The sequence below is a fragment of the Oncorhynchus keta genome, chromosome 23 (genome assembly GCF_023373465.1).
Source record: "Oncorhynchus keta strain PuntledgeMale-10-30-2019 chromosome 23, Oket_V2, whole genome shotgun sequence".
NCBI lineage: Eukaryota > Metazoa > Chordata > Actinopteri > Salmoniformes > Salmonidae > Oncorhynchus > Oncorhynchus keta.
In genome coordinates this window covers 25,978,503-26,050,591 of record NC_068443.1, presented here as the reverse complement: position 1 = coordinate 26,050,591, position 72,089 = coordinate 25,978,503, and the positions used below count along the sequence as shown (strand labels likewise).

Sequence of the window (72,089 nt, the reverse complement as noted above, 5' to 3'; positions counted from 1 at the left end):
GACGGTAACTTGTCTAAATGACTTCCGACCCATAGCACTCACATCTGTAGCCATGAAGTGCTTTGAAAGACTGGTCATGGCTCACATCAACACAGTTATCCCAGAAACACTAGACCTACGCCAATTGACATACCGCCCCAACAGATCCACAGATGATGCAATCTCTATTGCACTCTGCACTGCTTTTTCGCACCTGGACAAAAGGAACACCTATGTGAGAATGCTTTTCATTGACTACAGCTCAGAGTTCAACACCATAGTGCCCTCAAAGCTCATCACTAAGCTAAGGACCCTGGGACTAAACACCTCCCTCGCAACTGGTCCATGGACTTCCTGACAGGTCGCCCCCAGGTGGAAAGGGTAGGTAACAACACATCCGCCACGCTGATCCTCAACACGGGGACCCGTCAGGGGTGCGTGCTCAGTCTCCTCCTGTACTCCCTGTTCACCCACAATGGTGTGGCTCCTGAACAGCGTCTACCCCCAGGTCTTTTTGCGTCTACCCCCAAAAGACTGCTGAACACTTAACCAAATGGCTACCCTGACTATTTGCACTGTATTACTATTTCCTTTTATTTATTTGTATTTATCCTTTGTCTTACTTTTTAACTCTGCATTGTTGGGAAAGGGCTTGTAAGAAAGCATTTCACGATAAGGTGACAAATAAAACTTGATTTGATTTGAACAGGTCCTATTTACCAACATTTCAACAAAGACAAGCGTTGTATGAAATATGTTGAATTTGCAGCTCTGAAACAATGTCAGGTGTTCAACCTTTTATCCATTAAAAAAAATATATACTTTTTATTGATTTCACTACAGCTATTCATTTGGTCTCCCATCCACAGTTTTAACCATGCCCAGCTTGGATATTTGTCACTGACTACTACCAATGTGCTATTGTGAGAACGATTATTGAGAGATGTTTTAATAACTAAATATATTCACTGTTGCTATTGAAGTGATTCCAAAGGGTCGGTTTAACAGAGCAAATGGAACATAACCATACTTTATACACTGAGTGCACAAAACATTAGGAACACTTTCCACGACATAGACTGACCAGGTGAATCCAGGTTAAAGATATGATCCCTTATTGATGTCACCTGTTTAATCCACTTCAATCAGTGTAGATGATGGGGTGGAGACATGTTAAAGAAGGATTTTTAATGCTTTAGATTAAAGAGACATTAATTGTGTCTGTGTGCCGTTCAGAGGGTGAATATTCAGAGACTAAATGTTTAAGTGCCTGTGAATGGGGTATGGTAGTAGGTGCCAGGCGCACCAGTTTGAGTGTGTCAAGAACTGCAACGCTGCTGGGTTTTTCACACTCAATAGTTTCCCGTGTGTATCAAGAATGGTCCACCACCCAAAGGATATCCAGCCAACTTAACACAACTGTGGAAAGCATTGGAATCAATATGGGCCAACATCCCTGTGGAATGCTTTTGACACCTTGTAGAGTTCATGCCCCGACGAATTGAGGCTGTTCTGAGGGCAAAAGGGGGTGCTCCTAATGTTTTGTACACTGTGTAAATCATATATCATCAATAATACTATTTACACCTGTATAGCATTTGCAAAGTCATCAACAGTTTTTGTTTTTATTCAGTCTAGGGTTCAACTAAAGATAGACAATACAATAGACCTAGAGTTTCAATCTTTGGTTGATTTCAAATGTAATCTTCAAGTGAATCATTTATATGTTGAATTTACGTCTCCATCTCAACTAAAAATCAAAGTTATTGAAGAATAAGACTAAATTAACTAACTTTATTTAAAGTTTGATTAGATTAGATTTAGTCTTATTCTTAACATAGATTTTTTTGTTGTTGAGATGAAGACATGAATCCAACAAATAAATTATGAACTTGTCGATTACATTTTGAAATCAACCAGAGTTTGAAACCCGATGCCTGTATGTATTCTCTATTTTTAGTTGAATTCTGGGTTGAAATCAAACAATAATCTCTTGATGACTGCGTAACTGCTGTATAGACCTAAATAGCATCGTGGACGATATACTGTACAGTATGATTGATCAAGTGTGGTGGTAACAGTTAATATCCTCTGTTAAACCGACCCTTTAGAATGACTTGGACAGCATCAGTGAATCTATTTAGTTTTGAGGTGGACATCTCTCTATCATAATTCTCACGATAGCATATTGGTACTAGTTAGTGACAACTATCAAAGCTAAGCAAGGCAGGGCTCAGTTAAAACCCTGCATGGGACACTGAAGAGATAGCTGTAGAGAAATCAGTTCTCCAGTAGGAGGTGCTGGTCAGCCTATAGTTTTTTTCTGATAGTGGATATAACTTTGAAGGTCTGACGTTATTTCAAAGGCACAAATTCAACCTATTTATACAAGGTTTGTCTATGTTGAAAATTGGTTACCATGATGACATAATCCTGTTTTTGAAATTTCACACTCAAACAACTGCCTAAATCGATGACTTTTGGCAAATCCGATGTATTTTATGTGTAGATTCCACGTCACAATACGTTGACAAATGACATTGAAACAAGGTAGATTCAACCAGTTTGTGTCCAGAGGGAGGTCTCCAGGAAATGTTAGCACAGGTGAGAGGAGAGAGCATATGGTTCTTGTTATATGCAAAGTTGCTTCATGTTACTTGCTTTTAATATCTTCAGTAAAGATTTTACGTCTGGAAAGCGTCATGAATTGCTCTCGTCCTGTGCCAGTGGAGATACATAGGGAATTCAGGAGCCAAAGGGGCCTTCCGTCATGCCACAAGGAACTTCTAATCACTAGACTGGTAGGCCATAAACATCTCAAGATAGAATGGCTTCTGAATAGAGCAGGTGGACAGGTGGTGAGAAATGCAGCTACTGGGGGTGTTAAGATAATAGGCCTACATTCAGTGCATTTATTTTTCAGTGACAATGTCCAATGTCCTCGTGTAAGGTGGCCCAACACTTCCATGCCATGTAGGTGTCAATTACACAGACGCCAACATTTCTCCCTGGACAAGTTTATGTATAGTGCATAGCACCACCTTGTGGGCAAGGCTGCATGGTACTGAATGAAACAGAAAATAAAGGTAAACTCCGACCCTGCTGGTTCACATTCTGAACAGAGAAAAAGTTTTATGAAAAATTACACATTTCTGCAAATATGATATTTGATAGGCATACTACCTTTGCCCAGTCATCCACTGAAGGCATTTTAGGGCATTCAGATTCTTTCTAATCTGTCAAACTCTGGACCCAAGAGAGGATTAAGGTGACGCTTGTTTTCTCAGTTCCCAGAATAACAACTTTCTACTCTGAAAAGGCCATTACGCTGCTCAATAATCTATGCTTTGCTCTATAAAATGACAAATATAGTGACTGTAGTAACTTTAATAGTTGTTTATTTTGTTATGTCATAGTCACAGTAACATTTGTGACTATGACATAAAGTATTCAGACCCCTTGACTTTTTCAAGATTTTGTTACATTACAGCCTTGTTCTAAAATGGATTAAAATAGTTTTTTCCGTCATCAATTTACACACAAAACCCCATAATGACAAAGTGAAAACAGTTTTTTAGAAATCAGAAATAGCTTATTTACATAAGTATTCAGACCCTTTGCTATGAGACTCGAAATTGAGCTCAAGTGCATCCTGTTTCCATTGATCATCCTTGAGATGTTTCTACAACTTGATTGGTGTCCACTTGTGGTCAATTCAATTGATTGGACATGATTTGGAAAGTCACACACCTGTCTATATAAGGTCCCACAGTTGACAGTGCATGTCAGAGCAAAAACCAAGCCATGAGGTTGAAGGAGAGCTCAGAAACAGAATTATGTTGAGGCACAGATCTAGGGAAGGGTACCAAAACAGTTCTGCAGCATTGAAGGTCCCCAAGAATACAGTGGCCTCCATCATTCTTAAATGGAAGAAGTTTAGAACCACCAAGACTCTTCCTATAGCTGGCCGCCTTGCCAAACTGAGCAATCGGGGTGGAAGGGCTTTGGTCAGGGAGGTGACCAAGAACAGAACCCGGTCTGATGGTCACTCTGACAGAGCTCCAGAGGTCCTCTGTGAAGATGGGAGGACCTTCCAGAAGGACAACCATCTCTGCAGCAATCCATTAATCAGGCCTTAATTGTACAGTGGCCATATGCAAGTCACTCCTAAGTAAAAGGCACATGACAGCCCGCTTGGAGTTTGCCAAAAGGCACTCTCAGACCGTGAGAAACATGATTCTCGGGTCTGATGAAACCAAGATTGAACACTTTTGCCTGAATGCCAAGTGTCACGTCTGGAGGAAACCTGGCACCATCCCACCGGTGAAGCATGGTGGTGGCAGCATCATGCTGTAGGGATGTTTTTCAGAGGCAGGGACTGGGAGACTATTCAGGATTGAGGGAAAGATGAACGAAGCAAAGTACAGAGAGATCCTTGATGAAAACCTGCTCCAGAGCGTTCAGGACCTCAGACTGGGCCAAAGGTTCACTTTCCATCAGGACAACGACCCTAGACCCACAGCCAAGACAATGCAGGAGTGGCTTCGGGGCAAGTCTATGAATGTCCTTGAGTGGCCCAGCCAGAGCCTGGACTTGAACCCAATCGAACATCGCTGGAAAGACCTGAAAATATCTGTGCAGCAACGCTCCCCATCCAATCTGACAGAGCTTGAAAGGATCTGGGAGAAACTCCCCAAAAACAGGTGTGCCAAGCTTGCAGCGTCATACCCAAGAAGCCTTGAGGCTGTAATAGCTGCCAAAGATGCTTCAACAAAGTACTGAGTAAAGAGTCTGAGAACTTATGTAAATGTATTATTTCAGTTTTTAATTTTTAATACATTTACAAAAATAAAAATAAAAAACAGTTTTTGCTTTGTCATTATGGGCTGTTTTGTGTAGATTGATGAGGTGCGAAGAAAAACATGTAATCCATTTCAGAATAAGGCTGTAACATAACAAAATGTGAAAAAAAGTCAAGTGGTCTGAAAAGTTTCTGAATGCACTGTAAGTCAAGATGATCTTGAATAATGATACAGTGTAGAGTTATGTGTAGCATATTTGACAAGTCTGTGTTGAGACGATAAACATGGATAATCACGCATATTCAGTTTTTTGTGATTTCTGTCGGTTAAGGAATTGTGTTTGCCCCTGTTTTTGTGAAGCATGTTGGAGGTGGGGGTTGATGAGAATAGACTAAGCAGTTATTGATTAAGTTGTGTGATTCAGTTCTTGACATGACATCTGTTTGACCAACTGCCAAGTGTGTCAAAGTGGAGCAGTGTTATTGTGAGTAGCCTAAATTACCATGGTTGCTTAGGGAATGTAACCTAGGCCTGCACGTGGGGCCAGGGGTTGAAGAAAATAGTCAATGTCTTAATTTAAGAAAATAGTCTTAAAGTTGGGCTAAGGGCTCTCTGATTCATTCTCTCTGCAATATTCATTCAGTATTTCAGAGCCATTATGAAAGACCAAGAAATGAAGTGAGAATATGATTGACTAAATGTAAAATAGAACTAATATCTGAAGGCCTACTCTTATATAGAACAGGTGCTTTCTTGCAGGGTCAAAGTGGTAGCTTTGATCAGATCAGATGATATAGGTGGTTCATGGCCACCAGAGGCTCCAGTTGCTCCATGGTTTGATTGAGAAGAAGCAGGCACAGACATATTTCTGACAGTGCCCAATTCTGAGTGGACAGAAGTTAAGATGAATATAGTGATATTGAATTCTAAACTATTCTTAATCTGAAACGTATTTGGCAAAATAAGCCTAATGTAGGCTATTATATTAAAGACTTACAAAGTTTGTTGCACTTTCTGAATAAGTCTAATCGTTTTTAGTCTGCTATGGCAGTTATGGGTTTAAAACCATAAAGGCACTTCTTTCATATGATTACTCATTTCTCTGTTGCTGAACCATGTCCATTTTAGAAAACGAAATGTGAGAATGTTGGCTATTTGTTCAGGTTGACATGCAGGCTACATGTTTCAGTGTATAAAAACATAATTTATTGAGGCAACACTATGTTCATCCAAGAAAATATAACAGTCAATTCACATTTGCACATAACGATCATCAACAGTTTTTTTCTCAAATGTTTAGAAATAAATTATTCACAGATTATTCACACTATCCTAGACGACTAAATTTGACTGGTTCTTGATAGGAGGAAAACAAGAGAATAAATAAGAATATACATGTATGGCTCCAGTGCCCAAAAGTATTTCCATCTTTAAGAGCATTCATTTGTGTCTTTGAAATGGACAAATAAAAACGACTCAAGTCTCAGCTTTGGGACATTCCTAGAGGATGAAAGGAGTTTATGTCCAGCAGCAATGTCCCTATGTGGTATAGAATGTCTGAGTACCAGTGTATTCCATCTCTCTGACGTATGTCCTCGCGCTTTTTGACTAGATCTGTGAAGGACATCAACGCGTGCCCCAACCGGACTGGCGCAAAGGCCCAGTGCGCCCATTTGTGGTCCTCGATTACCGCGTAACAGCTCGCCAAAACATGGTCAACTATGATGGTCCCTTGTGTGGTTACTGGGGCATAAGATCCCTCGTATTCTTCCACGTAAATCCTTTCCACAGTGACTGCCTTCAGGTGGTCTACGGCCTCATCCACAACAAACACCTGTTGCCCAGGTTTTACATTACTGGCAAACACTGCAGTCATATCGTCATCCGTAACGTTACTGGTGATGAAGACCAGGTGAGCCGGGGTCAGTCTTAACTTTCGGTTGGGCTTCTCTGTTTCAAAAACATAAAATTCGCGTTTTGACACTGGATCTTTGTCCAAGAACATGAGGAAATCGCTGGACACAATATTTCCTTCTATGTCTGCTGCTAACACCTTGTCGCCCACCTCCAGTTCTTTTACCAGCTTGCTTCGACCATCCTCGAGGAGAACTGAGGCAGATCCAGGGAAGCAGCCACCCGACTTTGCAGCAACTGAATTTTCTGGAGAAGAGCAGACAATAAAAAGTAAATACTTTGGACCAAGTCACTATTGCCATACAATTCTAAATGTAAACTGAATGATCTGGACAAATATAGGGCTTACTGATCTAACAAATGGGATAGGACAGTTGACATTGCAACATGAGTCACAAGTATTGTCTTATAACTGTGTAATAACAAGGGACTGCACTAGGCCTATCGAACAAACCCTAACAAATACACTGTTTTCTTGACATAGCAACGAGCGCAATAAACAGTGCATGAACGGTTGAGGAAGTCATTTATACTCTTTTTTTCTACATTTGAAATTTACATAAAAATATATTATTATTATTGTTATTACTATTAATTGTTCGTTCGTTGTGTTTACCTGCTTTCACAGAACAATGAATATGGGCTTTGGATTCATAATTGACCCAGTCGAATCCTGCCTCCACCGCGAGCCGGGATAACATTCCATATTTGCTCTTATCTCTGTCAGAGGTGGTGATATCCACAGCCCTTCCTTCATAGTGTAAAGATTCTTCGAAATGGTGTCCATCCTCGTCCCAGCCTTCTGTCACGCGCAGCTTCACTCCCGGCCATTGATTCATGACTGAAATAGCCAACGAGTTCAGTTTGTCCTTACATCTCTGAAAAGCATAAATAGATAATTGAGATGTCAGGAAACACAAGGGGTTAAATTGGAGGGTTACACACACACACACACACACACACACACACACACACACACACACACACACACACACACACACACACACACACACACACACACACACACACACACACACACACACACACACACACACACACACACACACACACATATAGCATGCAACTAAAGACATGGCTTTATTGATTGTATATAGACGCATCTGTTCCAATATATGTTTTTATTTATGTACATGTTTCGATTTGAAAAGAAACGAATAAACATTTTACAAATGTTATAGATGGTTATGGATTATCGAGTGACGCTGCTAATCTAAATTAATTAATTATCCCTATTCGATCTCTCTCTCCCTCTCTCGCTCTCTCTCTCTCTCTCTCGCTCTCACTCTGCGCTTGTGTGTGTGAAAGAGAGAGATAGAGAGGGATGGGAGGGGGGGGTAGTCCATAATACAAGTTTATCATAGCCTAACATTGACTGTCTAGAACCAGCCCCTTTAATAAGTGGTAGCAGTCGTGCGCATGGCATCCATAACGACTTGTCTTAATTTTCATGCTCTGATAAGCCCAACTGGAGACACAGGGTAGAACTGTCCATAGACAAAAAGAGTCCGATATGGTGCACAGTTTGTTTGAAATTGTTTCAAATCTATATTATACATAGGTATGCATAGTAACCATAAAGGCAAATCATAAATATTGAATAACTGTCACTTCAAATTGAGCGTCATTCATTGTTCTCGTGCCAAATGATCATTCGGGACCCAAAATATACATCTTCATGCGCTTTCTCACTATAGCCTACCTGTGTCATAAGTCTGTCAGCATTAGTGTTTTCCTCATCTTTGAAAATAATGTCAGGATTGTAGTTTGGTGTCAGGTCTTTAAATCTTTCAGAGTTCCTTGTGATCTTCCCTTCGTATTTGCCACTGGCCCCAAGGGTTTTCTCCGCCACGTTGGGAATGAACTGCTTGTAAGCCAAAGGCTTTAGTTTTTTCGGATGTCTTTGTTTTCCATATCCCTTGCCTGGACCACAGGCCAACCCAGCGGATGCTAGAAACAGGCAGATGAAGCCCACGAGCGCAATTCTTATCAGTATAAGCATCACGTCCATTGGATTAATTGTATTGAGGTCCCTGTTGTGTAGGCTGGCTATATCCTCTCACTTATCTCGCAGTCTCTCACACTCTGTCTGCCCTGTATCAGTGTCCTCGTCTTTCTCTCTCTACTCTAGGAGGCTATCAAACGACCGCTACCAAAGCAGGTGCGGTAATGACAGTTTGATGTCGCTGCCCTCAGAGCACATTGGAGCTGTGCTACTGCTGCTGCTTCAGAAAACCAGTCCAGACGCATATGAATGGGTTTCCTCCATTCTGTTCTATACTAGTGCTCTATATTAATGATAGCTCATCAATGTATATCAAATAAAGAACGTGATTGGCTCCACTTGACAAACTGTTTTTTCTCCAGGCTATTCAAATAGCAGGTTTGACAGTGTCAATCAGCCACTTATTAACAGTAATTCCTGAAACGTTTACTTACTTTCTTTTTGAGAAATGTATATTTCAATATTTCACATGTGTCTGTATTTTCTTGTAATCATAAGAAGTGGCATGCAGGCTAGTCAAAGAAAACATTTGTTTTAGTGCTGGTCTGGAATAAATATTTGCATACACTTTAGCTCTGCAGGACCAAGGTTGATGACCATACAATTTAAAACACATGAACTGTAGACATAATGGTCTGGATAGAAATGTCTATGCAGGTTAGTTGCACCAAGATGGTATGCAAGTCACAATACGTTAAGCTAAGGAGGGTGTGAAGTGAGGGAGACAGTAAGAGAATGCGTCCCAAAATGGCACCATATTCCCTATATAGTACACTACTTTTGACCACAGAGCCCTGGTCAAAAGTAGTACGTTATATAAGGAATAGGGTACAGCTTTTGACCAGAGTCCTGGTCAAAAGTAGTGCATTATATAGGGAATAGGGTGGCATTTGGGACGTGGACAGAATGTTCCTCAATGGGGATTAACATGTAGGAGAGTTTACTTCTATCTCCTATTCTCTCGTCAGAGAGAAAGTTTTTTTCCCCTGCTGCTGGACTACTGTGCCAATCACCACCAGTCTTCACATGGCAAGCATCTGTAGTCTAGGGCCAGCTGAACTCTATGGGTCAGAAACTGCCCTTCCACTAATGATACTGTATCTGCTAATTGCAGTGTGACAGTAGAATAAGTGAATGGGATTTCTATGATCATCTCTATGTGGTTGACATTTCAGAAGTGTTCTTGCCCCCCAAGTTGAAGTGTGTGAAATAATAAGCCCCACATCATTTTCTCATATGTAGTGGATTTGTTGAACAGTGTACTTTTTGCCCCTTGTCCCATTGCTGACATTTGCTTGGTCGTGGTTTGCATTGATTGCAGAAAAATGGCATGAAAGTGAGTAAAAACTCACCTACTTGTCACATTACAGAGCAAGACCCTCACAGAAACTGCACTCAATATACAGAAATGTGTTCATGAGTAGTGCAAAATGTGGTTTAGCAGTGCAAATCAGGAAATGGCTACAAGGTGAATACATTTGGCTGCATGTTAAGGCCATAGAGTAGTACCAGCAGGCCTACATACTTCTATTAATAAAAAACACTATCCAATAGCTGCAAGGCATTGTATTACTGAAACACACAATATATAACACACTGTAATATCTCAGTATTTCTCAATTACATGGTGTTTATGTTTTTTATTCAAGTGGCAAGGACATCATTTGAGGCAATTAAGAGTCAGAACTCCGGAATGAATTGTTAAAATGTTAGGATTAGAATTAACATTGAGATGCTAATCCTGATCCTCAAACTATGTTAAGAGTCTTAGAAGGACTCAAAATACTCAAACCGTAATATTTTCAAATGGGGACACTCTTTGGTATACTGGTGGTGGTACATCAAAACACATGGGAAGAAGGTCAAATAAAATAAATGTAAGAATTGAGTGCAAGGATCTCAAGCATTCTCGGTTGGATTCTGCCTATGGAATCAATAGAATGGTTGGGAACATTTCCCTTATACCATGACATCCTACAGACACATACAGTTCCTTGGTCATTCAAACTCAAGTCTACCTTATAAAAGTCTTTTAGCATGAGGTAAGTCATACTACATTCTTGTCGCCACTGTTGGCACTAAAAAAACAGATGAAATCAATATCGATAAAAGATTAAAGAGGACAGCCTCAATTTGTCGGAGCATGGACTCTACACGGTGTCGAAAGCAGTCCACAGGGATACTGGCCCATGTTGAATCCAATGATTCCCATGGTTGTGTCAAATTGGCTGGATGTCCTTTGGGTGGTGGACCATTCTTGATACACACAGGAAACTGTACCATATCCTGGTCAAAGGCACTTATTTTGTCTAACCCATTCACCCTCTAAAGGGCACACATACACAATCCAAGTCTCAAATGTCTCAAGACTTAAAAATCCTTCTTTAACCCGTCTCCTCCCCATAATCCAAACTGATTGAAGTGGATTTAACAAGTGACATCAATAAGGGATCATAGCGTCCACCTGGAGTTTATGTCATGGAGAGAGCAGGTGTTCATAATGTTTTGTACACTCAGTGTATAATCCCTGATGTACATTGCTCTAAAGACTGGATTGCATTTAAATGTAACCATGGGCCCAAAAATTGAAATATGAAAGACTGTGATTGTCATACTGTAGGTCTACTACAGTAGGTTGTTCTGTATCGTAGTTGGTTTGCTGGCAGATGAAACATACAAGACCCATTTAGATGTGGGTTCTCCAAAGCTGCTCCAACTGGGTGAAAATACAATTTAGGAACAGACTACAACCCAAATGGAACTACTACAGATGTCAGATTTTAAATTGAGCCAGTTTGATACAGCAGGTAAATAATCCTGCAGCAACACAAAATGTGAAATATGATGTGGATAATAATTCATGGACATTTTGTAGGGTTGATACATTTTTCGTAAGGGAAAATCAAGTCTGAAATATCAAAGTGAAAAGTACAACATCAGAATGCTTTTTAAAACTCAAATAAGTTACTGCATTGCAATAAAGTTCTCCTGCAACAAGGTGATCAAATTAAGATCCTACAACCTTATATAATAGTCCAGTCCTTTAAAAAGCATCAACGCGGAATATGCAGCGCTCCTTTCCGTTGCTACTGGTCACATGTATCCATCATGGACCAGGATGAAAATGAACACATCCATTTGAACAGAATGAGTGCACACCATGCAACACCACCAACAGAACAAGGGTGTTTAACAGCCACAGCAAACTGTGAAATTACAAAAGTATCCTTCAAATATCCTGGCAATTTATCAGTAATCAACCGATCATGTTTTGAAACTACTTCATCCTTTCTTTTAGTTAAGTGTAGAATTCCACAGTGTCTGTAACCCTTATTAACAGGTCAAAAATGTTAAGCTGTTTCCATGTTGTTTTTTCCTTCCTTCACCATAATCCTGTATCCAAATGAAAGTGCAAGTGCTTGAATATGTTCAATAACCAAAATACATTCTTCTGCATTGGTAGATTGACACTATCATCTCCAGCTTCGAAAATCTAATTAACAATTTCTCCCTATCTAGTTGACTAATATCTCTAATTTTCACTTCAGTGCTAAATTGCCCACTGGGAGAGAGAAAGGTTAAGCTACTGCAAACATGTAGTCTTTTTGTTAGGCAATAAAAAAGGCTTAGAGACCATTTGTGTCACCAGGAAATCCGAGTCGTTCTTTTCAATTAGCAGAACAACATGTGAGTGAATGGTCTTCCTGAGGTCAGTCTACATCTGTCCTGGGGGTGAGTCCAAAATGGCACCTTATTCCCCAGTAGTGCACTATAAAGGGAATAGGGTGCCATTTGGGATGTAACCCGGGTCACATGTGATGTGGCCCTTGGTGGAAAAACATCCTTCTCTTGTCCATTATTTTACAATCTCATTACTTAGCAGGATAATAAGAATTGTTCCAAATTAATGGTAACCTCTTTGAGTGACACAGCATTGTGCTTTTTTTAGGCCTTTTTGACTTACAGGTGGGTCATTTGAACATTTCTTTGTATTGTAGTATTTGTAAAGAAATCCTTCTCACTCAGGTCTCAACCCACTGGGCACAGATTCAACATCTATTCCACGTTGGTTCAATTTAATTTAATTGAAATTACGTGGAAACGATGTTAGTTCAACCAGTGTGTGCCCAGTGGCAATAGTCCTGAGTTGTTATGAATGCATATCAAATGCTTCGAAACCCTTTCTGGCTGTTCCTTTCTCATTTCATCCTCATGTTGTCCTTTTCCAAGCAAATTAATGTTCAGAACCATTCATCCAAGCCAACTGCAATTAAGAGAGGAGACATTGAAGTACTATTTTCATCAATCAGAACTTGGGTCTGTGGTTAGATCGAACAGTCTATTGCTATAGCAACCACTCTTTGCCATGGAGGAAAGTGGCAGGCAATTCCGCAAGGTGAAGGAAAAGACCATTGTGAGGTGGGTAGGATAGACAGAATCAATAAGGCAAAGGATAATGAAGATTAACTGAGACTTCAGCCTTCCTCTGAGAGATGTCTCCACCTGAACCACAGATAAGGCAAATAGAAAGTGTATGTTCAGTTGGCCTTTAGTCTAGGTAAGTTGTTCCCAACCGGGGTACTAGGACACCTAGGGGTACTTGACCTATTCATAGGGGGTACTTCAGAAGACTCATGAGACAATAGACCTACTGGTAAAATGCACATGATGGGGTACTTCAAGGGTGCTCCGGGAAGAGCGAAATTCAGTTGGTGGTACAGTAACCGAAAAGGTTGGGAACTACTGATCTAGGTGATATGTGAAAATTATGCCAAAGAGGCTATTAAAACAACTAATCCCTTTGAAAATGGCCTATGTGACATCGATAAGAGTCAGAAACACTTATTTTAATGTCAAAATTGACACAAAGTAGTCAGAGTGTAATGTCAAAGTGGGACAAAAATATAAATATTTAAAAAGGGAAAATAAAACACTAATATATCTTGATTAGATAAGTATTCAACTCCTTGAGTCAATTCATGTTAGAATTATCTTTGGCACCGAGTCTCTAAGAGCTTTGCACACCGGTATTGTACAATTTTTGGCCATTATTCTTAAAAAAATATTAAAGCTCTGTCAAGTTGGTTATTGATCATTGCTAGACAGTCATTTTCAAGTCATGCCATAGATTTTCAAACCGATATAAGTCAAAACTGTAACTAGGGCACTTAGGAACATTCATTGTCGTCTTGGTAAGCCACTCCAGTCTATATTCTACCATCTATTTTAAGTAATTGTCATGATGAAAGGTGAATTTGTCTCCCAGTGTCTGTTGAAAAGCAGACTGAACCAAGTTTTCATCTAGGATTTTGCCTGTGCTTAGCTTTATTCCCTTTTATCCCAAAAAACTCCCTGGTCCTTGCCGATAACAAGAATACCCATAACGTGATGCAGCCACCACCATGCTTGAAAATATGTGGTACTGAGTGGTACTCAGTGATGTGTTGTGTTGGATTTGCCCCAAACAAAATGCCTTGTATTCAGGACGAAAAGTTAATTTCTTTGTCACATTTTTTTCAGTTTTATTTTATTGGCTTATTGCAAACAGGATGCACGTTTTGGAATATTTTTGTTCTGTACAGGCTTCCGTATTTTCACTCTGTCATTTACGTTAGTATTGTGGAGTAACTAAAATGTTGTTGATCCATCCTCAGTTATCTCCTATTACAGCCATTAAACTCAGTAATGGTTTTAAAATCACCATTGTTCTCATGGTGGAATCCCTGCGTGGTTTTCTTTCTCTTCAGGCAAAGTGAGTTAGGAAGAAAAGGGCGCCTGTATCTTTGTGGTGACTGGGTGTATTGATACATCATCCAAAGTGTAATTAATAACTGCACCATGCTCAAAGGGATATTCAATGTCTGCTTTTTTCTACCAACATGCCTTTCTTTGCCAACCATTGGAAAACCTCCCTGGTCTTTGTGGTTGAAGCTGTGCTTGAAATTCACTGCTGACTAAGCTGACCTTACAGAAAATTGTATGTGTGGGGAACAGAGATGAGGTAGTCATTTAAAAATCATGTTAAACACTGTTATTGCACACAGAGTGAGTCCATGCAATTTATTATGTGACTTGTTAAGCACATTTTTACTCTGAACTTATTTAGGCTTGCCGTAACAAAAGGGCTGAATACTAATTGCTTTTAATTTTTTATTCATTTGTAACCATTCCTAAAAACATAATTCCACTTTGACATTACAGGGTATCGTATATACACAAAATCTCAATTTAATCCATTTTAAATTCAGGCTGAAACACAACGAAATGTGGAAAAAGTCAAGGGGTGTGAATACTTCCTGAAATATTAGGATGCTGACATGTAGGCTGTTTCATATGTAAGGCTCCTTGCTGACAGCCTACTGTACAAGGCATAATCCTGATTTCTAAGCATCTGGCTGTTACTGGATCTGATCAGCCTGCCAGGAATAAAGGATCAGATATGCATCTGCCTATAAAGCACGTTGACAGCTAATCTGCCTACAAGGAGCCTTACCTATAAAACAGACTACAAGGCAGCACCCTGACTTATCAGCAACTGAGGCTGAAATTGAATCTGATCAGCCTGTCAGTAATGGAGCTCACCCACAGTAAATGTAAATATCTACAAAACATGGTGTCCCTTATAATTATACACATTTAAGTTATGCAAGCTAACAAGTCTACCGAGCTACCTAGCTAGCTCACAAGACTAGCCAAGTTAGCTGCGTTGTTACTTGCATGTGATTGGCTGTGGTCTTGGGGGCAGCCTGGGAGACAGGGTTGCCTCTCGAGCTTCGTTCAGGGCTTATATGCCCAAGAGTACATTGCAATCAACGCAGCCACAGGGCTCCTTAATGAGGTGGTTATTGTGCAGCTGAACAAATTAATGAAATGTGTGGTACTTTTGATTATCTTGTGATCTCGATAAAACAACTTTTATAATGTCATGATCACGAGAAAATGATCTTGGGATCTTGACAAAATAACTTTTGTTATGCAGTGATCATGAGATAAATAAGTTGTGATCTCAACATAACAAGGGAATTTATTTATTTATTCATATGTCCGTCTGGACCTCCGTACAAACCAACCCAGGGTCACAGATTAACACGTCACAGTTGGTTGCATAGTGTAACGGTGTCATCGGCCTGAATATAATCCAATCTGGAGCCAGTCAGTCTACATCTGTAAAGCCTAGAATTAACTTCCAAATGAGATTACCTTATTTCTCGAGCTATGTTAATAATTGAGGGACGATGACAATTGTTGACCCTGTTTTTCTGTTCGACCAAGTGCACAGTTGGGTGCCAGACTGATCCCATGATCATGAAGGGATGCCGGGAACTACCAGAAGGAGCAAAGGTGGGCAACATAACATGTCCAGAAATGTGATTGCAATGGTTTAGTGACCTCCAAAAATAATTTTGTTCACTGTTCACTTGCTATTTTCACAGCTTGTCAGACAAGACCTCAGAATAAAAGTGTGTCATGCGACACAAGTACAGTTGTGAAACCTTCTCTGTTGTTGCCATTCTCCCTCGACTCCTATGAAAGGACATACCATCATAGGAGTCGAGGGAGACTGGCACCAGTTATCCTTGAGCTAACCACGTGCTAGGCCCATATAACAGCTAATTCTAGGGCTACAATAGCTCTTTTGCCAATTGGCCTGGACCCTTTGTTGTCGATACGGAGAACCGTCGATCCATCACGACTGGTCTGCCGACGTTGTTGCCCGATGTGGTCTCAACGGGCTTCTCCGTTGCGATGTCACCGAAGACCCATCTTCTTGCCCCGGCCCGCTACCTTTCTAAGCGCCGTGTCTCCCACTTGCCTAGCGTAATACTGACTACTGAACGGCTCCCTGACTCACCTATTGCTGCTCTTTGGACTCTATGATCACTCGGCTACACAGCTGATGCCCCCTGGACTGTTTCAATAACACGGTACCTCATTTTGCTTATCTGTCGTTCCCAGCCTTGAATTCAGGTCCTGTATGTACCTAACTGACCCGCTCTGCCCATTCATCACCATTTACCCATTGTTGTCTTAGCTCTCCCGATCAACACCTGTGACTGCTTTATGACTCTCTCTAATGTCAATATGCCTTGTCTGCTGCTGTCTCGGCATGTCCTTATTGTTTTATTTCACTGTAGAGCCCTCAGTCCCGCTCAACATGCCTTAGATAGCTCTTTTGTTCCACCCCCGACACATGTGGAGACCTCACCTGGCTTAACTGTTCCCACCAGAGACGAAACCTCTCTCATTGTCACTCAATGCCGAGGTTTACCTCCACTGTACTCACATCCGACCATACTATTGTCTGTACATTATGCCCTGAATATATTCTACCATGCCCAGAAATCTTCTACTTCTATTCTATGTTCCCAACCCGAAAATAATCGAAAACTTAAACAAGCATTTCTCAACGGCTGGCCATGCCTTCCTCCTGGCTACTCCAACCTCGGCCAACAGCCCCCCGCAGCTACTCGCCCAAGCCTCCCCAGCTTCTCCTTTACCCAAATCCAGATAGCAGAGGTTCTGAAGGATCTGCAAAACCTGGATCCGTACAAATCAGCTGGGCTTGACAATCTGGACCCTCTGTTTCTGAAACTATCCGCCGCCATTGTCGCAACCCCTATTACCAGCCTGTTCAACCTCTCTTTCATATCGTCTGAGATCCCCAAGGATTGGAAAGCTGCCGCAGTCATCCCCCTCTTCAAAGGGGGAGACACCCTGGAACCAAACTGTTACAGACCTATATCCATCCTGCCCTGCCTATCTAAGGTCTTCGAGAGCCAAGTCAACAAACAGATCACTGACCATCTCGGATCCCACCGTACCTTCTTCGTACCTCCAGATGAGCTTCAATGCCATACAACAATCCTTCTGTGTCCTCCAACTGCTCTTAAATGCGAGTAAAACTAAATGCATGCTTTTCAACCGATGCGCTGTCCCTCGCTTCATATTCGTCGCCAAACCCACTGACTCCAGGTCATCTATAAGTCTTTGCTAGGTAAAGCCCCGCATTATCTTAACTCACTGGTCACCATAGCAACACCCACCCGTAGCATGTGCTCCAGCAGGAGCACACTCCTTCTTTTGCTGCCTTTCCTTCCAGTTGTCTGCTGCCAATGACTGGAACGAATTGCAAAAATCACTGATGCTGGAGACTTATATCTCCCTCACTAACTTTTAGCATCAACTGTCAGAGCAGCTTACCAATCACTGCACCTGTACACAGGCCATCTGTTAATAGCCCACCTAACTACCTCATCTCCATATTGTCATTTATTTTTCCTCTTTTGCACCCCAGTGTCTCTACTTGCACATCGTCCTCTGCACATCTATCACTCCATTGTTTAATTGCTAAATTGTAATTATTTCACCACTATGGCCTATTTATTGCCTTACCTCCCTAATCTTACTACATTTGCACACAATGTATATAGATTTTTCTATTGTGTTAGTGACTGTATGTTTGTTTATCCCATGTGTTGCTGTGTTGCTTTTGTCGCACTGCTTTGCTTTATCTTGGCCAGGTCGCAGTTGTAAATGAGAACTCGTCAACTGGCCTACCTGGTTAAATAAAGGTGAAATCAAATTTAAAATTACAATAAAATCATGACCTCTGATCTTTACCCGAGTTACTGCCCTGATGACACAGCCAGGTTAATCAACAACGGCAGGTAATGTATGTTATGTGAAATGTTCCAAGCAGATACATCATTTTGGTTGTGAAGTGCATTAGCCAAAAGCTTTGTGCTTCCTTTTGAACCAAATGGAATTTACCATTTGGTTGTTTATAATTTCACCCTGTCAAAGGCCCTCCTAGAAAACACCACCTCATAAGATGGCCTGCTGCAGTTTTGTATTTGTATTTATTATGGATCCACATTAGCTAAGGCAGCAGCTACTCTTCCTGTCTATGACTAGGGTGGCTGGAGTCTTTGACAATTTTTAGGACCTTCCTTGACATCGCCTGGTATAGAGGTCCAGGATGCCAGGAAGCTTGGCCCCAGTGATGTACTGGGCCGTACCCACTACCCTCTGTAATGCCTTGCGGTCGGAACTTGAAGCTCTCAACCTGCTCCACTACAGACCCGTCGATCAGAATGAGGGCGTGCTCGGTCCTCCTTTTCCTGTAGTCCACTATCATCTCATTTGGCTTGATCATGTTGAGGGAGAGGTTGTTATACCGGCACCACACGGCCAGGTCTCTGACCGCCTCCCTATAGGCTGTCTCTTCGTTGTCAGTGATCAGTCCTACCACTGTTGTGTCATCTGCCAACTTAATGATGATGTTGGAGTCTTGCCTGGCAGTGCTGTCATGGGTGAACAGGGAGTACAGGAGAGTACTGAGCATGCACCCCTGATGGGCTCCCTTTTTGAGGTTCAACGTGGCAGATGTGTTGTTACCAACCCATACCACCTGGGGGCAGCCCGTCAGGAAGTCCAGGATCCAGTTGCAGAGGGAGGCTCCATAGCTAAGTGATGAGCTTGGAGGGCACTATGTTGTTGAACTCTGAGTTGAAGTCAATGGATAGCATTCTCACATAGGTGTTCCTTTTGTCCATGTGGGAAAGGACAGTGTGGAGTGCAATAGAGATTGCATCATCTGTGGATCTGTTGGGGCGGTATGCAAATTGGAGTGGGTCTAGGGTTTCTGGGATAATGGTGTGGATGTGAGCCATGACCAGCCTTTCAAAGCACGTCCTGGCCACAGACGTGCGTGCTACGAGTCGGAAGTAATTTAGGCAGGTTACCTTTGTGTTCTTGGGCTATGGTGGTCTGCTTGAAACATGTTGGTATTACAGACTCAGTTAGGGAGAGGTTGAAAATGTCAGTAAAGAGTAAAAATGTCAGTAAAGTTGGTCAGCGCATGCTCGGAGTACACGTCCTGGTAATCCGTCTGGCCCTGCAACCTTGTGAATGTTGACCTGTTTAAAGGTCTTACTCACATCGGCTACGGAGAGCGTGATTACACAGTCATCCAGAACAGCTGATGCTCTCATGCATGCTTCAGTGTTGCTTGAAGTAATTTAGCTCGTCTGGTAGGCTCGTGTCACTGGGCAGCTTGCGGCTATGCTTGCCTTTGTAGTCTGTAATAGTTTGCAAGCCCTGCCACATCCAACTAGCATCTGAGCCGGTGTAATACGATTCAATCTTAGTCCTGTAATGAGGCTTTGCCTGTTTGATGGTTCGTCTGAGGGCATAATGAGATTTCTTTTAAGCGGCCAGGTTAGAGTCCTACTCCTTGAAAGCGGCAGCTCTACCCTTTAGCTCAGTGCGGATGTTGCTTGTAATCCATGGCTTCTGGTTGGGGTATGTACATATGTTCACTGTGGGCATGACGTCATCGATGCACTTATTGATGAAGCCAGAGACTGATGTGATGTACTCCTCAATGCCATCGGAAGAATCCCAGAGCATATTCCAGTCTGTGCTAGCAAAACAGTCCTGTAGCTTAGTATCTACGTCATCTGACCACTTCTTTATTAATAGACTCACGGGTGCTTCCTGCTTTAGTGTTTGCTTGTATGCAGGAATCAGGAGGATAGAATTGTGGTCAGATTTGCCAAATGGAAGGCGAGGGAGAGCTTTTTAAATTTCTCTGTGTGTAGAGTAAAGGTGGTCTAGAGATTGTTCCCTCTTGGTTGCGCATTTAACATGCTGGTAGAAATGAGGTAAGACAGATTTAAGTTTCCCTGCATTAAAGTCCCCGGCCACTAGGAGCGCTACCTCTGGATGAGCTTTTTCCTGTTTGCTTATGGCCTTATACAGCTCATTGAGTGCTGACTTAGTGCCTGCATTGGTTTGTGGTGGTAAATAGACAGTTACGAAAAATATAGATGAAAACTCTCTTGGTAATAGTGTGGTCTACAGCTTATCATGAGATACTCTACCACAGGCGAGCAAAACCTTGAGACTTCCTTAATATTAGATTTCGTGCACCAGCTGTTGTTTACAAATATACACAGACAGCCTCCCTTGACTTACCGGAGGCAGTTGTATTTTATCCATGTCGTCGTTCAGCCATGACTCAGTGAAACACAAGATATTACAGTTGTTGATATAAATACAAGTAGTGATGAAGTCAATCTCTTCTCCACTTTGAGCCAGGAGAGAATGACATGCATATTATTAATGTTAGCTCTCTTCTCTGTGTACATCCAAGGGCCAGCCGGGCTGCCCTGTTCTGAGCCAATTGCCATTTTCCCAAGTCCCTTTTTGTGGCACCTGACCACACGACTGAATAGTAGTCCAGGTGCGACAAAACTAGGGCCGGTAGGACCTGCCTTGTTGATAGTGCTGTTAACAAGGTAGAGCAGCGCTTTATCATGGACAGACTTCTCCCCATCTTAGTTGAAGTTTAGGGTTTAGTGAATGATTTGTCCCAAATACAGTGCTTTTAGCTTTGAAATATTTTGGACTAACTTATACCTTGCCACCCACTCTGAAACTAACTGCAGCTTTTTGTTAAGTGTTGCAGTCATTTCAGTCGCTGTAGTAGCTGACGTGTATGGTGTTGAGTCATCCACATACATAGACATACTGGCTTTACTCAAAGTCAGTGGTATGTTGTTAGTAAAGTGGCCTAGACTGCTGCCATGGGGAATTCCTGATTCTACCTGGATTATGTTGGAGAGGCTTCCATTAAATAACACCCTTTTTGTTCTGTTAGACTGACTTGCCTGGTTAAATAAAGGTTAAATAAAAAAAGACAGGTAACTTTATCCACATTATAGCAGGCGGTGTAAAGCCATAACACATATGTTTTTCCAGCAGGAGACTATGATCGATAACGTTAAATGCCGCACTGAAGTCTAACAAAACAGCCCCCACAATATTTTGGGGTCGAGAGATGTCCAGTTTGAAGCCGAACATGCAGCATATAGAAGACCATCAAGGGGGCCCTCATGACAGTCATGCAGACATGCCCTCGCTGTGAGCATTCCTATGAATGGAGCAGTCAGCCACATGTTGGCAACTATCCGGCCAGCAAACTTCACCTGTCGGCAACAGCTTTCACAGGCTCATCATTTATACAAGTACAGAAGGTAACTCACTTCATTTGTTTTCTACGTTTGATAACCCAATTGTGAAACATCATTTTTGTAAACCGACCTCATGTGCTGGTTATTTTCTACTTCTTAGATGCATATACTGTCCAAGACATAACCTAGCCTGGTAGAACCAGCCTGATGGCTGTGTTCACCATTCTATTTCACTTCAGATATCCTTAAATGTGAAGTGAAATAGAATGGTGAACACAGCCATCAGGTTGGTTCCCCCAGGCTAATCATAGCCACCATTGATAATATGTAATCAGTGCTCTCTCTGTGTGTGTGTGTGTGTGTGTGTGTGTGTGTGTGTGTGTGTGTGTGCGTGTGTGTGACTGACAAGTATTTTTGATGAGGGGCCAGGAGCTGATCTACGCTGCTGTGCCCATCAATGGAGCTCTCGCAAAGACCTTACCTCCAGCCTCACTTCTTGCCTGTGCACCAACAATCTTCATTTTTGGTCTCAATCAAAGGTTCAGGTTAGGTATAAGGTTAGCAGAGTGGTTAGGGTTAGGGTTAAGGTTAGGGTTAGGTTTAAAATCACATTATATGATGAATAATTTAACAAATAAGCATATTTTATGACTTTGTGGCTGTGGTAACTATTGACGAATCTCCAAAACGCCCCCTGCCCAATGCCAGACAACACATGTTCTTGTGTTCATATCTGCTGAACCAAACACGATAACACAGAAAAGGTCATGTCTATGGCTATGTTTTGATGGTCAAGGATTACAATGGTGCCAAGCACAACATCATAAAGTTCAAATTATTATATAATGGTGAACGAGGGTAAGCCATAGATTAAGAAATCCAATTAAATCGTTGTTTCTGACAATGTACACAATATAATGTTTTTTAAATATTATATTGTTGGAAAGTGAATCTAATGCTGGAAAGTGAATCTCAATTTGGGGGTAATGCCATCAACCATTTTTGAATAAACCATGTTTTATTCTACATCACCAAAAATGTACGGAGTCAGCCATTGACACCAAACTAAAGAAGGAGCAAGCAGGATTCTGAACTTCCCAATTCTCACTTCATAGACTTCAAGGCTTTTGGTAGTATACATGGTGACACTCTCTTGAAGATCTTGAGATCCGATTGAATACAGTTGAAGTCGGACGTTTACATACACCTTAGCCATACATTTAAAGTCATTTTTTTCACATTTCCTGACATTTAATCCTAGTAAAAATTCAGTTAGGATCAGCACTTTATTTTAAGAATGTGAAAGGTCAGAATAATTTTTATTTAATTTATTTTTATTTCACCTTTATTTAACCAGGTAGGCAAGTTGAGAACAAGTTCTCATATACAATTGCGACCTGGCCAAGATAAAGCAAAGCAGTTTGACACATACAACAACACAGAGTTACACATGGAGTAAAACAAACATACAGTCAATAATACAGTAGAAAAATAAGTCTATATACAATGTGAGCAAATGAGGTGAGATAAGGGAGGTAAAGGCAAAAAAAGAACATGGTGGCAAAGTAAATACAATATAGCAAGAATGGTAGATTTGCAGTGGAAGAATGTGCAAAGTAGAAATAAAAATAATGGGGTGCAAAGGAGCAAAAGAAATCAATAAATACAGTAGGGGAAGAGGTAGTTATTTGGGCTAAATTACAGATGGGCTATGTACAGGTGCAGTAATCTGTGAGCTGCTCTGACAGCTGGTACTTAAAGCTAGTGAGGGAGATAAGTGTTTCCAGTTTCAGAGAATTTTGTAGTTCGTTCCAGTCATTGGCAGCAGAGAACTGTAAGGAGAGGCGGCCAAAGGAAGAATTGGTTTTGGGGGTGACCAGAGAGATATACTGTACCTGATGGAGAGCGTGCTACAGGTGGGTGCTGCTATGGTGACCAGCGAGCTGAGATAAGTGGGGACTTTACCAAGCAGGGTCTAGTAGAGAGAACAATTTATTTCAGCTTTTATTTATTTCATCACATTCCCAGTGGGTCAGAAGTTTACATACTCTCAATTAATATTTGGTAGCATTGCCTTTAAATTGTTTAACTTGGGTCAAACATTTCGGGTAGCCTTCCACAAGCTTCCCACAATAAGTTGGGTGAATTTTGGCCCATTCTCCTGACAGAGCTGATGTAACTGAGTCAGGTTTGTAGGCCTCCTTGCTCGCACACGCTTTTTCAGTTCTGCCCACACATTTTCTATGGGATTGAGGTCAGGGCTTTGTGATGGCCTCTCCAATACCTTAACTTCGTTGTCCTTAAGCCATTTTGCCACAACTTTGGAAGTATGCTTGGGGTCATTGTCCATTTGGACAACCCATTTGCGACCAAGCTTTAACTTCCTGACTGATGTCTTGAGATCTTGCTTCAACATATCCATATACTTTTCCTCCCTCATAATGCCATCTATTTTGTGAAGTGCACCAGTCCTTCCTGCAGCAAAGCACCCCCACAACATGATGCTGCCACACCGTGCTTCACGGTTGGGATGGTATTCCTCGACTTACAAGACTCACCCTTTTTCCTCCAAACATAACGATGGTAATTATAGCCAAACAGTCTATTTTTGTTTCATCAGAACAGAGGACATTTCTCCAAAAAGTATGATCTTTGTCCCCATGTGGAGTTGCAAACCGTTGTCTGGCTTTTTGTGGGGGTATTGGAGAAGTGTCTTCTTCCTTGCTGAGCGGCCTGTCAGGTTATGTCGATATAGGACTCGTTTTACTGTTAATATAGATACTTTGGTACCTGTTTCCTTCAGCATCTTCACAAGGACCTTTGTTGTTGTTCTGGGATTGATTTGCACTTTTCGCACCAAAGTACATTTATCTCTAGGGGACAGAACACGTCTCCTTCCTGAGCGGTATGACGGCTGCGTGGTCCCATGGTGTTTATACTTGCGTACTATTGTTTGTACAGATGAACATGGTACCTTCAGGTGTTTGGAAACTGCTCCCAAGGATGTACCAGACTTGCGGAGGTCTACAATCTTGGCTGATTTCTTTTGATTTTCCCATGATGTCAAGCAAAGAGGCACTGAGATAGAAGATGAGCCTTGAAATACATCCACAGGTACACCTCAAATTGACTCAAAGGATGTCAATTTGCCTATCAGAAGCTTCTAAAAACCATGACATCATTTTCTGGAACTTTCCAAGCTGTAGTAGTGTATGTACACTTCTGACCCACTGGAATTATGATACAGTGACTTATAAGTGAAACAATCTGTCTGTAAACAATTTTTGGGAAAATGATTTGTGTCAAGCACATAGTAGATGTCCTAACCGACTTGCCAAAACTATAGTTTGTTAACAAGAAATTTGTGGAGTGGTTGAAAAACTAGTTTTAATGACTCCAACCTAAGTGTATGTAAACTTCCGATATCAACTTTATACTCAGTTTGTCACTCCAACCTCCTACTCTGTACACCTAAAGAAGGCTCCTTCCATCTTCACCTTGCCACATAACTGCTGCTTGCTCGTTGGGGTCTGGGCCGAGTTGTTGTAAAGCACACTGTGACAATCGTTGTTGTTAAAAGTGCTATATAAATAACATTTGTGTTCATTGATTTTGATGTGATGCATATTGAGCTTGTTCGATGTTATATCGACTTCTCGTGCAATCACGCTATACAAATGTATGAAATGTGTTCAGTGTTTTCACTGTCAACACAAAAATATCGATAGTTCAGATTTACCACCGCTTAGACCTATTTCCACCCCCATCCAAAAGTATACAAAATCATTGAAATGACACTAGTAAGCTTGACAAGAACCATAATGATGAGCAACCTATTCAAATGTGTCAACGTTGACACAAGTTCCTCACACTCACACACCCAAAACTCACAACCACAGGATTTTTACTCAGCTATAGTATAGCAAGTATTCCACACCTCATTCCTCTGTTGAGTCTTGTCTCATGTTCTAGAGCAGGAAATATAACGCTTCCACTAAAGTAAAACAATTTAGACAGAAAAAACCTTTCAGGAAACCTTTTCTCCTTTCTGACTGACACCTGTGGTCATGGCCCTTCCATGATGTAATGGTATATGTATTGTATGAGAAAACATATTGTGCTAACGACTTTACTGTTGCGGTTCTCTTTAACAAGAGATGTATTATGCTCGGATCCTTGTATTTTAGGAAGAATAGAAATAGGAGGAAAGTGAAGATTGTTATAATAAATAAATCCTCCACACAAAGCTCATTCATGGGGTCATTTTTATTTCCCCTTTACTGTAGATATCTAGTTGAGTCAGTCACATTCTCTAGTGCTGAAGGGGAAAAAAGGTCACCATAGGTTCCAGATTGTTCTCGATAAGCCTTTTGCAACAGTTACAAGGCAACCCGAGGCAATCATTTTGCAAATCCACAACAAGGTTTGTTGGATAATCAGTGTATTTACATTTGAAAAAAATATTTGTCTTCACTGGTAAATGTGATAACCCAGCCCAACAACCACATAAGTTGTTGATCTATTTAGTCTAGATGCTAACGTTAAGGAAACATTTGAGTTAACTGTTGGAAATTGGATATCACTAGAAATGTGGTTGAAATTGTGTTTGTGTGGAGTTTTATAACATGGAGCTGCAGGATAAAATGACTCTCATCCTCTTTTACAATGCAAGCAGCTACTAGACAATGTCATTACAAAAAACAAAAATAACGCAATTTTACAAACATTCAAACCAATTATGTAATCCTGTTTCGGTCAAAACCACTCTCTCATCGGGGGAATTTAGGGCCCTTTAAATGGCCCATTAGAGAGAACAATATGGAGTGTCAGCACTGAACAACTAACAAAAGAGGATTTTATGGGAAATGTGTACAGGAATTAGCAATAATTCTTGCCACTAATCTTTTTCCCAGCCACCACTCAAAGGATCAGCTTATGAACCTCATAACCTTTCACGTTGACATCATCAAACATTCATCAACCAGTGTTAAATCGATCAGTTCTACCAACAAATTGACAATTCAATCATATTTGTATAGATTGACATGCTTTTGTCAATCGTAAGTGGATTCTTGTGTTTGTTACAAGTAAGGATATGTGGTGTGAGGTGCCTTTGCTACACTTCAGCAGCGAACATGCCTCACTAGACATGTGCATAATGATTGTTTGGTTTGAAAGTAGCATTTGGCTAGTCTGGATAACACCTAACTAGTCTGGAATGGCTCTGTGATGTTGTCGGCACAATGCGTTGATAATGATGGGGTTTTTGCTTTTCGCTATCCTCTGTATCTTTCTCACTCAAACACCCACAGCCACACACAGCACCCGAGCACCGCCCCCTTCCTTTACACAGGTTGGGTTTTAACATCTCAACCCCCGAGGAGGAAAAAAAACTAACATTTGAGAGAACCAATCAAACCTATTGCACAATTTCTGAGCGAATTCTGCGTCAACAAATGGCCTCCTTTCCAGACCAGTTTGTCACAGCTATCCCTGCGCTGTGATCACATGGGCCGCATCAGCCAGGCTTGTATTGGGCATCTTTCAGGGCATCTTTCAGTGCCATAAGAAACTGTGAAATATCAAACAAAATGGCAGATCGATAACTCCTCAGGCTGTAATAAGCTCTGCCACATATTGTGATATGTGGAGCTTTCTGTCATCTTAACCACATACAGATTTATTGAAAATCCATCTTTAAGACGAGAGTTTGACATAACGTAGCACTTAGTAAATTAAGTAAAACCTAAATGTAGGATTTGTATTTAATTCAGTTTTTTTTTTCTCTAGCTATGTTCCTCTTGAGATAAAAACAAAAAAAACATGGCAACATCATCTCCAATAATTAATGAAGGGCACTTGAGATCTTCTCACTGAACCAAATGATCTAATTCAGTTTAACATTAAGATCGAGATCCAATCTATTACTGGTAATCACTTTTGCTTTGTTTGTTTACTTTGCAGACTGAATGTGGCACCATGTAACTTGTGTGTGATAAAACATAAGAGCGCAATAATATTGAAAAATCTGAGAAGTATGAAAACATATACCTTCTTATTACTGGTGAAACAAAAAGCAAAGGATAATATTTTAATGTTATATCCATGACAGTATAAGACCCCATCGAATGGAACAAAGCAGCTGACTCAACTTGACTGCTTTATAATCAAATAAGTGATTGGCACTGAAGGCCCAAGTCTCTCTGTTAGAATACACTGACTGCACTAATGATAAATCTGCTGAGGTGTACAGAAATTGTGATAAGCAATAACTACATACAGCCTGTAGGGAATACAGCGTAGAACTGAGGGCTCTTATATGACATTGATTTTCCTACAGACAATAGCCATCTATTACAACTACAGGTAAATAATCATGTATGTTTTGATATGGTTTCCTTTTAGGATACATGGGTATTACAACAAAATCTTACAATATTGTGATAACGTTTTGTGAATCACTTTTCCTCAATTGTAAAACTCTTTCTCTTAGGAGCCCTTGGTGTCCTTGGTAGACTAAGAAGCTAAGGTCAGCAATTATTTAAATATACATACCGTGACATTTTTTACAACAAAAAAAGACCACTTGGAATAGAGAGCAGGAAGCTACACCTTAAAGTATGAATGGACCTATGGTTTTTCTTGATGTTTTTTTTCATTTTAATTGCAAGAGAGAACCAGACATAGAATTTCCTTTCAGACATCGTATTTCCTTTTTATGGGAGGTAATGATTACCCACCATAAGCAGCTCAAGGACATCACAGACAACTGACGTGATCTATCTTTCATGTGAAGTACCTCATAACGTTACCCATAGTCGACCATCAAACTCGCACAACCGTGTATGTCTCTCTGCAATTAGCTGCTCTGAGACACAGGGTCGCTCAACAGTCACCTTGCTATATGACAGGTAATCCAAATGAACTCGTAGGAAAAATAGTTGTTTTAAGAGTGACTATAAATCTGACATGTGCCAGTAGACTATATTCCCAGTACTGCACCAAGATACTTGTACTATTCAATTGAGACATGTTGAAAAGGAGATGCTATAATCCTTATCTTGACAATTGGAGCTTTTCAGCATTTCAGGTTTTTCCAGATTACCTTGCTTGATTTACTATTGACAATGAGCTGAAACACACTGGCAAACAACAAGTGTGTGAAGTGTGAAAGCCTGACAGGGTGGTAATGTAGACACAACGTGAGAAGATAATGTAGGCACAACACAAGAAGATAATGTAGGCACAACATGAGAAGATAATGTAGGCACAACGCGAGAAGATCATGTAGGCACAACGTGAGAAGATCATGTAGGCACAACGTGAGAACATCATGTAGGCACAAGGTAAGAAGATACGTAAGGAAGTGTGCAAGTGTGCCCATGAAGCCATTGGAGTAAACCGAGTAATTGAGTCCACTGTACAGAATTAAAAACAAATGCTTCAGGTTCATACAGGGATTTTAGTCATTCGTCATACATCAGGAATATAGTACCTCACATTCTCCAATGTCAGAAATATATTTCGCTAACATGGAGGAAAATATATGGAAAATCCATTATAAAATGATACAGTGACAAACAACCTTATTTAATTGTAAAATATTGATCTAGGTTTTATGACAAGTTAACCTCCCGTGGATGGGTGTTAATAGATTTTGAAACAGCCATTAATAGCACATAAAACATGTTTGGTTCTAAGCATTTCGTGTTTTCAAATACATTCTTTCTTTTTTCAATGGCAGAAACTATATTTATTTTTTCATAGGATTAGACAAATACGGTAGCTATTGGCTGGTGTAATGGCAGAAACTATGATTGAATGTCTCAGATACTATGTTCCCTGGAGCTATATTGATTGTTCATTGTCTTGGAGAAGGAACAGGTTCCAGTTTCTATTGCTTTGAGGGAAATGATCATATATTGAACATTTCATTTATATTACTACACTCAGTAAAAATGTTGGTAAAAATTCTGGTTGGTATGCCACACAACACATTCTTTTTCATGTCCTTCAAGCCGAATAGGGATAATTATCATTTTAACATGATACCCCCAGGCAATATCCATGCCTACATTTGATGTAAAATACAGTATGTTAGTGTGATTCCGGAGTGGCTTTTGCAATGGAGCTCAAAGGCAGGAAAAGTCTTTGGGAAGGAAGTGATGTATAGATTTCCCAGCGTATTCATGAGCTGGTGAAAGTTTATGGCCAAATGTGAAAACTTTGTTTGTGTACTCCAGTAGAATGAATACTCAATTCTCTAAACATTTATTTATTTATTTTTCATTTCACCTTTATTTAACCAGTTAGGCCAGTTGAGAACAAGTTCTCACTTACAACTGCGACCTGGCCAAGATAGAACAAAGCAGTGCGAAGCAAACAACACAGAGTTACACATGGGATAAACAAACGTACAGTCACTAACACAATAGAAAAATCTATATAAAGTGTGTGCAAATGTAGTAAGATTAGGGAGGTAAGGCAATAAGTGGGAAAATAATTACAATTTAGCAAATAAACACTGGAGTGATAGATGTGCAGAAGATGAATATGCAAGTAGAGATACTGGGGTGCAAAGGAGCAAATAAAATAAAAAATATGGGGATGAGGTAGTTAGATGGGCTATTAACAGATGGGCTATGTCGGTGCAAAGATCGGTAAGCTGCTCTGACAGCTGATGCTTAAAGTTAGTGAGGGAGATATAAGACTCCAGCTTCAGTGATTTTTGCAATTCGTTCCAGTCATTGGCAGCAGAGAACTGGAAGGAAAGGTGGCCAGAGGAGTTGGCTTTGGGGGTGACCAGTGAAATATACCTGCTGGAGCGCGTGCTTTCGGGTGGGTGCTGCTATGGTAACCAGTGAGCTGAGATAAGGTGGGGCTTTACCTAGAAAATACTGATAGATGACCTGGAGCCAGTGGGTTTGGCGACGAATATGACGCGAGGGCCAGCCAAGGAGAGTATACAGTTCGCAGTAGTGAGTAGTATATGGGGCTTTGTTGACAAAACGGATGGCACTGTGATAGACTGCATCCAATTTGCTGAGTAGCGTGTTGGAGGCGATTTTGTAAATGACATCAAGGATTGGTAGGATAGTCAGTTTTACGAGGGTATGTTTGGCAGCATGAGTGAAGGATGCTTTGTTGCAAAATAGGAAGCCGATTCTAGATTTGGATTGAAGATGCTTATTGTGAGTCTGGAAGGAGAGTTTACAGTCTAACCAGACACCTAAGTATTTGTAGATATCCACATATTCTATGTCAGAACCGTCCAGAGTAGTGATGCTGGATGGGCGTGCAGGTGCTGGTAGCGATCGGTTGAAGAGCATGCATTTAGTTTTGCTTGCGTTTAAGAGCAGTTGGAGATCATGGAAGGTGTGTTGTATGGCATTGAAGCCCGTCTGGAGGTTTGTTAACACAGAGTCCAAAGAAGGGCTAGAAGTATACAGAATGGTGTCGTCTGCGTAGAGGTGGATCAGAGAATCACCAGCAGCAAGAGCAACATCATTGATGTATAACAGAGAAAAGAGTTGGCCCAAGAACTGAACACTGTGGCACCCCCATAGAGACTGCCAGAGGTCCGGACAACAGGCCCTCCGATTTGACACACTGAACTCCATCTGAGAAGTAGTTGGTGAACCAGGCAGGCAGTCATTTGAGAAACCATAGCTTTTCAGTCTGTCGTTAAGAATGCAGTGATTGACAGAGTCGAAAGCCTTGGTCAGGTCGGTGAATACGGCTGGACCTCAATAATTGGACCTCATGCTATTGAAAATACTGTCTAGGTCAACAGTAATGGAGTATTTTGAGAAAAACTCTCATGACAAGTTTGCTCCTATGGGAATATAATGTTAATGCCATTGCATCATTCATTGGCACTAGTTTTTCTCTGAAAGTGAACCTGCCAGGCTACCCTGCATGCCCACGCTGTCTGCCTCAGCTGCCAGACAGTGCCCATGTACACAATGCCAGTTTAATTAATGGCATCACTAAAAGGTTTAGCCCACTAAAGTTTGCATCTTGTTTAATATCCTAAGTGCCTCTGTACCTCTCGCAATCTCCCAAAGGTACAATATGAAGGAAGTCAATCAATACTAGCTTGGCCTAAAGCGCCATGCCACCACCAACAGCATTAGCAGCAGCTCCTCCCCTCTCCCAAATAAGTTGAAAGCGAATCACCTAGTTCTTACCCAAAATTACAATGCCAGCACCAGCTTTAGAGAATGACAATGTGCATCAATTTGGTTCGGGTTATTCATGAAGTCGCTGATACAATGTTCACGCTTATGATCACCATGCTTCACCATCCTATATCTGGAATATAACTATGTGTGCTAGTGGGCTAAACTCTTTCTACATGGCCTGCAGTGTAATACAATGCAGTGTCACAATGTGAAATTCAGTTGAATCACATTTGCTTTCCCCAGTGCAGTCTGTCAGGCTTAATTGGAAGTACTGTCACAAGACTCTAATCTGACTCCATTGCTCATTGGATGCAATTAATTCAAGGCATTGTCTTTAAAAAGCCTATGACTCTCACTCCAGTCTCATCTTCTCCTTCATGCCCTCTCTCTCTCTTCCCAAACCACTGAATGAATAAGGAATTATGAATTAGTTAACACAAACCTTCATTCACAAATTGTTGAATGGGAAAAACACTGACAAATCATTTGTTTTATAATAAACCTACCATTTTCACTTGGTCTATGTATGATACAGGCCTAGACAATATTTTCAGATAAGTGTGTTGCTGAGTTACTTATATCTCTTTAGAGTCATAGCGGGGTTCTTTCCTGTGAACTATTTCTAAGGTGTAATCATCAGACAGGTAATGTGTAAGTATTTGTTTAGTTGCATGCAGCCCAGTGTTTTAGCAAACCAAGGTAATCAGGAGTAGTTATTTTTACAGAAGGTCTAAGAACCTTATTCACACAGCAAATTCATTCTAATCAGTCCCTCTCCTACTAATGCAGCACCAGGCCTGGCTCTATTTATAGGACTGCGAGCGACTGAGGATGGCAGAAACAATTATTCAGACTGACTCTGACTCTACATACTTGTGAGCTGTTATTTAATGACTAGAGATATAAATAGAGATAGAACCTTACTTGAGGAGCTGAGGGAGGGAAGGAAGGAAGGGATACACTTTTGAAGGTTGGAGAGGGTTATAATTTGCTTGGTTCATCTATAATTGGTCTTCAAGAAGAAAATTATGCTGAGTGTGGGTAACAAGGAGAGTTATAGAGACAGTAAATATTGGTGAGAAGCAATGATCATTTGCCAGAGGGCAAGGCTGAACGGTTTTCTCGTGGCAAAATCCCCCCCCCCCTTCCTGTTCACTTCTGTTAATCAGACATGGTAGACAAATAAATACATGTAAATAAAAATAAGGCAAATTAAGGTTGTGCAAATAATTTATATTGAAGTTACGAATGAACAAATACGCTTTCATCTTGGTTAATTTTACACAGTTATTTCACAGAATTTGCCGTTTTTACATTGGTTATACCCCCAGTTTACTTAAACAAATAGGGGGCGATGTTGCGCCGACTGATGGTCTGGTCGTCGTTCAAAAACACCAAAGAAAAATAAAATTAGCTAACCGGATGTTACGTAAAACTACAAACAACCCAAGGCTGTTGAATTGTCTGGGGCAAAGCAGCATTTTCTTGAATAACCATAACTGGAAAACGATAATAAATCACTACTGGAAACTTATCAGGCTATAGAAGAAAACTGGGACGGCTGAAGAGCTAGGTAATTTGACCAAGTCTTTGTTTTACCAGTGACACATTCCTTTGATGCTGGGCTTCATCACAAAAACATTAGCTAGCTAGTTAGCTTGCTAGCCTGTTGGTTGGCATTAGTTAGCTAGCCAGAATGATAATTTTGACAGCAACGCAAGTTACTGCAAAATGTTGATGTTGGCTAGAACACTCAGTATGGTCTTTAGCTTTGGTATGATTCGTTTTGAGTTGCTAGGTGATGTGTAATGCTAGGAGGCACAGGACGGCGAACAAAACTGGATATGCTATTGAGTTAGCAATCTTCTAGCTAACGTTAACATTTAGGCATTATACACGCATTAGCTAGTAGAATGCAGAGTGACATTTCAAAGATATGGCGGAAAGAGAAAAAGATGAGACTCTGCGAAATTGTATACAATTATTTCCAACTGATAAAATCGATAGTTAAACAGTAGCTAGCTAACGTTGTATACCTGACTAACGCAGCCGCAGCACAAGGATTAATGTCCCCACTACATGTTAGTTACCTAGATCAGGAGCTTCAACATACGGACAATTGTGGCATTGCCCCTGTGGTTGACCCAGGGTTGTCAATCAGGCCTGGTTATTGTGAAATTGCACCAGGGGGTATGTTCTACACTGAGCCAGAATGTGACCTCTTTGGACGATAAAGCGTTGACCTTTATGGGATGTAAGCCTCCATCCTCCAGATGTCACTCATGCATGCCAATTAGTTACCAGGCAACTGCCAGTCCAGTCTGGGGAGGATAAAGTAATTTAAGACATAGATTATCCCATATTCAAGGTACTGCTGTACTTGCATTTTTTGTTCCCTGAGGCCAGTGAAATAATTCCTCATTTACACAATAGTTTGTATAAGATGTGCACTCCTGCAAATTTTACATTACTGTTTCCTATTCACACAGGTTGGAAAAACTTTATACAAAACCATGGTGGAATATTATCACATTTTAGGAGTCCTAAGAAATGCATCTCAAGAAGACATTAAAAAAGCGTAAGTAGTCTTGTCAAGTTTAGCGTATGTATTCCAATAGATAGACACTAGATGTAGATGAATGGATTTTCAGAAGTTTTAAATGGTTGATATACTGAGATAATAAGCTAGGCTTACATTTCAAGTCCCCCTGAGTTGCTGTTTAATGCATTTCTCTGCTTTCAGGTACAGAAAATTGGCACTAAAATGGCATCCTGACAAAAACCCAGAAAATAAGGAAGAAGCAGAGAAAAAGTTCAAAGAACTTTCTGAGGCCTATGAGGTTCTGTCAGATGGTAAGTCATACATTTTGAAAGGCGTTTGAAGCCAAGAGAACACAGTATTTATAATAGATGAACAATAAATAATGCACTGATATCTGCATCCATGACACGTAAAATACATCTAACCAAAATAAGTTATTTTCAAGGAAGCTGTTTGTTCACATACAATAGCGGCATCCACAACTGTTATGCAATTGTTAAATTGTGTGTTAATGCGATGTGAGTAGTTGAGGTTGCGAAAGATCATATTTGATTCCTTCTGAAATTCGCCTTAATAATCCCATAAAGGCTGTATATGCTGATATGTATGTACTTACCCAGTGTCATGTCCCTCTGAACCCTTGACAAGCATCCAGTGTATCTCACTTGTTATCATCCTGTTTATCATTTTACTGTTTGTTTTGATGTGAGTTTACGTTTTTATATTCTGTTATAGCCAACAAGAGGAACATGTATGATCGCTATGGTAAAGCAGGCCTAACAACAAACAGTGGAGGAGGTGGTAAGTCCTTTCTTTATTAGGCTCTTGGCGGATGTCAGAAATGTATACAATTATTTTCTGGACGGTTTAATTGTTAGTTACTCTATTCATCTGTAATTAACAATCATAACACTTATCATTATTTCCACTGACCATATTCATCATTTTTGTTTTCATTTAGTTGGACATTACCACAATGGTGATCACTTCAACGAAGGGTTCACGTTCCGCAATCCTGAAGATGTCTTCAGAGAGTTCTTTGGCGGTCGAGATCCTTTTGCGGATTTCTTTGGTGAGCATTTTTTAGCTCAATTTCCCTCAGCTATCTTTAGACTGTTGTTGTTCATGTTTGCTGTGTTCTAGTGGACTATGGAATATATTGCTTTCTTGTTCTTGACACTTCTCCCAGTTGTATTTAAGGTTAGAACTACAGTTCTAGGCATTCTGATACTTCAAGCTTGGAGTTTACATTTTTGATAACATAGCTACAGTATTTCACTTTGTGTGTATAGTATTGCTTACTAGGTGTGTCCAATCAATTTTGCAACCAGTCCCTCTTTAAATTAGGGCTAATTGGAAAAGCTGTTTTAAAAGAGGACATTGTATTATTTCTTTGTACTCCCTGACGAAGGCCATGCAGCCGAAATGCGTCAGTTAAAAAAAAACTTTGTTTCTAATGAACATAGAAATAGAAAGAAAGGCATTTTAATTAATTATATGAAGAGTGCCTTGGTCCTCCTTTCTTTTTGATGACCAATTCACCCCGTTTACCAAAGAGCACCTTCTGTCTACCAAAATGTACTCGTTTACCAAAGAGCACCTTCTGTCTACCAAAATGTACTATTGTGTACCTTAGTAGCACTTCCTTTCCTCCTCTTTCTACGAGCATTGGTTTTTGACTATTAGTAATACATTGTCAACAATATATATATTTTAAAGCTTTTACAGAGAGCGCTTCAGATGGAAGAGGGGGACAATCAGTAGGAGATAGGAGAGCACAGAGATGAGAGGCAGGCAGAGATGAAATGGGCAACCAGAGAAGGAAAGTCAGTGATGAATGAGGGGGCTCAGTCGTCCTTTATGAGGATCATGTTGGGTTGGTTACAATAGACTCAGTATGCTTATCCCAGAAACTAATAATATAAATCATTTAGTTCATAACATCTACTAGATTGGAGATTTACAGTCAGTAAATTGCATTACATTCACTTTCTGTGCGTAGGTGGCATAGGTCTATTTATCTGAAAGCATGCAGGCTATTTCTTGTTGTTTATAACTTTAGCTGTCACCCAGAAACTGAACACAGTCTCTCTTCTCTTCACATTGTTTCTTCTCTTCTCCTGCAGGAGGGGATCCGTTTGGGGATGAGTTCTTCGGTGGAGGGAGGAGGCACCACAGGGGAGTGAGCAGGAGTCGAACGGGGGGACCCTTCTTCGGGGGATTTGGTGGCTTCCCACCGTTTGGTGCAGGCTTCACAGCGTTTGACCCAGGTCAGGAAACACAGGTCCCAAATATACAGTACCGGTCAAAAGTTAGGACACACCAATTTTCTACAGTGTAGAATTATAGGGAATACATCAAAACAATGAAATAACAAATATGGAATCATGTCACCAAAAAAGTGTTAAACAAATTAAAATAGATTTTATATTTCAGGTTCTTCAAAATAGCCACCCTTTGCCTTAATGGCAGATTTGCACACTCTTGGCATTCTCTCAACCATCTTCACCTGGAATGCTTTTCCAACAGTCTTGAAGGAGTTCCCACATATGCTGAGCATATTGGCTGCTTTTCCTTCACTCTGCGGTCCAACTCATCCCAAACCATCTCAATTGGGTTGTCTGGTGATTGTGGGGACCAGGTAATCTGATGCAGCACTCCATCACTCTCCTTGGTCAAATAGCCCTTACATGGCCTGTAGGTGTGTTTTGGGTAATTGTCCTGTTGAAAAACAAGTGATCGTCCCACTAAGCGCATACCAGATGGGATGGTGTATCGCTGCATATTGCTGTGGTAGCCATTCTGTTTAAGTGTGCCTTGAATTCTAGATAAACCACCTACAGTGTCACCAGCAAAGCACCACCCCTCCTCCTCCATGCTTCACGGTGAGAACCACAGAGATCATCCATTCACCTAATCTGTGTCTCACAAAGACACAGCGATTGGAACCAAAAATCTAAAATTTGGACTCAAAATCGAATCAAATCAAATGTTATTTGTCACATACACATGGTTAGCAGATGTTAATGCGAGTGTAGCGAAATGCTTGTGCTTCTAGTTCCGACAATGCAGTAATAACCAACAAGTAATCTAACTAACAATTCCAAAACTACTGTTTTATACACAGTGTAAGGGGATAAAGAATATGTACATAAGGATATATGAATGAGTGATGGTACAGAGCAGCATAGGCAAGATACAGTAGATGTTATCGAGTACAGTATATACATATGAGATGAGTATGTAAACAAAGTGGCATAGTTAAAGTGGCGAGTGATACCTGTATTACATAAGGATGCAGTCGATGATAGAGAGTACAGTATATACGTATGCATATGAGATGAATAATATAGGGTAAGTAACATTATATAAGGTAGCATTGTTTAAAGTGGCTAGTGATATATATTTACATCATTTCCCATCAATTCCCATTATTAAAGTGGCTGGAGTTGAGTCATCGTCAGTGTGTTGGCAGCAGCCACTCAATGTTAGTGGTGGCTGTTTAACAGTCTGATGGCCTTGAGATAGAAGCTGTTTTTCAGTCTCTCGGTCCCAGCTTTGATGCACCTGTACTGACCTCGCCTTCTAGATGATAGCGGGGTGAACAGGCTCATCAGACCAAAGAACAGATTTCCACCAGTCTAATGTCCATTTCATGTGTTTCTTGGCCCAAGCAAGTCTCTTCTTCTTACTGGTGTCCTTTTAGTAGTGGTTTCTTCGCAGCAATTCAACCATGAAGGCCTGATTTACGTGGTCTCCTCTATACAGTTGATGTTGAGATGTGTCTGTTACTTGAACTCTGTGAAGCATTCATTTGGGCTGCAATTTCTGAGGTGCAGTTAACTTTAATGACCTTATCCTCTGCAGCATAGGTAACTATGGGTCTTCCTTTCCTGTGGTGGTCCTCGTGAGAGACATTTTCATCATAACGCTTGATGGTTTTTGCAACGGCACTTGGAATAAACTTGAAAAGTTCTCGAAATGTTCCGCATTGACTGACCTTCGTGTCTTAAAGTAATGTACAATGTAAAAATAAAGAAAACCCTTGATTGAGTAGGTGTGTCCAAACATTTGACTGGTACTGTTCATGTTTAATCAAAACATTATCCCAAAGGAACAAACATGTATGTTATTTATCAGTTCACCTTCTAATTTCTTAGGAAACAACTGGTCCTGTCTGTACTGTCAAATAAAGTGTAAAGCTATCGATCCAGAATCACTTTTCCTTAAAGCAGTTAGAGGATGTAATTGTTGATGCGTTTAGAGATGGGATTGTTATGGATCTATAAGTGAATGTCATCTCTCTGTTCCCTGACAGGCTTTACCTCTTTCGGACACATGGGTCACATGGGCCATATGAGTCCTATGGGCCATATGAGTCACATGGGTCATCTGGGAGGAGGAGGAGGAGGCCATGGTGGCTTCACTGCCTTCTCCTCCACCTCTTTTGGTGGCGGGGGTGGAGGTGGAGGAGGCGGGATGGGCAACTTCCGCTCCGTATCAACCTCCACGAAATTCATCAACGGCAGGAAAATCACAACAAAAAGGTAGATTAGTAGTAGCTCACTAACCACACAGTGAAGTTGATATCGTTTTGTTTAGTCTTTCATTGTTATGCTGTCAAGCAGAATATGCAACTAGTTAACTACTTTTCTATTAGGCCAGATAGCCTCTGATGATAGTGTATCCTTTAACATTGGTTCTTATTGAAGTGCATTGATTTAGAAAATGATTTGAATCCCCCTCCATACTTTAGAATTGTGGAGAATGGACAGGAACGCGTAGAGGTGGAAGAAGACGGACAGTTAAGATCACTAACCGTCAATGGTAAGGAACAACTACTGCGACTGGATAACAAGTAATCTCCTGGAGCATTACCAGCACAAACTTGAGCTCAAAAAAACAATGTTATGTCATTGTTTGGATGTTTGTACTTATGTTTGGTTTTCCCTTGTTAGAGTTTGTAGGTCAGTGTCCATTGAGTAAATTCAATTTTCTATGCATTTTGTTAATGTATTTATGAATTCGAGCTGTCAACAATTTGGCTCAGGATGGAGTGTTATACTTGCGTTTGGGACCATGGTGTAAGTAAGTTAGGATCAGAGAACTTCTGTTTGTACTGTCTTTCTGTATGCACTTCTTCGCTCTATTGCAGTCTCTCTCTGATAGTGTTTTGGACAAGGAACACTTTGTGCATTTGGATAAAGCATGACTTTGCTTTTTCATCTGGATATTAATATGAGTGTTAACTGGAAAACGTAACCCTGGCTTTAAAACCCTGTTTACGACCTGATTGCTTATCTAACCTTTGTTAGTAACATTTCTTTTATAAATGCTGGTAGAAAGTGTTAATATGCTATTTTATTTGTTCTAATACAAGTGTTTTTAGTTGTTTTGTTCATTTCAGCATGTATGCCAATAAATGTTGTTCAGTCTTAATGTTATGATTGCATAACCATGCACAAATTAACGATTCATTATATAAATGATACATGAATATACAAGGAATTTTGTGTACTTTGTAAAACAATTTAAAATCAATAAATATGAATTTCATCCTTTTTTGGGGATTGGACGGACAGTCTTGAGTGGCGTGGTGTGCTGTTTCTTCTAGCAGAACAAGCAGTTCATCGTTCTAAACTGCTGCTTTGCTTACAGAGGATTGATCCCTTTGTGTGAGTGCATGCTACTGTACTAACTGCACGAACAGGCTTTCTATCTCCTAGATATCTTTCTATGTGCATTCTATTGTCCTATTTTGCATGACATTTCTGTCTTGTCATTGACTATGTCTTCATGGTGTGAAAGCATAATCAATGGAGGATATTCTTGCCATGTACATGATGTCAGCTGATTCCATAATAAAGTAGCATGGGAGCTACTTTTACCATAAGAATCACTTTATTGTAGTGTTAGGTATAGTTGACTTGACAAAGTTGCATGCAATCTTGATTAGCCTCATTCACATTTATCTCTGCTCATCTACAGTGTATTTGAAAAGTATTCAGACCACTTGATTTTCCCCCCACATTTTGTTACGTTACAGCCTTGTTCAAAAATGTATTACATTTTCCCCACCCCCATCAATCTACACACAATACCCTATAATGACAAACCCAAAATTGTTTTTAGAATTTTTTTATGGGTGTATTAATATATATTTTTTTTAAACATATCATTTACATAGGTATTCAGACTATTTTACTCAGTACATTGTTAAAGCACCTTTGGCAGCGATTACAGCCTTGAGTCTTCTTGGGAATGACGCTACAAGCTTGGCACACCTGTATTTGGGGTTTTTCTCCCATTCTTCTATGCAGATCTTCTCAAGCTCTGTCAGGTTGGATGGGGAGCACCGCTGCAGACATGTTCGATTGGGTTCTAGTCCGTCATCTGGCTTGGCCACTCTAGGACATTCAGAGACTTCTCCCGAAGCAAGTGTCTGTTTAAGGTCATTGTCCTGTTGGAAGTTTAACCTTCGCCCCAGTCTGAGGTCCTGAGTGCTCGAGCAGGTTTTCATCAAGGTTCTCTCTGTACTTTGCTCCGTTCCTCTTTCCCTTAATCCTAACTAGTCTCCCAGTCCCTGAAAAAAATCCCTACAGTATGATGCTGCCACCACAATCCATCACCGTAGGGATGGTGCCAGGTTTCCTCCAGACGTTACGCTTGGCATTCAGGTCAAATAATCTTGGTTTCATCAGACCAGAGAATCTTATAGAAACATCTCAAGGATGATCAATGGAAACAGGATGCACCTGAGCTCAATTTTGAAGTCTCATAGCAATGGGTCTGAATACTAATGTAAATATGGTATTTCTGATGGATGAGGGAAGAAAATCATTTAATAAATTTTAGAGTAAGGTTGTATATCAAAATGTGGAAAAAGTCAAAGGGCTTGAATACCTTTCAAATGCACTGTATGTGAGATGATTAAATCCTCATTTTCTATGTTACACTCCACGCCACCTCTTTACTGGAAAATGTTTAGAGTTATTACAGATAGAAAGATGCGATATAGAACAGACTGTTCTCTCTCTCACACGCACACTGTCTCACTCCTTTGTTTATATGACCCAAAATAATACACCCTATTGAAAAAGCAACTTTCACTCATAATATGGCATTTTTGAGATTTCACAGCATTTTCCCTTTGTCCCTTTTATGTATTTAGCAATTCACTGTTCAGTTCAACATGATCCATCTGATGGTTGCACCTGTTTAGGTTCAGTCATTTACCTACTGTATGTCTGTTCTGATCCATGCATGGAAATCCAATGGAGCGTTTCCTATTGAAGACCGTATGTATTGTAAGGGGTAACTGGTGTCACCCCTCTCTTCTTACAACACCACATTCCTCTCCCCAGGGGTAAAGCCTATTGCCACAGTTCAAGCAGTCCAACAGGAGGAGTGCAGACAAACTGTTACTGCACACTCTTCCAGTGCACATGCCTCCCGGTCCTCTGTTCCCCGTCCTCCTTGTCATCATGTAAAGACTTCCCCCCACAGGCCCACTCCAGACAGAGAGGAGGGAAGGAGCCCAGCTTCAGGTTAGAACCACTTTCAATACATGATCCCTAACATTCCCATAATAGTACAGTGGGCAATATTTTTAAAACATTTTTATAAGGTACTTGGAAACATCATGGAGAAGGTGTGCAGGGATTCAATTCTCAATCAAAGTGGAATAATGCGTTTTTTGTTTTCATACTGTAGTTTTGGGCCTATCAAAAGAGTAGGAGTTGTGATCTAGTATCAATTTAGCCTTTTGAATCATAATGAATAAGACAAGGAGAGATCTCATCCTAGATCAGGTTTCCTGCTCTGAGACGCAATGTGAATATGGGCCCTGGACTCATTGGATCCACAATCAAATAAGCTGTCTTTTTCTTATGCATCTCTCTCCAGTACACAGTGAAAACAAGAGGAAGAAACCCATGCCTGAGCCCACAGAGGATGCCAAAAAGAGAAAAACATGATCCAGTACACACAGATCCTTGTCCTCCTAGTCAGCTACAGAAACAATATGTTATTGATACACCTCTAACAATGAATATTGTTTTAAAGGACACTTAAATATGGGGTCCTCAAAGCGCTTTAGCAAGAATGCACAGATACTGTAAATGTATAATCCTGACTCGTTTTCTATTATATACCCTATCTTACGCCCATAGGAAAATTGGGGGGCATCCGACTAAATGATTCAGAAAACCATGCAAAATACAATTGAAATGAGTTTAAATCATGACACTTGTCTTCCCTTACATCTAGTAATATACATTACTAAAGGAACACTGTCGATTAGTTTAGCTGAAATATTGAATGGGTGATGTGCAGGGGTTGACTTGTCAGTCCATTATAATATATGTGGTGTATGTTACTTCCTAGCTCCCAGTGCCCTCAGCAGAGGGTTCCATTTGCTCTGGGAGGGGAGGGACTTGTCCCTGTAGCCCTGGAACAGCTGAGGACCATCATGCTCCTCCTCCACCTCCGAACTGATCTCCATCTTCTGAACGATCAGCTTCAGCAGGTTGTGCTGCTTCTCGATAACATTAGACATCTCCTTCAGCCTGGGTAAATAATAGATCATCTATTTTAATAGTCTAAAAATGTGTGTAGTATTGAAGCGCTTAAAACAAAATTGATAGAATGCACTTTAAATACTGATAAACTAAATACTGATAAACAATATCATGTTAATACTTTGCATTGCTCTGCTGTTGTATTTGAATAAGGTCAAAGAAACCACTGGTGGGAACTAAGTCCTCACCTGTACTTCTGTTTACGGATTTCCTGTTCCATAGGTGTAGATGGAGGGGAAGTGGGGCTGAGACGGGTTCTCTCATGCCCCATACCCAGCATTGCATAGAACATTTCTCTCTGTTAAAGGAGATTCAGACTATTCATTATTACTATGTTGTTTACCAAACATCTATACCAAAAACTAACAGTGTCCTGTGGTGGGCTTGGACAACCTCCATGTCTCTCCATAATTATTTCCATGCAGAGTATTAGTTGATTAAACAATTCTTTAAACTAACAGAAGAAAGGACACACCTTTCTGCCGTAGGCTCTGTTAGGGTACTCAGTGAGAGAGGTCTGGTCAACCCTCTTCATTAACCAGTACGGCATCTTCTCCTCTAGACTAGTGTGAAGCTCAATCTGTAGAATAATGGTTTATAATACATGCAGATTTTTTTTAAATCCTGGCCGTCAAACACTCGTAAAGAGTTTGAAAATTCTTTATGAGTTTGAAAAAGCATGACAAAGAAATCAAAACACACCTGCATTCCCATTTGCTTCAGCACAGCATTCGCCTGTACTTTTGCTATGTCACCAACAGCCAAGCCAATCTATGTCACACAAAAGGATAGTCATGTAGATGCAATGAAGCATCCGTAGTTGATAATGGGAGTATAAGGAAATTGCTTCCTGTAGGATTTTAGGACTTACCATTAGGTTCATGAGGAGAATGGGCACAGCGAAGGTGAACATAACAAAAATGGCATAGGTCAAAGAAGGGAATGGCAGAATCCCGTTCAGAAATGGCTTCAGGATATTTTCTTGGTAGTTGAGTTCTCCAACCATCATGAAAAATACTTGCATGATTGCTAGCAGCATGCTTGATCCACTGTCAACAACGTTCTGGGAACAACGATGCATGAAGTCATATACAGTGAACTCCAAAGGTGTTGGGACAGTGACACATTAGTTTGTTGTTGCTTTGCCTCTGTACTCCAGCACTTTGGATTTGAAGTGCAGACGGTCAGCTTTAATTTGAGGGTATTTTCATCCATATCGGGTGAACCATTAAGAAATTACAGCACTTTATGCGTATAATCCCCCCCATTTTAGGGAACCAAAAGTATTGGAACAAATTCACTTACAGTTGAAGTCGGAAGTTTACATACAACTTAGCAAAATACATTTCAACTCAGTTTTTCACAATTCCTGACATTTAATCCTCATAAAAATTCCCTGTCTTAGGTCAGTTAGAATCACCACTTTACTTAAAGAATGTGAAATGTCAGAATAATAGTAGAGAGAATGATTTATTTCAGCTTTTATTAATTTCATCACATTTCCAGTGAGTCAGAAGTTTACATACACTCAATTAGTATTTGGTAGCATTGCCTTTAAATGATTTAACTTGGGTCAAACGTTTCAGGAAGCCTTCCACAAGCTTCCCATAATAAGTTGGGTGGTTTTGGCCCATTCCTCCTGACAGAGCTGGTGTAACTGAGTCAGGTTTGTAGGCCTCTTTGCTCACACACTCTTTTTCAGTTCTACCCACACATTTTCTATGGGATTGAGGTCAGGGCTTTGTGATGGTCACTCCAACACCTTGACTTTGTTGTCCTTAAGCCATTTTGCAGCAACTTTGGAAGTATGCTTGGGGTCATTGTCCATTTGGAAGACCCATTTGTGACCAAGCTTTAACTTCCTGAGTGATGTCTTGAGATGTTGCTTCAATATATCCACATACTTTTCCTGCCTCATGATGCCATCTATTTGGTGAAGAGCACCAGTCCCTCCTGCAGCAAAGCATCCCCACAACATGATGCTGCCACCCCCGGGCTTCATGGTTGGGATGGTGTTCTTCGGCTTGCCAGCCTTCCCCTTTTCCCTCCAAACATAACGATGGTCACAATGGTCAAACAGTTCTATTTTTGTTCATCAGACCAGAGGACATTTCTCCAAAAAGTATGATCTTTGTCCCCATGTGCAGTTGCAAAACGGCGGTTTTGGAGCAGTGGCTTCTTCCTTGCAGGTTATGTCGATATAGGACTTGTTTTACTGTGAATATAGATACTTTTGTACCTGTTTCCTCCAGCATCTTCACAAGGTCCTTTGCTGTTGTTCTGGGATTGATTTGCACTTTTCGCACCAAAGTACGTTCATCTCTAGGAGACAGAACGCGTCTCCTTCCTGAGCGGTATGACGGCTGCGTGGTCCCATGGTGTTTATTCTTGCATACTATTGTTTGTACAGATGAATGTGGTACCTTCAGGTGTTTGGAAATTGCTCCCAAGGATGAACCAGATTTGTGGAGGTCTACAATATTTTTTCTGAGGTCTTGTCTGTTTTATTGAGATTTGCCCATGATGTCAAGCAAAGAGACACTGAGTTTGAAGGTAGGCATTGAAATACATCCACAGGTACACCTCCAATTGACTTAAATGATGTAAATTTGCCCATCAGAAGCTTCTAAAGCTATGACATCATTTTCTGGAATTTTCCAAGCTGTTTAAAGTTACAGTCAATTTAGTGAATGTAAACTTCTGCCCCACTGGAATTGTGATACAGTGAATTATAAGTGAAATAATCTGTCTGTAAACAATTGTTGAAAAAATTACTTGTGTCATGCACAAAGTAGATGTCCTAACCGTCTTGCCAAAACTATAGTTTGTTTACAAGAAATGTGTGGAGGGGTTGAAAAACGAGTTTGAATGACTCCAACCTAAGTGTATGTAAACTTCTGACTTCAACTGTATATGTGTATTAAAGAAGTCAAAAGTTAAGTATTTGGTTCCATATTCCTAGCACGCAATGATTACATCCAGTTTGCGACTCTACACATTTGTTGGATGCATTTGCTGTTTGTTTTGGTTACGTTTCAGATTATTTTGTACCCAATAGAAATTAATGGTAAATAATGTGTTGTGTCATTTTGGAGTCACTGTTTCTACCATGATTATGGATAACCCTGAATAAATTGTGAATTATGGTGAGTGAGAAAGTTAGGCACACAAATATCACCCCCTCCCCCAAAAAATGCTATCCTCTCCTATTATTGTAATGGTGAAAGGTTAGCATGTCTTGAGGGTATGACATTTGTGCATTTTGTAACTTTCTCACTCATCATTATTCACGATTCATTCAGGATTATCCGTAATCATGATAGCATTCTCATTAATGTAGTAGTGTTAGAAAGATATTATATTCTTATTTACAATAAAAGAGACTCCAAAATGACACAATACATTTTTTACCATTATTTTTTAAAGAGCACAAAATAATCTGAAACCACCAAAAACACATTTTTAGAGTCACACGCTTGCTGTAGTCATTGCGTGCTATGAATATGGGACCAAATACTTCACTTTTGACTACTTTAAAATACATTAGTTCATTTGACCCAGTATTTTTGGTCCCCTAAAATGGGAGGACTACAGTAGGGACAAAAAGTGCTGTAATTTCTAAACGGTTCGCCCCATATGAATGAAAATACCCTCAGATTAAAGCTGACACTCTGCACTTTAACCTCATAGTCATTGCATCATTTCAAATCCAAAGTGCTGGATCATAAAGCCAAAACAACAACAAATGTGTCCCTCTCACCAATGCTTTCGGAGCTCACTGTAACTGTGGAAATGCATTATACAAATACAGGTACAAGTTATTGGTCATTTCTAACAGATGTTCACAGACAAAACATTCAGCTACATACATTACACAATACAATGTTCTTCACATAGAGATAAAACATTGTTAAATCTCTATGGTCCTGTAAACTTACCTGGTCTTGTATCAGGGCATAGAAAGCCAATGCAAATGCAAGCAGCAAGTAGAAGAACAGTACAATGATGCTTAAAAGAGTTTTTGCAATCTCTAAAAACATCACCACGTAGATCCCAACACGTTCAAACCTGTGGACCAATAGTGATTTCATTTCTTAAAATTGCTTTTGTTGATAAAAATACATTTGATCAGTTAATATAAATACACGTTTCTTCAAAGAGGAATCTCAGTAAACCTACACTATTTTATGTTTAAAAAAAAACATTCAGTCTCCATACCGTTGGAAATAGAGGAGAAAGTTGATCCAGGATAGAAGAACTGCCACTACCCCAGCCTCCCAATGCCATGTCTCCTTGAAGTCCATCAGTAAAGGGATCACAAACAACAGAGAACTGATGGCAGCACCCCAGTCTAATGCATTGGTCACATCACGGAAGTACTTTGAACCCTTGAATAGAAACACATCAAATTAACGTCTATTTCAAAATTGTAACGAATTCGGGAGGTAGCCCCGAATGGGTCTCGAACCCGGGTTCAGCGACTGTCAACCAACCACCTTAAACTTTATACCAAGTTATCCAAACTCTTTGACAAGGTTGCTAGGTGTTGGGTTAACTTCGCTACAATATATTTAACATGATCAAATCACACTACCAGATAAATCACATACCATGGATTGAGGCTATAGTAGTTAGATCAGATGTATATTTCCATGATTACCTGCTGAACCATCTGCACCAGCTCCTTGCCAACTGTGTACAGATTCATGGCAAGAATCAGGAACATGCAGGTGGTGATAAGATAGCATTGCTGTGAAGATGGAGGAGTTGTTATTGAATTGGGTTTCTGAGACAAACAAATACGCTAGGAAAGAAGTCTAATGTCTTGCTGTGGATGTAATCAGATCTCATACGGCACCTTGTCAAGGGAGGTGGTCACCATGCTTACTGATGATGATGGTGATGTAGTATGGGTGACATTGGTGTTGAGGATGGGTTTCAGAGTATGAATAATGTGTGTCAGAGGCCCCAGACCAAGTGAGTAGACAGCCAGATTGAGCAGATGCACTTTGATACCATAGGCGTTCCTAAATAGTTAATATGTTAATATTTACAGTGTTGGAGACAGTAGTATCATGTTGATATTTACAGGGTTGGAGACAGTAGTATCATGTTAATATTTACAGGGTTGGAGACAGTAGTATCATGTTGATATTTACAGGGTTGGAGACAGTAGTATCATGTTAATATTTACAGGGTTGGAGACAGTAGTATCATGTTGATATTTACAGGGTTGGAGACAGTAGTATCATGTTAATATTTACAGGGTTGGAGACAGTAGTATCATGTTGATATTTACAGGGTTGGAGACAGTAGTATCATGTTAATATTTACAGGGTTGGAGACAGTAGTATGATGTTAATATTTACAGGGTTGGAGACAGTAGTATCATGTTAATATTTACAGTGTTGGAGACAGTAGTATCATGTTAATATTTACAGTGTTGGAGACAGTAGTATCATGTTAATATTTACAGGGTTGGAGACAGTAGTATGATGTTGATATTTACAGGGTTGGAGACAGTAGTATCATGTTAATATTTACAGTGTTGGAGACAGTAGTATCATGTTAATATTTACAGTGTTGGAGACAGTAGTATCATGTTAATATTTACAGTGTTGGAGACAGTAGTATCATGTTAATATTTACAGTGTTGGAGACAGTATCATGTTAATATTTACAGGGTTGGAGACAGTAGTATCATGTTAATATTTACAGGTTTGGAGACAGTAGTATCATGTTAATATTTACAGTGTTGGAGACAGTAGTATCATGTTAATATTTACAGGGTTGGAGACAGTAGTATCATGTTAATATTTACAGTGTTGGAGACAGTAGTATCATGTTAATATTTACAGTGTTGGAGACAGTAGTATCATGTTAATATTTACAGGGTTGGAGACAGTAGTATCATGTTGATATTTACAGGTTTGGAGACAGTAGTATCATGTTAATATTTACAGGTTTGGAGACAGTAGTATCATGTTAATATTTACACTGTTGGAGACAGTAGTATCATGTTAATATTTACAGTGTTGGAGACAGTAGTATCATGTTAATATTTACAGTGTTGGAGACAGTAGTATCATGTTGATATTTACAGGGTTGGAGACAGTAGTATCATGTTAATATTTACAGTGTTGGAGACAGTAGTATCATGTTAATATTTACAGGGTTGGAGACAGTAGTATCATGTTGATATTTACAGGGTTGGAGACAGTAGTATCATGTTGATATTTACAGGGTTGGAGACAGTAGTATCATGTTGATATTTACAGGGTTGGAGACAGTAGTATCATGTTAATATTTACAGGGTTGGAGACAGTAGTATCATGTTGATATTTACAGGGTTGGAGACAGTAGTATCATGTTAATATTTACAGTGTTGGAGACAGTAGTATCATGTTAATATTTACAGTGTTGGAGACAGTAGTATCATGTTGATATTTACAGGGTTGGAGACAGTAGTATCATGTTGATATTTACAGGTTTGGAGACAGTAGTATCATGTTAATATTTACAGGGTTGGAGACAGTAGTATCATGTTAATATTTACAGGGTTGGAGACAGTAGTATCATGTTGATATTTACAGGGTTGGAGACAGTAGTATCATGTTGATATTTACAGGGTTGGAGACAGTAGTATCATGTTAATATTTACAGGGTTGGAGACAGTAGTATCATGTTAATATTTACAGTGTTGGAGACAGTAGTATCATGTTAATATTTACAGGGTTGGAGACAGTAGTATCATGTTAATATTTACAGGGTTGGAGACAGTAGTATCATGTTGATATTGACAGTGTTGGAGACAGTAGTATCATGTTAATATTTACAGTGTTGGAGACAGTAGTATCATGTTAATATTGACAGGGTTGGAGACAGTAGTATCATGTTGATATTTACAGGGTTGGAGACAGTAGTATCATGTTGATATTTACAGGGTTGGAGACAGTAGTATCATGTTGATATTTACAGGGTTGGAGACAGTAGTATCATGTTAATATTTACAGTGTTGGAGACAGTAGTATCATGTTGATATTTACAGGGTTGGAGACAGTAGTATCATGTTGATATTTACAGGGTTGGAGACAGTAGTATCATGTTGATATTTACAGTGTTGGAGACAGTAGTATCATGTTGATATTTACAGGTTTGGAGACAGTAGTATCATGTTAATATTTACAGTGTTGGAGACAGTAGTATCATGTTGATATTTACAGGGTTGGAGACAGTAGTATCATGTTGATATTTACAGGGTTGGAGACAGTAGTATCATGTTGATATTTACAGGGTTGGAGACAGTAGTATCATGTTAATATTTACAGTGTTGGAGACAGTAGTATGACGATAACGTATTATGATAAAGGTCATGCAGTGTCACTCACCATTTCATTTCTAGATACTTCTTGCAGACAGGATGGGTCAGAAGCTCTATGCAATTAAATTGCACCATGCACTAGTAAAAAAATAACAATATAAACTCTTTGAATACATATCAGATAATTATGTTTTCCTTTTCACTATCCAACAATGTTGTGTTGTGGGAATGACAAATACAGTGCCTTGCGAAAGTATTCGGCCCGCTTGAACTTTGCGACCTTTTGCCACATTTCAGGCTTCAAACATGAAGATATAAAACTGTATTTTTTTGAGAAGAATCAACAACAAGTGGGACACAATCATGAAGTGGAACGACATTTATTCGATATTTCAAACTTTTTAAGCATATCAAAAACTGAAAAATTGGGCGTGCAAAATTATTGTTGTTGATTCTTCACAAAAAATACAGTTTTATATCTTCATGTTTGAAGCCTGAAATGTGGCAAAAGGTCGCAAAGTTCAAGCGGGCCGAATACTTTCGCAAGGCACTGTACATGCAGTGCCTTCAGAAAGTATTCCGACCTCTTGATTTTTTCCACATTTTGTTACGTTACAGCTTCATTCTAAAATGAATTAAATATTTGTTTTCCCTCGTCAATGTACCCAAAATACTCCATAATTACAAAGCAAAAACAGGTTTTTAGAAATGTTTGCTAATTTTTAAAAAATCAAAAAATGAAATGATAAATATTCAGACCCTTTAAGCAATACATTGTTGAAGCACCTTTGGCAGCGATTACAGCCTTAAGTCTTCTTGGGTATAATGCTACAAGCTTGGCACACCTGTATTTGGGGAGTTTCTCCCATTCTTCTCTGCAGATCCTCTCAAGCTCTGTCAAGTTGGATGGGGAGCGTCGATGCACAGCTATTTTCAGGTCTCTCCAGAGATGTTCGATCGGGTTCAAGTCCGGGCTCTGGATGGGCCACTCAAGGACATTCAGAGACTTGTCCGGGAGCCACTCCTGTGTTGTCTTGGCTGTATGTTTAGGTTCACCTTCCTTTTTCACCCCAGTCTTAGGTCTCTGGAGCAGGTTTTCATCAAGGATCTCTCTATACTTTGCTCCGTTCATCTTACCCTCAATCCTCACTAGTCTACCCGTCCCTGCCTCTGAAAAACATCCCCACAGCATGAAGCTGCCACCACCATGCTTCACCGTAGGGATGGTGCCAGGTTTTCTCCGGACGTGACACTTGGCATTCAGGCCAAAGAGTTCAATCTTGGTTTCATCAGACCAGAGAACCTTGTTTCTCATAGTCTGAGAGTCTTTAGGTTCCTTTTTGGCAAACTCCAAGTATGCCGTCATGTGCCTTTTACTGAGGAGTAGCTTCCGTCTGGCCACTCTACCATAAGGGCCTTATTGGTGGAGTGCTGCAGAGATGGTTGTTCTTTTTGAAGGTTCTCCCATCTACACAGAGGAACTCTGGAGCTCTGTCAGAGTGATTGCTCAGATTGCTCAGTTTGGTGGTCTTGGTGGTTCCAAACTTCTTCCATTTAAGAATGATGGATGCCACTGTGTTTTTTGGGGAACTTCAATGCTGCAGACATTGTTTGGTACCCTTCCCCAGATCTGTGCCTCGACACAATCTTGTCTCGGAGCTCTACGGACAATTCCTTCGACCTCATGGCTTGGTTTTTACTCTGACATACACTGTCAACTGTGGGACCTTATCTATACAGGCGTGTGCCTTTCCAATCATGTCCAATCAATTGAATTTACCACAGGTGGACTCCAATCAAGTTGTAGAAACATCTCAAGGATTATCAATGGAAACAGGATGCACCTGAGCTCAATTTTGATTATGTAAGAATATTCAAAGGTAAATACACAACGCAGAGGACTAAAGGTCAAGAGGGGAACTGAAGATGAATGGTTTAGGGACACGGGAGGAATTTCAGTCCAGGACTCATAGCTACATGTGGCAAGTTCTCATTGGTCCAAATTGTCTATACATTGAGCCTGAAACGGGATACTTGTTATTTGGCCATTGGCCCAATTTTGCTGCAAGGAATTCTAATTGGTCAACCGCAGGCTAGGGTTGGGGTATAAACTACATCCTGTCTCTTTGTTCAGTGGAGAAATCATTGAGGACAGGGTAGAATGAACATCTGTCATCTACTTTCCAGCATAACAACTATGATTTGTTCTCTTTGTATAAATATATTTTTCTCCCCCTGATTTGCTTTGGGGTCTGTGTTATTTAAGAATAACATCAACTGCTCACAATTCTCATAGCAAAGGGTCTGAATACTTATGTAAATTTGGTGTTTCTGTTTTTATATTTAATACATTTGCAGAAATGTCTAGAAACCCGTTTTCAATTTGTCATTATGGGATATTGTGTGTAGATTGCTGGAATAAGAAAAAAAATCCATTTAAGAATAATATTGTCATGTAACAAAATGTGGGAAAAGTCAAGGGGTCAAATTACATTCCGAAGTCACTGTATATGACCTGTTTCTGATATTGCACTGTTTTGCTTTAAAGTGTCAGTTGTGGAAACTTCATGGCCCTTAACCCTAGAGAAAAATTCCATGTTTGAAAAGAGTGCAGTTCAGTTTACAGTAGTGTTTCACAACCCTGGTCCTCCAGTACCCTCAACAGTACATATGTTCTTTGTAGCCCTGGACAAACACACCTCATTCAACTCATTGAGGGCTTGATGATTAGTTGACAAGTTGAATCAGGTGTGCTTGTCCAGGGTTACAATAAAAAGATGTACTGTTGGGGTACTGTAGGATCAGAGTTGGGAAAGACTGCTCTACAGAATTGCAGTGGGTACTAACGTTTAGAGCAGTGAGAGGCTGGAAGTAGTAGCTTTTGTCTGTTTTTGCAAGCTTAATGATATGAATGGGAGCTTGGAGCCATTTGAAAGTGTACTCGATCTGTTGATAAAAGACATATTAGTTTACAACACGCCCCCACTGGAATGCTTTTGTGAATTTGATTAAGCAATAATGAATCTGAGTTTTAAGAAGGTAATACCAAATACAGAATAGAGAGAACAGACGTACAGAGTAGTTGTAACTATTTACGTCATCATCTGACTCCTTCACACAAGTGTCCAAAAGATGCTGTGGAGAAACACTGCACCATTAATGTTTTCTAATATGCTGACTGAGAAATGGGAGATTTGTATCAATTTCCTTTATTATAGTTTCCTTTATGCATAGTTAAAATAAAATAAAAACTAACTTTGAATGACTCAGGTAGGAACTCTATCATGTCCATGACAACACATCCCTTAGTTGACTTCACTTCGAAAAATAGCATAGCCTCATCACATCTGAAACAAACAGGTTATATTGTACATGTCAATATGGCATTGTCATGCAATCCAACTGAATACCAATAATCAAACACATCACTGTACTGTCAAAGCATCGTAACAGCACATAGATAAAGTATCCACTGTATCTTGCAACAGTGGCCCAACCTCTCATTGTGGATGACAGCGAAGGCAACGTCTTTCCTGCCGTTGAGAACAGCTTCGTGGAGGAAGGAGGCATCACTCTTGTTGAGCGTCATCTGGGCCCCTCTGCCCAGGAGCAGTGTCACTGCAGCCGCATGGCCCTCCCTGGCAGCCAGATGTAACGCTGTGTTCTGGACCAAAAGTAAAACATAGCACTTCGAAATTAGAACAGAGGATTGTATATAACGACAACAATAACCTTTGGATTTCCTTTTTCAGAAAGAGGAATGATATCTATTTGTGGAAGACTTTCTCAGTATTTCAACATAGACGTCTTACTCCCTCAAGCTAAACAGAAAGGAAACAGATAAGATGAGCCCACCTCAGGGTAAGGGAATGTGAAGATGAGCCCACCTCAGGGTAAGGGAATGTGAAGATGAGCCCACCTCAGGGTAAGGGAATGTGAAGATGAGCTCACCTCAGGGTAAGGGAATGTGAAGATGAGCCCACCTCAGGGTAAGGGAATATGAACATGAGCCCACCTCAGGGTATGGGAATGTGAAGATGAGCCCACCTCAGGGTAAGGGAATGTGAAGATGAGCCCACCTCAAGGGTAAGGGAATGTGAAGATGAGCCCACCTCAGGGTAAGGGAATGTGAAGATGAGCCCACCTCAGGGTAAGGGAATGTGAAGATGAGCTCACCTCAGGGTAAGGGAATGTGAAGATGAGCCCACCTGAGGGTAAGGGATTGTGAAGATGAGCCCACCTGAGGGTAAGGGATTGTGAAGATGAGCTCACCTCAGGGTAAGGGAATGTGAGGATGAGCCCACCTGAGGGTAAGGGACTGTGAAGATGAGCCCACCTCAGGGTAAGGGAATGGGAAGATGAGCCCACCTCAGGGTAAGGGAATGTGAAGATGAGCCCACCTGAGGGTAAAGGAATGTGAAGATGAGCCCACCTCAAGGTAAGGGAATGTGAAGATGAGCCCACTTCAGGGTAAGGGAATGTGAAGATGAGCCCACCTCAGGGTAAGGGAATGTGAAGATGAGCCCGCCTCAAGGGTAATGGAATGTGAAGATGAGCCCACCTCAATTGTAAGGGGAATGTGAAGATGAGCCCACCTGAGGGTAAGGGAATGTGGAAAAAGAGAGGACCCAAACCATGTCTTCATCTGTTTTGTCCAGCAGTTTGATATCTGATTGCAGGAGTATGATCATGGTCTGGGTATATCCCTCTGCTGCAGCGTGATGTAGACAGGTCCAACCTTTAGAATCACTGCAATGGCATATAGTAAACATTCATTAGTACTGCAGCTGATTCAAAATGGAAAATCTAGTAAAAATATAGACATTGTTTTCCACTGGTTTGGGCAATAATGGTTCACCTCACTTGGGTTAACATCGAGTTTGAGTGAGTGTGTGCATAGCAGGTCTGAAATACTGTCAGTGGTGTAAAGTAATTAAGTAAAAATACATTTTCCCTGACACCCAAAAGTACTTGTTACATTTTGAATACTTAGCAAGACAGGACATTTGTCTAATTCACACACTTATCAAGAGAACATCACTACTGCCTCTGATCTGGCAGACTCACTAAACACATGCTTTGAATGTAAATTATGTCTGAGTGTTGGAGCATGCCTCTGTCTATCCGTAAAAAAAGAAAAAAGAAAATGATGCCATCTGGTTTGCTTTATATAAGGAATACAAATTATTTATACTTTTACTTGTTATAGTTAAGTATATTTTAGCAATTACATTTTCCTTTAATTTAATTTTTTATATTTTTTATTTCACCTTTATTTAACCAGGTGGGCAAGTTGAGAACAAGTTCTCATTTACAATTGCGACCTGGCCAAGATAAAGCAAAGCAGTTCGACACATACAACGACACAGAGTTACACGTGGAGTAAAACAAACATACAGTCAATAATACAGTATAAACAAGTCTATATACGATGTGAGCAAATTAGGTAAGATAAGGGAGGTAAAGGCAAAAAAAAGCCATGGTGGCAAAGTAAATACAATATAGCAAGTAAAACACTGGAATGGTAGATTTGCAGTGGAAGAATGTGCAAAGTAGAAATAAAAATAATGGGGTGCAAAGGAGCTAAATAAATAAATAAAATACAGTAGGGAAAGAGGTAGTTGTTTGGGCTAAATTATAGGTGGGCTTTGTACAGGTGCAGTAATCTGTGAGCTACCGCTTAATACTTAATGTTATTTAAAACCAAATACTTTTGGACTTTTACTCAAGTAGTATTGTCACGACTTCCGCCGAAGTCGGTCCCTCTCCTTGTTCGGGCGGCGTTCGGCGGTCGACGTCACCGGCTTTCGAGCCACCACCGATCCACTTTTCATTTTCCATTTGTTCTGTCTTTGTCTTATCACACCTGGCTTTACTTCATAAATGACTTGCTTGTTATTTAACCCCCTGTTCTACATGTTGTATTTGTGAGTGATTGTTTGTTGTATTGTGTGTGTATATTACGTGTTATGTTTGAATTTTTGAGTAAAGTATTTTATTACTCATATCTGCTGTCCTGCGCCTGACTCATCTCACCAGCTACACACAGTCGCCTTTACAACTATTTTACTGGGTGACTTTCACTTTTCCTTGAGTCATTTTCTATTAAGGTATCTTTGCTTTTACTCAAGTATGAAAATGTGGGTACTTTTTCCACCACTGAGTACTGTACCTGTGGAACAGAGCTCCTTTCCGCAGCAGTAGCTCCAGCACTTTAATATGGCCGCCTCGGGATGCCAGGTGGAGGGGAGTCATCCCACTCTCATCTCCCTCGTTCAGCAGCCTGGTGCAGGTCATCCACTCCAGGAGTCTGTGGCAGGTGTTTATCCTCCCATACCTGGAATAGAAAAGATTGATCATAAAAAGTAAGTTATCAAATACAACTAATGCTAAACTGAAAACCAGCCAAAATAGCAAACAGTGAAATTGTTCATGTTTATGGGGTATAATGAGTCTACTGACAACTCAATGAGTCAATAATGTAGAGATTTATTCAGAATTATAAACTGGGTGGGTCGAGCCCTGAATGCTGATTGGCTGACAGCAGTGGTATATCAGACCTTATACACTGGGTATGACACAACTTTTACTGCACTAATTACGTTGGTAAGCAGTTTATAATAGCAATAAGGCACCTTGGGGGTAAGTGATATATGGCCAATATACCACGGCTCCGGGCTGTGTCCACATTACGTCATGCCTAAGAACAGCCCTTAGCCGTGGTATATTGGCCATATACCACGTCTTACTCCTTAAGTTACTCACTCGGCTGCGAAATGCAGTGCAGATTTCTTCTGCTTAGACTTCTGATCTAGTGAGACGTTGAGTCCGAGCATGTCCGTCACTGACTCTGGGATTCCCAGTCTGCAGGCGTAATGCAGGGGAGTACAACCCTCATTGTCCTCTGCACCCAGGAGCTCTCTCACATTGCTGCACTGTGTGGCAAGAGACAATATGATAACATTGGGGTCTCAAGAGGCAAACTAAGTGTTTACTGCAAACTTTATTCAAAATGATTGCACATGTCAATCCTACTGAGACAGTGACAAGAAGATATATGGGTTTAATAATGAACCTTGTTTAATACAAAGGCTAACACTTATGATCCTGTGATCCTACTTCTTCGCGTGTTGGATTTGCTTCAAGTTCTCAACGCTAGGTGGCAGTAATGCACTACGTGTTCGTTCTTACAAGATCCCCCCACTAGAGCTCATTAAAACATACTGTATGAGCTCATTGCAATATTTAGAACTTATGACGTTGCCTTAAAATTTGAACATGGATCTCAGCGTAATTTTGGAAGCTTCATCATTGCTATTGAAACTTCTAGCAGGTACGTTCATTATAGAATATTACCTGTAAGACTTCTGGAGGAAGGTTTTTCAGACCTTTAGGCTGCAAGATGGTAAGGTGAAGGAAATTGCAGTCATGTTTGTCTTTTATTTTCAAATTAGCCCCTAAAATAGGAGAGGATGAACAGGATCATGACAAACCATACAATAGTGTAAACTTCATGTGAGACATATGCTTCTCTTTGAGAAACTTACCATGTGTAAGAAGAAGGCCCACTGTTTTCCATGCACTACAGCTTGTTGCCAGAAGCAGTGGCGTATGACCCTTACAGTCAATGGAATTAATGTCTGCACCCTGTCAAAGAATAAATATGAATATGATAAGATCGTGAAACACTGGAAATATTCATATTGTTCTCTTGGTACTTTTCTTGTTTTGTGTTCACCTTGGAAATGAGGTACTCAGCCAATCCAACATGGTCAAACATTGTTGCCCTGTTGGTGAAAAATATGATAAAAGAGTAAGAGAGTAGGATATCATTTTTACCTAAATGTCTTGTCCAATGAAAATGCATACAGTAAACAGTGTACTACTTATGCAGTGGAGTTTGGCTAGCTCCATCTGGGATATTGATGACATCACAGACTCTATCATATGCCGATAGCATGAGTTTGACGGCCTCGGATGCTCCCTGGGTGCAGGCAAAGTGGAGGGCTGTGGATTTGTCACACTGTAAAGAGAAGCACAAAGACATGACAGAGGTCACAATGACAGACCAGTTTGAAATGATGTCAGGATATTACAGACACTGGTCCGTTCCCCTTGATTAGATTTAGAGTGGATTTGGTTCTTCCGATGTCTTCCGATGTCTCTTGGGTGTAACATGAACTGACAATGTACCCATTACGAGTGGATGCATAGTAACTCATTGTTGCTTACTGTAACACATTGTCAAAACCTCAGTTCTAAGAACCTTTCAGATGCCTGTAACAGGAACTGTTTTATATTAGAAGAAAAGGATAATTAAGGTTCATAATTGGTCTTTCCTATTAGTCAGAAGCCTTCTAAATATATGTTCTTTTGTTTATGGTTCTGAGAAAGAATCAAAGTTATTTTTGTGTTAGATTTTGAAATCCGTATACGTGAATATACGGTACATGATATTCGTAGGTGCAGTTTGAATGATTCTTCACATATCCACAGAAAAAGCTTCTTAGCGTCATCATCACCAGCTGACATACCTGTTTTTGGTCAATTTTTGCTCCCTGTTCTATACAGAGTTTGATCGCCTCCAGGTTTCCTCCATGGACGGCCAGATGAAGAGGAGTGCTGAAGGATTTGTCCACGTAGTTGATGTGCGTTTCAGTTGAGAAACCTATCTCCTCACCTTCAGCAGAGAAAATGAGTGAGTAAGAATTGTTTGAGTACCAAAATGAGTATTTGATTACTGTAATGGGAAAGCAAATGTTTCTTATTTACTTACCTTTCTGAAGAACCACCAGCATTGATTTTTTAGCCCCCGCAAACGCTGCTGCGTGAATTGGATAATGCCCCAGCTTGTTCTGTTGACATAGTCTGGCTCTGTATTTAAACTGAGAACAGCAGGTGAAATTAGTGTAGTTACATTACAAAAACCTCATAGGACATCACTAACGATCAATGAATCACACACGTCTCCTTGTTCAAACATCAAGAACACACAATTTGACAATTATACAGTGGCCATATAATTAATATTCACACACAAGTAGACGAACAGCTTCATGGTTATCAACCGAGCAGGCCAACATTAGAGGTGTGTTCCCCTGCCCTCCCATCAGGTTGGCATCCGTGTTGCTGTGAGACAGTAACAGCTGTGGAAAAACATAATTATTTATCATATCATACTGAATGATATCATATCTTATTATATCATATATCATCATATAATGTCGTAGTATATCATATAATATAAACTCAGCAAAAAAAAGAAACGTCCCTTTTTCAGGACCCTGTCTTTCAACGATCATTTGTAAAAAGCCAAATAACTTCACAGATCTTCATTGTAAAGGGTTTAAACACCTTTTTCCATGCTCAATGAACCTTAAACAATGAATGAACATATACCCGTGGAACGGTCGTTAAGACACTAACAGCTTACAGATGGTATGCAATTAAGGTCACAGTTATGAAAACTTAGGACACTAAAGAGGCCTTTTTACTGCGTCTGAAAACACACAAAAAAAAGATGCCCAGGGTTCCTGCACATCTGCGTGAATGTGCCTCAGGCATGCTGCAAGGAGGCATGAGGACTGCAGATGTGCCAGGGAAATAAATTGCAATGTCCTTACTGTGAGATGCCTAAGACAGCGCTACAGGTAGACAGGGCGGACAGCTGATCGTCCTCGCAGTGGCAGACCACGTGTAACAACACAATGTATGCACACATCGCTTTAAGTCGCTTTGGATAAAAGCGTCTGCTAAATGGCATATATTATTATATTATAACACATGCACAGGATTGGCACATCCGAACATCACACCTGCGGGACAGGTACAGGATGGCAACAACAACTGCCCGAGTTACACCAGGAACGCACAATCCCTCCATCAGTGCTCAGACTGTCCACAATAGGCTGAGAGAGGCTGGGCTGCTTGTAAGCCTGTTATAAGGCAGTTCCTCACCAGATATCACCAGCAACAACGTCGTCTATGGGCACAAACCCGTCATCGCTGGACCAGTTTATCGTCTAAGGAATGAGCATTACACCGAGGCCTGTACTCTGGAGCGGGATCGATTTGGAGGTGGAGGTTCCGCCATGGTCTGGGGCGGTGTGTCACAGCATCATCGGACTGAGCTTGTTGTCATTGCAGGCAATCTCAACACTGTGCGTTATAGGGAAGACATCCTCCTCCCTCATGTGGTACCCGTCCTGCAGGCTCACCCTGACATGACCCTCCAGCATGACAATGCCACCAGCCATACTGCTCATTCTGTGTGTGATCTCCTGCAAGACAGGAATGTCAGTGTTCTGCCATGGCCAGCTAAGAGCCCGGATCTCAATCCCATTGAGCACGTCTGGGACCTGTTGGATAAGAGGGTGAGGACTAGGGCCATTCCCCCCAGAAATGTCCGGGAACTTGCAGGTGCCTTGGTGGAAGAGTGGGGTAACATCTCACAGCAAGAATTGGTGCAGTCAATGAGGAGGAGATGCACTGCAGTTCCAGATACTGACTTTGGATTACTTTGGATTTTGACCCCCCCCCCTCTTTGTTCAGGGACACATTATTCAATTTCTGTTAGTCACACGCATTTGGAACTTGTTCAGTTTATGTCTCAGTTGTTGAATCTTATGTTGATACAAATATTTACGCATGTTAAGTTTACTGAAAGTAAACGCAGTTGACAGTGAGAGCACGTTTCTTTTTTTGCTGAGTTTATGTTATTAGACTGAATGAATAATAATACATGGAGGTGCACTAGCTAGAAGTGTAGAAGTATAAGGTGTATTAGACCAGGGTTTCTCAAACTTAGTCCTGGGTGCATGTTTTGCGAGAGAGAGACGAGAGACCGCAACCAACCAAGCCATCTTGCACTATAGCAAACTAATAGCTGCCATAGCTAGGTTCTTTATCATGGAGCTCTGCCCCATAGGGGAGCTCTGCTCCTAGTGGTTTACCCCGCTACCTAGGCAGCGAATAGCCTGAGAGAAAAATATGCACACACCTGCAGCCAAAGGGAGTACAGGTGTCACTAAAGAAGGGGATTCTTCCCCTCATTCAGTCTCCCATTATCTTCAGCGACTGGACTGACTGGCCAAGTAGAGAAGAGAGAAGATAAGTCTCAGGACGAACCAGCTGTCGATCTCCAAGTCTCGACGTTGTCCTTATAAAATGAGCACGTTTTTTCCACCCAATCCAAAAGCTCTTTTAAGAGCTCAGTGTCGCTGCTCCACCATGGCGTGGACTCACATAACGTATGTTTCGTGTGCTTAGGATCACAGCACACTAAGGGAGGCCTCACAGATCCCCGGAATGACCTAGCTGCGCACTCTTTTCATTAAAGGCGAGGAAGCAGCGGTGGGCATTTTTCAGGGAGGAGATCCCTCTAGCAGACGCCATGTCTGTGCTAGCCTCAGGTTGTGAGGCGTCATATGATGATGCCAACTCTAGAGAAGACGAGGATATTGGGAAGTTTGTGAATTTTTCTTCGCAACGATCCACTCCATAGACTGAGGTTGAACCCCCCCTAGGCTCTGAGTTCTCTGCAGTCCCCTCCTACGCAACGGCCTCTCTGCCCTCTGATTTTCCAGGGCTCATTGAGCGGGCTGTGAGCCGGCTGTATATCACGCTGCCCCCCACTCCCTCCAACCCGGAAGTGGATATGATGGTGGACGACCCATACTATAAACCAAGAAAGACGGCTCTGCCGTTGGCACCAGCCGTGCCCTCGCTCGGTAAGTTTGTGGAGGGTGAATGGGGGTCGCCTTTAACGGCCAGAGAGCCGGCAAAGGCGTACACCCCATTCAGCAGAGTGGACGACAGAAGGCCCCAGGAAATCCCCAGGCTCGCGGACGCCTTGGTTGCATACCTTGTCCCGGGTTTGAGCTCCTGGCCGTCGCCCAGAAAACCCAATCTACCTACGACCAATGACAGGCTCACAGCTCAGCTGATAGAGAAGTCCTTTGCTCTGGGTGTCCAGGCTGTAGCAGCAGCAAATAATATTGCCCTTCTAGCAGCCTCTCTTTCCCGTCTCACCACGGATAGGACTGAGCTGTCAGGAGAGGAGATAGAGGAGGCGTGGAGGATTTCCAGCGCCGTACTCCATCTCACACAGGCGTAGGCCATGTCCATGGCCACTTCAGTGGTCGCGGATCGACACCTCTGGCTGTCTTTGATGGCCAAAAAGGAGACCTATAAAGCCGCACTGTTAAACACCCCCATCTCTGACAGTGGTCTCTTTGGAGCCGCCGTCAAAAATGCGACTGAGCATTTTGGGAAGCTAGAGGAGGAGAGAAAGCAGCTATCTAGGCAACTGCCTTTAGCAGGAGGGGCTAGAGCATCTTCCAGAGAGCCTCCCAGCTTCACCTTCTCTAGTAGACCTGGGTCCACTCCACCGACGAGAGAGGTGGTCGTGACGTCACCCTGGCGCCACCCTAGGGGCGGCCAGAAGAGACGGCGACCATGATGGAACGAGGGGGAGAAGACGGGAGAGAGCGCAGCGCCTTGGGTGTGGGGCAGAGTGATGAGGGAAATAGTACTGTAACTAGTCTTACTTTACTATTGGACTGGTCACAATGTTTTATAGAATATTGAGGTATCATCTATCTGCTGAGACAGATTAGTATGGCCGATATTCTGTTATCTGCCCACAAATTATTGGCTTTGGCCTATGGATTGCGTGTTGCGGGTTACACTGAGGAATCAGTGAGTATGTCTTCCAAATTGGTTCAGCCTGCACTCAGAATTGCTGATGGGAGGACTAGAACTAAGGGGACAAATGCAGGACCAATGGACGGGGTCCCATCAGGTCTGCTTTTTCCTATTAGAATGACTATATGACGTGAGGGTACATTAGAATATATTAGAGTCATGTATTCTAACCTGCCCACAAGTCTATGACTGTGTTTGGGTGGAAGGATGAGGGATATAGCTTCTGTAACTGGTATTACAGTACTATCAGACTAATCTTTTAATATTGACAGAATATTGAAGTATAATCTATCTGGTTGTACAGATTAGTATGGCTCATATTCTGTTTTATCTGCCCAATAGTCATTGGTGATGCCTCGAGACTGAGTAGGGTGGATTGGACCGAGGACCTAGTATATTGTGACACAGTGTGTTACAGTACTGCAGGATTTGGTCGCCCGGCCTTTTCATTAAGTGGGATGTGTTCGGCTCTGCCTTAAACACTAGGAGCAGAGCTCCCCTATGGGGCGGAGCTCCACAAAATAGTTACCAGAGTTGTAACTCCAGTTCTATGAGTGGAGTGGAGCCCCATAGGACTAAAGGCCCTGCCAGTCTACAGGATCAGTGAAAACCTCTCGTTGCAACAGAATACCATCATGGATACCCTTTTTATGTCTGCATCCAGTATGAAGTTAGAGGTAGTTTCACGAGCCAAAGCTCGCCGGCGTTAGTACAATGACTCGAAGTCTACAAGAACAATTACCATGCTAGCTGTTCCTGTTCATCAGACTCTGGGAAAGTAGATACATAGCTTCATTGCTAAAATGTCTCAACTTAGATAGAGGAAATTCAAGTCATTGGAGCTAATTACAGTTTTTTTCTGTATAGAAAATTATTGTGGTAAATTCTAGAATATGGACATTCAAGGCACATGCCCATTGATATTATTAAAATGTTTTTAGCAGAGAAACAGAGCATTATCTCTGCAAAATGCATAGAAATGCAGGAAATTAGCTTGAAAACTGCAAAATTGTCTCTCAGCTCCATGCCAAAATATGTACAATTGCTGGAAATTAGCTTGAAAACTTTAGAATTCTCTCAATGGAAAATTTTTAGAATATTTGCTTTACAACAGCAACATTTTCTCTATGACACCAAGATTCCTTTCTAGCTAATTGACTATGTTAGTGTACACTTCCTCTTCCAATGAACTGTTGGGAGGTCTATATAATGGAACTATCCACCAAATCTATTACATTTCAAATGTTGATTACTGTACTTGCTATTATCATTCACCTGAATTTTTGTTTGTTAACCTATGATGGGGCAGGGGTCCTTGGGCAAGAAACATGTGAAAACCCCTGTACTAGAGTAGAGCTGAATGGGGGGTCAGGTAGGGGACGGACCTCAACGAGAGGGTTGTGTCCGAGGCTGACAGCCAGGTGTAGGGGAGACATGAGGCGGAGGTTGAGGATGTTCGAGTCTGCCCCCAGGTCCAGCAGGCAAGCACAGCTCTCTCTCTGGGTCCGCTGCACAGCCCAGTGCAATGGAGTGTTGCCCTCCTCATCACAGGCATTCAGTTCTTCACAAAGGTCACAGATAGAGATTTTTGTTTTCTCAATACATTTAAATATATACATCAATATCACATGACTGATAAAAAATATATATATAATTTTGGCGACAATATAAAATGCCAAACAATAACGATGTTTCAAGGAAGATATACAGTGGGGCAAAAAAGTATTTAGTCAGCCACCAATTGTGCAAGTTCTCCCACTTGTCGTGTTTGGAGGACAAAGAATGCTGAGATGCATCCAAAGAACACCATACCTACTGTGAAGCATGGGGGTGGAAACATCATGCTTTGGGGCTGTTTTTCTGCAAAGGGACCAGGACGACTGATCCGTGTAAAGGAAAGAATGAATGGGGCCATGTATCGTGAGATTTTGAGTGGAAACCTCCTTCCATCAGCAAGGGCATTGAAGATGAAACGTGGCTGGGTCTTTCAGCATGACAATGATCCCAAACACACCGCCCGGGCAATGAAGGAGTGGCTTCGTAAGAAGAATTTCAAGGTCCTGGAGTGGCCTAGCCAGTGTCCAGATCTCAACCCCATAGAAAATCTTTGGAGGGAGTTGAAAGTCCGTGTTGCCCAGCAACAGCCCCAAAACATCACTGATCTAGAGGAGATCTGCATGGAGGAATGGGCCAAAATACCAGCAACAGTGTGTGAAAACCTTGTGAAGACTTAAAGAAAACGTTTGACCTCTGACATTGCCAACAAAGGGTATATAACAAAGTATTGAGATAAACTTTAGTTATTGACCAAATACTTATTTTCCACCATAGTTTGCAAATAAATTCAGTAAAAATCCTACAATGTGATTTTCTGGATTTTTTTCTTCTCATTTTGTCTGTCATAGTTGAAGTGTACCTATGATGAAAATTACAGGCCTCTCTCATCTTTTTAAGTGGGAGAACTTGCACAATTGGTGGCTGACTAAATACTTTTTTGCCCCACTGTATACCACAGCATACAGTAAATAAATACCTAAGTAAATACGGCTTACCATCTGGACCAGTCAACTGCACAATGAGCTGTATGGTGCTGATGTGTCCGTGTGAGGTGGCGTAATGCAGAGGGCTGGCATTGGCTTGGTCACGGACTCCCAGCAGGGCTGAGTGCTCTCCCAACGCCACAGAGTCACCTTGCAGAGCCCACTATTATCATAGTGTGGAAAGACCATATCAATCCTGCATTATGTTCTGGTTTACAGTAACACATCTGTTCAAAATACTATTATTTTACATACCGGATTCTGTTACTGTTCAGTTGACAGCAAAACATCTTAACTAAAACCACAGAAAAATGGCCAAAGACTCCAGCCACCCAAGCCATAGACTGTTCACTCTGCTACCGTCCGGCAAACGCTACCGGAGCATCGGCTCTCGGACCAACAGGCTCCGAGACAGCTTCTACCCCCAAGCCATAAGACTGTTAAATAGCCAGACTGCTAAATAGTAAATTAATGGTACTCCAACTATTTGCATGGACCCTACGCACCCTCACTAGACTATATACATGTATACACACCATACACACCCTACATTGACACTCCAACACATAACGCTCACACATTCACATACACTACATAGGCACACACACACATAACACACACACGGATATCGACACCACACAAACACACATACATACCCATTACACACACAAGCACACATACACACACACTTTTACACTCATCATTTGCTGCTGATACTCAGTTCTTTATTTGACTTATTATTATCTATTCTGATGCCGAGTCACTTTACCTGCCTTCATTGAGATTGTTATGTTGTCACTGGCCTACACACAATACCCCATAATGTCAAAGTGGAATTATGTTTTACACATTTTTTACAAATGAATTCAAAATGAAAAGCTGAAATGTATTCAACCACTCTGGCAAGCCTAAATAAGTTCACGAGTAAAAATTTGCCAAACATGAATCCTGTTTGCAACAAGGCACTAAAGTAATACTGCAAATAATGTGTCAAAGCAATTGACTTTTTGTCCTGAATACAGTGTTATGTTTGGTGCAAATGCAATACAACACATTATTGAGTACCACTCTCTAGATAGTGGTGGCTGCATCATGTTATGTGTATGCTTCTAATTGTTAAGGACTGGGGAGTTTTTCAAGATGAAAAGAAACGGGATGGAGCTAAGCATAGGCAAATTCCTCGAGGAAACCTGGTTCAGTCTGCTTTCCACCAGACACTGGGAGATTAATTCACCTTTGAGCAGGACAATAAGCAAAAACACAAGGTCAAATCTACACTGGAGTTGCTTACCAAGAAGACAGTGACTGGTCCTGAGTGGCCAAGTTACAGTTACATTTAAATAAAAAACAATGTATGGGCATCCAGGGCACATGCCCATTCATTTTATTTTAATGTTTGAGCAGAGGAAGACAACATTAGCCATGGCAAAATTAATAGAATTGCAGGAAATGAGCTTTAATATTGCCAAATTGTCTCTCAGCTCCATGCCAAAACATGTACAATTGCTGGAAATTGGCTTTAAAACTGCAACTGCATTTTGTCATTATGGGGTATTGTGTGGAGATGAGTGAGAGAGAAAATATATTTGAACCATTTTGAATTCAGGCTGTAACACAACAATTGAGGAATAAGTCAAGGGGTATGAATACTTTCTGAAGGCACTGTAGCTCCATTTTTGTGTATTTGATTTTATTCCTCTTTGTGTTGCTATTTTTATTTGTATGATTATTTTTAAACTCTCCATCATTGGGAAGGACTCGTGAGCAAGAATTTCACGGTTGTATTCGGCGCTTGTGACCAGTGTATTTTTTACGAATCACAAAATCATATTAAAATAGTTTATCATATTTGCTAATAATAAGTAAGGATTGAGAAGTAAAAAACTGTACATGCAATAATAACATTAAAAAAGGAATGGAATATCTGCAAGATCTGTTTTCCACATGACTTACCTCAAATATTTGGGCAGAAATCTCTGTAGCATGACCTCCATGAATCATAGACAGGTGGCATGTCTTGGTCTGCATCAGGTCGGTCTTTGAAGAGCTCATCACGCTTGTCGGTTCATGTCGACATTTCCACAAGGACTTAAACGTTTCATGTGGTTTGGTGTGTGACCGAATGTGTAGATTAGTAGTATGTTCTACAATAGGTAAGAGCAGAGAAGTTACATTTCAACATACATTCATATCTATATTAAACAGCTGTCAATGTATAATCACTAAGTAAGTGTACATAAAAAACATACAGTATTGAAAGCAAAGACATCCAGTAGGCTGCATAACTGGCTGTAAATTATTATAATGTCAACCAATGAGTCTAACCAGTAAGATGTAATACATCATCTTACCTTAATGTTTTCTGGGTGTGAGATGAGCTTTCTAGTGTCTTCTGGTGTTAGCGAGAGAGGGGGGTTATATAGAGATTTGCCATTTGCCAAACAGATCAAATTACATTGCATCTTGGTTGGTCAGACTTTGGACTGACAGTGGAGAGGCTTAATATCCTAATGTAAATGCATCGGGTCCATTGCCAAAGACCAGAAAAGTTAATTGGACAAACAGTCCTTCCTGAAAAACAACATTAGCTGAAACTGAGGGGTAACTTTGTGGTTTAGAGTAAACCTATGAGATTCACAGGCTCATTACTGCACTATGGTTCTATGATTTTCCAGTCGTAAACTAAAATCAATAATTCTCTCTTTGTTCTGAATAATGTAATGACCACAATGGAATGGACCTATTCACTTATGTGTCGTATGTAACATACAGCTGAGGATAATTTCCAATCATCTTATAAAACATCCCATTACAATAAACAATTATTAAAACCAGGAAATGACATTATTTCTGTCATGGCTGATATTCAATTTACATGCTTTGTCTTAAATTTGCCAATTAAACTCTGTGATCGTAGTTGTTCCAAAACTTTACATTTAGAGTAAAATACCACATTCACAATGCTCACTCTCCTCTGTTAAAAAAATACACCTCCTTTATGCACAAATCTTTTGTCATTTATTGACTAAAGCGTTCAGCCCTTTTATTCTATTATTTTATGAGTCGACTTTCACAAGGCATTCAGGTTTTCTGTTGGTAACAAGGCTCTGTGGGAGCCTGAGCAATGAACCCTTTACATGTTCAAGAATATTTTCAATAAAGATAGGGACCTCCATTGTTGAGTCGAACCAGAGCCAATATTTGTTTGGTTAGCATTAGAGGGGCAAACATGGTGTTATATTTCATAATGCTCCTTTGCCATCATCTGATAAGCATCTGGTTTATTGTTGTATTTTGAATTAAAGTATAGTGTTCATACCCCTTGACTTATTACACATTTCGTTGTGCTTCAGCCTGAATAAAACATGGATTACATAGATTTATTTTCTCACCCGTCTACACACAAAGCCCCATAACGACAAAGTGAAAACATGTTTTTAGAATGTTCTGCTAATTTATTGAAAATGAAATACAGAATATATCATTGACATAAGTAGTCACACCCCTGAGTCAATACTTTGTAAAAGCACCTTTGGCAGTGATTACAGCTGTGAGTCTTTTTGGGTAAGTCTCTAAGCGCTTTACATCGGGATTGAACAATATTTGCCCCATCTTTTTTTAATTTATTTTTTACAATTCTTCAAGCTCTGTCAAGTTGATTGTTGATCATTGCTAGGCAGCCATTTTCAAGTTTTGCCATAGATTTTTAAGCCCGATTTGAGTAAAAACTGTAACTTGGCCACTCAGGAGCATTCAATGTCATCTTGGTAAGAAACTCCAGAGTTTTGGGTTATTGTCCTGCTAAAAGGAGAATTAGTCTCCCAGTGTCGGTTTGAAAGCAGACTGAACCAGGTTTTCCACTAGGATGTTGCCTGTGCTTATAGCTGTATTCCGTTTCTTTTTATCAGAAAAAAATTCCCTAGTCCTTGCCGATGACAAGCATACCCATAACATCATGCAGCCATCACCATGCTTGAAAATATGAAGAGTGGTACTCAGTGATGTGTTGTGTTGGATTTGCCCCAAACATAAGGTTTTGTATTCAGGACAAAAAGTGTATTTCTTTGTGACATTTGCAGTATTACATAAATGTCTTGTTGTATTGTTGCAAACAGGCTGCATGTTTTGGAATATTTATATTCTGTATAGGCATCCTTCTTCCACTGTCATTTGGGTTAGTATTGGGGAAGTAACTACAATATAACTACAATAACTGTAACTACAATGTTGTTGGTCCATCCTCAGCTTTCTCATATTACAACCATTATGGGGTACTGTGTGAAGGCACTAAATATCAATTTAATTTTTTTTTATTAAGGCTGTAACACAACAAAATGTGAGAAAAGTAAAGTGGTGTGAATACCTTCTGAAGGCCCTGTATGTTAATATGTTTGATTGATTTCCAATATACAGTGCATTTGGAAAGTATTCAGACATCTTGACTTTTTCCACATTTTGTTACGTTACAGCCTTATTCTAAAATGGATTAAATAAACAATTTTCCTCATCAATCTACAAACAATACCACATAATGACAAAGCAAAAAAAGGTTTTATTGGCAAATTTATAAAAAATAAAAAAGAGAAATAACTTATTTACATAAGTATTCAGACCCTTTGCTATGAGACTAGAAATTGAACTCAGGTGCATCTTGTTTCCATTGATCATCCTTGAGATGTTTCTACAACTTGATTGGAGTCCGCCTGTGGTATATTCAAATGATTGGACATGATTTGGAAAGGCACACACCTGTAAGGTGTTGTTGACAGTGCATGTCAGAGCAAAAACCAAGCCATGAGATCGAAGGAATTGTTCGTAGAGCTCCGAGACCAGGATTGTGTCGAGGCACAGATCTGGGGAAGGGTACCAAAACATTTGTGCAGCATTGAAGGTCCACAAGAACACAGTGGTCTCCATCATTCTTAAATGGAAGAAGATTTGAACCACCAAGACTCTTCCTAGAGCTGGCTGCCAGGCCAAACTGTGCAATCAGGGGAGACGGGTCCTTATCAGGGAGGCGACTAAGAACCCAATGGTCACTCTGACAGAGCTCCAGAGTTCCTCTGTGGAGATGGGAGAACCTTCCAGAAGGACAACCATCTCTGCAGCACTCCACCAATCAGACCTTTATTGTAGAGTGGCCAGACGGAAGCCACTCCTCAGTAAAATGCACAATGCAGCCCGTTTGGAGTTTGCCAAAAGGCACTTAAAGAACTCTCAGACCATGAGAAACAAGATTCTCTTGTCTGATGAAACCAAGATTGAACTACTCTTTAGCCTGAATGCAAAGCTTCACGTCTGGAGGAAACCTGGCACCATCCCTACGGTGGAGCATGGTGGTGGCAGCATCTTGCTGTGGGGATGTTTTTCAGCTGCAGGGACTGGGAGACTAGTCAGGATTGAGGGAAAGATTAACAGAGCAAAGTACAGAGAAATCCTTGATGAAAACAGCTCAGGACCTCAAATTGGGGCAAAGGTTCACCTTCCAACAGGACTACGACCCTAAACACACAGTCAAGACAACGAAGGAGTGGCTTCAGGACAAGTCTCTGAATGTCCTTGAGTGGCCCAGCCAGAGCCCCGGACTTGAACCCAATCGAACATCTCTGGAGAGACCTGAAAATAGTTGTGCAGCGACACTCCATCCAACAGAGCTTGAGAAGATCTGCAGAGAAGAATGGGAGAAACTCCGCAAATACAAGTGTCCCAAGCTGGTAGAGTTATACCCAAGAAGACTCAAGGCTGTAATCGGTGCTGAAGGTGCTTCAGCAAAGTACTGAGTAAAGGATCTGAATACTTCTGTAAATGTAATAACCATATACATTTTTTTAAAATATATTTGCAAAAATGTATGAAAATCAGTTTTTGCTCTGTCATTATGACGTATTGTGTGTAGATTTATGAGGAAGAAAACAATTTAATACATTTTAGAAAAGGCTGTTACATAACTAAATGTGGAAAAAGTCAAGTGGTCTGAATACTTTCCAAATGTACTGCAGTTAAGCTATAAAATGTCCCAACACATATAGATATATTAGTAATAACTGTCATGAAATATTGCTTTTAAATTTATGAAATAATAACATACAGTACAAATAATAATGTAAGGGCCTTTTTAATTGAGAGGAATTTTCCTCTCTCATTTAATATTTTACTGGTGCAATACAAGAGTCAATGCTGTTTCAATGGATAACTGACTGATTTCTTTAGTAGTAATGTAAGTAGTCCACTGGATTCAATGTCAAACTTTGTAATTGCAAAAGAATGTTCTTACAGAAAGCAGTATTATTTTATACTGTATGCTTTTGTGGAACACCTTTTATACTATGAATGAGCAACCGAACCCCTCTTGTGGTCACTTTTGATACAGAAATGTATTTTACCCATGATGAAGTCATATACTGTATGTCCCCATCTCGGGAAAACAAGATCTTTAAAAAGAACACATACAGTGCATTCGGAAAGCATGGGATCATGGCATCTGTGCTTTAAATGGTAGAACCTCAACAAAAGTATTCGGCAA

The 72,089-nt window shown here is 40.6% G+C and overlaps 3 protein-coding genes across 3 annotated transcripts; 1 reads left to right on the top strand and 2 right to left on the bottom strand.

Moving 5' to 3' along the window:
• Window positions 1-5,973: 5,973 nt before the first annotated feature.
• shhb (sonic hedgehog signaling molecule b) lies at window positions 5,974-8,764 on the bottom strand. The gene is made up of 3 exons (XM_035799945.2): window positions 8,416-8,764; window positions 7,312-7,573; window positions 5,974-6,941 (listed from the first exon to the last, which is right to left on the bottom strand). Exons 1-3 carry the CDS (start codon window positions 8,722-8,724, stop codon window positions 6,265-6,267), a joined length of 1,248 nt encoding a protein of 415 aa, XP_035655838.1. The 5' UTR covers window positions 8,725-8,764; the 3' UTR covers window positions 5,974-6,264.
• A 24,520-nt stretch (window positions 8,765-33,284) lies between these two features.
• Window positions 33,285-43,120, top strand: LOC118402075 (dnaJ homolog subfamily B member 6-like). The gene is made up of 10 exons (XM_035799946.2): window positions 33,285-33,452; window positions 34,369-34,457; window positions 34,623-34,732; window positions 35,157-35,222; window positions 35,383-35,493; window positions 36,548-36,691; window positions 38,740-38,968; window positions 39,178-39,248; window positions 41,786-41,968; window positions 42,327-43,120. Exons 2-10 carry the CDS (start codon window positions 34,393-34,395, stop codon window positions 42,395-42,397), a joined length of 1,050 nt encoding a protein of 349 aa, XP_035655839.1. The 5' UTR covers window positions 33,285-33,452; window positions 34,369-34,392; the 3' UTR covers window positions 42,398-43,120.
• On the bottom strand, window positions 42,796-67,950 carry LOC118402073 (transient receptor potential cation channel subfamily A member 1-like). Its single transcript, XM_035799944.2, has 28 exons — window positions 67,918-67,950; window positions 67,520-67,710; window positions 65,579-65,729; window positions 64,412-64,587; window positions 59,360-59,467; window positions 59,098-59,206; window positions 58,856-59,001; window positions 58,208-58,344; window positions 58,060-58,108; window positions 57,869-57,968; window positions 57,678-57,778; window positions 57,087-57,256; window positions 56,494-56,658; window positions 54,956-55,070; window positions 53,819-53,985; window positions 53,578-53,668; window positions 53,397-53,456; window positions 53,169-53,267; window positions 50,389-50,459; window positions 47,859-48,027; window positions 47,661-47,750; window positions 47,219-47,388; window positions 46,939-47,068; window positions 43,872-44,063; window positions 43,703-43,771; window positions 43,476-43,580; window positions 43,189-43,298; window positions 42,796-42,988 (listed from the first exon to the last, which is right to left on the bottom strand). Exons 2-28 carry the CDS (start codon window positions 67,616-67,618, stop codon window positions 42,796-42,798), a joined length of 3,342 nt encoding a protein of 1,113 aa, XP_035655837.1. The 5' UTR covers window positions 67,619-67,710; window positions 67,918-67,950.
• Window positions 67,951-72,089: the final 4,139 nt, after the last annotated feature.

What these genes read in the sequence shown, in the direction of transcription:
- shhb (XM_035799945.2), bottom strand. Translation starts at nt 8,724, where the DNA reads ATGGACGTGATGCTTATACTGATAAGAATTGCGCTCGTGGGCTTCATC. An exon ending in CTGACAGACTTATGACACAG is followed by an intron (nt 7,574 to 8,415) that starts GTAGGCTATAGT and finishes TATGCTTTTCAG; the next exon opens with AGATGTAAGGACAAACTGAA. An exon ending in TCATTGTTCTGTGAAAGCAG is followed by an intron (nt 6,942 to 7,311) that starts GTAAACACAACG and finishes GCTCTTCTCCAG; the next exon opens with AAAATTCAGTTGCTGCAAAG.
- LOC118402075 (XM_035799946.2), top strand. Translation starts at nt 34,393, where the DNA reads ATGGTGGAATATTATCACATTTTAGGAGTCCTAAGAAATGCATCTCAA. An exon ending in CAAGAAGACATTAAAAAAGC is followed by an intron (nt 34,458 to 34,622) that starts GTAAGTAGTCTT and finishes CTCTGCTTTCAG; the next exon opens with GTACAGAAAATTGGCACTAA. An exon ending in TCCTTTTGCGGATTTCTTTG is followed by an intron (nt 35,494 to 36,547) that starts GTGAGCATTTTT and finishes CTTCTCCTGCAG; the next exon opens with GAGGGGATCCGTTTGGGGAT.
- LOC118402073 (XM_035799944.2), bottom strand. Translation starts at nt 67,618, where the DNA reads ATGAGCTCTTCAAAGACCGACCTGATGCAGACCAAGACATGCCACCTG. An exon ending in AAAGGAGCTCTGTTCCACAG is followed by an intron (nt 55,071 to 56,493) that starts GTACAGTACTCA and finishes ATGCCATTGCAG; the next exon opens with TGATTCTAAAGGTTGGACCT. An exon ending in TGAAGCAAATGGGAATGCAG is followed by an intron (nt 43,581 to 43,702) that starts GTGTGTTTTGAT and finishes ATTATTCTACAG; the next exon opens with ATTGAGCTTCACACTAGTCT.